At 44.7% G+C, this 57572-nt stretch overlaps 1 protein-coding gene across 6 annotated transcripts; it reads left to right on the top strand.

The window, feature by feature from the left end:
• The first annotated feature begins 16093 nt into the window (after positions 1-16093).
• LOC137439961 (uncharacterized) lies at positions 16094-43073 on the top strand. 6 transcript variants are annotated; one of them, XM_078769510.1, is made up of 6 exons: positions 16094-16294; positions 36871-36955; positions 37164-38128; positions 38834-38980; positions 40999-41147; positions 42148-43073. In XM_078769510.1, exons 3-6 carry the CDS (start codon positions 37322-37324, stop codon positions 42293-42295), a joined length of 1251 nt encoding a protein of 416 aa, XP_078625636.1. In that variant the 5' UTR covers positions 16094-16294; positions 36871-36955; positions 37164-37321; the 3' UTR covers positions 42296-43073. The 6 variants fall into 6 exon arrangements, with proteins under 6 accessions (XP_078625636.1, XP_078625639.1, XP_078625635.1 ...); XM_078769509.1 differs by having other exon boundaries at positions 16125-16352; positions 38834-38989; XM_068136262.2 differs by having other exon boundaries at positions 16125-16294; positions 38834-38989.
• Positions 43074-57572: the final 14499 nt, after the last annotated feature.

The following is a 57572-nucleotide window of genomic DNA, read 5'->3' on the forward strand; positions in this document are numbered from 1 at the left end:
CACCAACTTTAAACTTGGGCTTTCTCAAATTAATCTCCTTTTCATATTCTAATTTTGTAAATGTTTCTGATGGTTTTGATTGTGTTGATGAATGAACTGTATTATTGTAATTATCTACAATATCCTGAATTAAATACACCCATTTTTGAGAACCGAGTTGTGTGAATTTTTTATATAATTTCTCTTTTAAAGTACGATTAAAACGCTCAATAACAACTGCCTTTCCTTCATTAAAGGTGCTGTATAATTTAATACCCTTCCCCTTAAGAAATTTCATGAATATTTTGTTATAGAACTCTGTTCCCTCATCAGTCCATAACTTCTTTGGTTTCCTTTTATCCCGATCAAATATTAGCTTAAAGGCTAACATTAAAGTATCACCCCTTTTATTTTTTAAAGGGACAACCCAGGCAAATCTACTCCTCAAATCAATAACGGTTAAAGCATACCTGTATCCCCTGTCATTATTCAATTCAATTAAATCAGCGGACCATATGTGGTCAGTGTATTTAGAATAAACCTTCCTTCTTTTAAACTTTGTGATTATAGGTTTGTGTAATTCTTCAGCCAAAAGCTCCTCAGTCTTGATGGCATCATTAGAGCCTAATAGTTTTTTGAGGAATAACCAAGACCAAGTTTCAATTTAGCATTTATCAAATTTCTCACAATAAACCTATCAACTTTCTCTCTCAACGTTGGATTTTGTATCAAAGACAAATTATACAACATTTCGCTGTCGGCTTTATGTTTTTCAGTCAACGTAGTGGTATTTCCATAAGCAATATCATGCTTCATACACACTTCGTCAACCCTATTTGTAGGTTTAGACCAAGGTTTAGGATTGTCAGCCTTATCTAATCTTTTATCCAAGTTTGTTCCTGGACCACAGAAAGAATACCCTGGAAGGTGTAATTCCCCTGGAATTCCAGTTGTTGTAAATTTACTTCCTGACAGAAACTTTTGTATGTCTCCTCCACTTTTAGGAGATATGAATTGGCACTTTTTAGAGCCACACACTTGACATATTCCTTTTTGATAAACTCTATTATTTTTAGCTTTAACATAAGAGATATTTTTAGATTTAGTTTTCTTTTTACATTTGAGACAATAACTCATATTTATTTATCAGAAAAATTCCGACAGAGTATCAAAACCTTTTTGGTTTTCAACATATACATTTCAATCTTTATTTTTAAAACATAAAGAATCCTAAGGAATGCCTTCACTCTCTCCTCCATTTATTTACAAATAAAACTAACTAAAGTCAATTACACCGACATCATCAACCACATAATCTTTTCCTTCTTCTTCTTCTTTATCCCCACTTTCTCATTTAAATCTCCTCCCTGAAACTGAAGACATTGACGTCGTTATTCTTGAAAATAATATTTTCATTAGACTTCTCATTTCTTTATTTTCCTCCTCAGTGCGTTGAGTTTGATTTATTTGCTGTAATACCTTCAATCTTTTATTAATCTCACTGATTTCCATCTTTTTATATTTTTCCTCCCTCTCTCTTTGCTCCCTCTCCTCCTTCTCTCTTTTCTCCCTTTCCTCCTTCTCTCTTTTCTCCCTTTCCTCCCTTTCCTCCTTCTCCTTTTTCTCTCTTTTCTCCCTTTCCTCCCTCTCCTCCTCCTTTTTCTCCCTTTCCTCCTTCTCCTTTTTCTCTCTTTCCTCCTTCTCTTCTTTAACTCCTTCCTCATTTATCTTAGCAATTTTTGATATCAATATTTTCACAGCATTCATTCTTTCTTTATTTTCCTCTTCGGTGAGTTGAGATTTATCTTCTTGCTGTAATACATCCACTCTTTTTTGAATCGCTCTGATTTCCATCTCCCTCTCCCCCCTCTCTTTTTGTTCCCTCTCCTCCTTCTCTCTTTTCTCTCTTTTCTCCTTCTCTTCTTCAACTCCTTCCTCATCCCTTGCTACCCTTGAGTTTAAACCCCAAAGAATATTATACATATACTCATCTGGATTTTGAGATATTCTTGTATCTATAATTATTTTTCTCATAATAGGATACCAATAAGATTTGTTGACGATTTCTAAAAGAGTTTTATATTTCATAACTTTGAGAAGTTCATTTTTATTTAATATTTTAAACAAGTCTCTATTTGTGGGTTTAACAATATCAGTATAAGGCCAGTTTTTTATGACAAAATTCCCATGTATATGCTCCAAATCATAAGGTATGTAATACCGAGCACCCTTTTCTTGTAGGTATCCTTGAATACAAAAATTATAATTCTCTTGTAGTCTTCTTCCTGCCATTTATGTATCAGAAATATATGTGAGATTAATATTATGACAGGTAATACCACCCCATCTTCCCACTACCAAATCGGTTTGTATTCCTCGGCTTTCTATCCTTATCTCATTACCTTCCTTCTTTGTCATGCGAACCATCGCTATACTATCATATATTTTTATTTTCTTAAAATCACGTATTTGTTGTTTACTAATTGTACTTCCACATAAATCCTTATCTTCACCAAGTGGATAATATTCTTCTTTACGAGACTGATTTAAATCATGTAGGTCTTCTATGTTTATTGAAAAAGACCAATTATACCCTAAATCAGGCATATCATACCCCCATTTATTAATTCGCATATTAACTAAATGTCCTTCTTTATAAAATTTAATTGTAAGCAGGTAGTTAAATTCAATGAGGAAAGGTGTATGGTCAGTATAACCAGGTGTTGTGGTTGTAAATTTTACTTGTTTCACAAAACGTGCTGTTTTCTTTAAAGATATATATTGTGATAAATCACTGAATCTAATCAAGTCATTCGCATCTGTAGGGTTTGGATAATTGATTAATTTATAAGTATTCTTCATATTAATATTTTTACTTACACTATATTTTTGTCGTTCAGCCTGTGCCTTTGTATAATAATTTGATAAATCAATATCCTGGGAGGATTTTCCAAAGATAGAACCATCTTTTCCAACATAAGTCATTTATATTAGATTAAAAATGATATTATAAAAATTTTCATTATTGTTGAGTTGAAATAATACATATAAACATAATTGACCACAACATTTAGAATTAATTTCTTGAACTTGAAATGTTTGATAAACACCATTCTGTAAGAATTGTATTACTTCAACAGGTGGTGGCATACCATAACTATCAAAATAATATTTATCCTGACTATTATGAATACAAACCCAATGAGAACCATTCTGTGTGTCTAAATTCATAATAATATTCTTTGTATTCTTATTTATATGTATTAATTCATCTCTCATACAGATTACCACATTATCAATTTTTAGTGTTTTACAATACTTGGCTAGTTCTATATTTGACGTTGTATTCTTTCCAAATTGTTTAAACCATTTATCCATTTATTTATGAGAAAGATACAATCCATTACCCCGTTTAGTTAGTTTAACACCCGCTTGAGCGATAGAGGAAAGCATATCTCCAACCAACAATCTAGCTTTATCAGGTAGACTTTCAAGTTTTTGAGCAAAATCTACAATTACACCACTTCCACTAATTTGTTTCTCCAACTCCTTGTTATGTCTTTCCAATTCTTTTTGAGCTTTTAGTTGTGCCTTCCTTTCGTTAGCAGTTTTTACCGCTGCTGAAATACCACCAGTCAATGCTCCCGCCGCACTTAAACCAGCAAATAAAGGAATTAGAAACGGGAGAAATCCTCCTCTTGACTCGTCTATTGAATATTTCTTTAACATAGGTTTCGTCATTTTAATTTTAAGTGATCCAACATCATTTAGTGTTTTTACTTGTGTGTGTGTGAGTAAAACATCAATTCTTACAGCTCCTTTTCTTTGAATTGTATTAACATTAATAATACAAGGCTTTTGATTTTGAATACAAGATGTTAATTTATTAAGATTGATTTGATTAACATATACCCCTACCATTTATTTATGAGAAAAAACCTATGTGATATTAATCATAACACCATTATCTGTATTAATCTGTAATTCTGTTTCCTCCAAAAGCAAACAATAAGCATCAACTTCTTCATTCTCCCCTCTTTCAATGTATAGAGAAGTATCCACTCGATTAGACTTTATAGTTTCCTTTTGAGAACTCAGGTCAATTGCGTAGATTGTATATAAACCTTTAAATGCAACCATATCCAAAATAGGATCATTATTACCATTACTTTCACACACTTTTTGGTAGGACTTGTAGGCTTCCGCATAATCATTTTTTTCCCAATCAATTTCCAATCTATCTCGCGGATAAAATGTGCCATCAAGAGAAACCCGAAGTTGTTTCACCTTAGCATTATCACTCAGCGCATTATTCTTATTAGTACCCTCCTCTCCATCTGGTTTTTTAAAAATGAGCCATAGGTATCGTGGCTTTCCTTCAAGAACACCCAAATTCCAAGTGTAGGTAGTGTGTTCCAGTTTAACGTGTTGACATCTTCTTTTAAGGTATGATACATTTAGCGGTTTCTTTGAGTTAAGTCTTCTATTTAACATCTCCTCCGTTTTAAGATTAGGAGTATATTCATTGATATACCAACACAAATCATTAATAACAAATTTATTATTGTCGCCAAAAGCATTTTCAGCCCCAAAAAGCAATCTATTTACATTATCATTCCTTTGTAGTTGAAATCTAATTTTAAGACCATACAAAACTTTATCATAATCACAAAATCCAAATATACCTTTAAGAGGTACTGCTACGGTAAAACTATTCTCAGCTTTTGCGTCATCATTATACATTGACTTCCTTTGACTATAACCAGGGTCTGTGTTTGTTCCCGTTGACATATCAGGAATAAAGCCTTCAACAGCTCCCTTACCCATTCTATCACCAAACGAATATAGTGTAAATTTCATCATTTCAGATGTAGCAGAGACATAATCAACCGCTTCAACCTCTTGTGTTCCAATATACAGGCGAACACTGTCAAACATTTTCCAGAAGAAATCATTTACGAGTGTAGCATTAGTATTATTCGCAGCCTTAGTGAATTTAAATTTACACAGCAAGAAACTATCAGCTATATTCAAGTAAGTTTGTTGATTATTTATTTCAAAACTTTTTGTTCCGTTTGAATTCCAGTCGGTTCCTGTAATAGCATTTACCTTAAAATAGTCTTCCTTTTTAGTAGAGTTTGAAATGATAATCGTATCATCCAAATCATAGATACTATCAATCGCTTCCATACTTGTATTTATATAGTATTAAAATTGTTGAAACCCTGACCCAAGTATTTTAATGATTTTTTGTCGTTCTTGTGAAGATAGTTGAGTTTTACCTTTTTTAATTTCTTTGATTGCTTGTAATTTATGGGACTCCTTTTGAGCATCTTTTATACTCTTTACAACACCTGCTACATTTCCCATGAGAGAAGCAGTTGAACCAATTAGGTCTTTATGTTTAAGAATGGTTGAACCAATACCCATTAGAGTATCAATTATCCCATCTCCTTTATTTCGAAATTGATGACCCACACCCCGTTGTCTCTTAGGTTTATAGTATCCTTTACCCACATACCTTGTATAGTCTGGTGAAAGGAACATGCCCTCCCCTGTAATTATTTTATATTTTCCCAACTCGTGTTTTCTTACAATAACCATTATTTATTTATTGAAAAACTTCACGTAGGTGAATTCTGATGGATATAATTTCATCATTAAAGGATATCATACGATTATCTTGGTCGGTTATCCTAAAATTTACTCTGTATATGGTTTTTCCTGACACAGGTAAATAGACAAGATTTTTTGGTTCCATATTAAATTTATAACCAATCGGGGTTGAGTATGCACTGAATGAAAATATTGTATTTGTTCTTATTCCATCGTTATAAGCACCATCAATCAAATCACAATGAATTAATACTGAATTTATACCGGAGGATATTTGGATAACATTATCACTGTAAAACGTCCCGTTATTTTCAATCTTTTTTGAAGAGAAACCCAATAGCTCTCTAAACGAATTTTCAATCGTGAAATCAACTTTATAATTATTTTTAAGTTTAATAGTTGATTTTGAAGTGTGTTTTTGAATATCTATTACAATATTTTTTGGTTCATCACCTTTTTCTTTCATAAGGCGAGAGACTTCTGAAGATATTTGAGAAATCTCGTAAGCTCCAGGTGAAACAGTTATAGTTTTGTAGGCAGTGCCTGGATTATAACTAAACTTGTTGTTTTTCTCTGTGATATTAAAAAGGGTATTGTAAGTTTCCATTGACAACAAAGATGCCTCATATGAGGTAAGGGGGTCAAGTTGTAGTGGGTAAGGGAATGAAGCTGTGTAATCGCTCGTTGTGAAATTAAAACTAAGAATTGTGCTTCTCATCTTATTTAATATCTAATAAAATATCTTTGTATTGACATTTATTAATTATTTTCATGTTCATCAACTGATCTAAAATGGCTGAGGATTCATTAAAACAATTGTTGTTTCCAGCCTTCTTACTACCTAATAACAATAATAGCCTATTAACTAATTGTGATGGGTCATTTGGAAGAAAACTAACACCCGAACCAAGCTTACTTAAAGCATCAATAATATGTTTCTCCTTCTCATTCTTCTTACTTTTACCAGCAACAGAAACTCCATAATCAAGTGTATTTAACAACTCAATATATACCCTATCTTCCTCTCTTTCCATATCAAGTGGTTCCTCAAAATATTTTGAACCGCTGAATCCGGGGTTTGTTAGAAGAAACATTAATCTTGGAGTTAATTTAACATTTGGTTGAGTAGAACTCAAGAACATCAATTCATCATTAAATATCAATACCTTTTCTTCCACAAGATGAAACACTGCTGGTTCTTCTGTTGGAATGAGACCTGCTCTGGTTTTTGAACCCGCCGAATATTCATTGTTTTGAAGAGCTTCCACAACATAATTAGGGGGTTGATTTACCTGCTCAAGTTTCCGAAATAATCCCTCGTCATCATATTCTAATTCACCAAGTTCTTGTTTTGTTATCTGACTAAAATCTTTGAGCATTTGAAGTTTTTTCGGAGTAAATTCTACCGTGGGAACTGTAGGTGATTGTTGAGTTTTCAAAAGTGGTTTAAAGAATTTCTCTTGTTTTCTTTCAAAGGCTTCTTCACCAGTTAGTTTCTGTCTCCGTTTCTTCTTTATCTCTTCCTGTTGTTTAACAACTTTTGAAACTAATTGTTGATGTTCCTTAAACTTTCTTTCTCTTTCTTCGGTATTCATTTTCTGTATTTATTTATTGAAAAATATCATTTAGTATCTCATCTTGTTTCACAACAATATATTTATATTTTCCAATCGTGTGTTTCATATAATTTTCAAATTCTTTTTTACTACATAACGTAGAGCAATTATCTCTCCAAAAATTATTTACATCTATTGAATTTAACTTAAATAAAATAAAAGTATTGGCATTGTTTCTTATTGAGCGTCGAGGGAGTTGAAAATATGATTGACTAAGATATATACAATTACAAGAAGAATGTCTCCCTCTTGTATAGTAGCTATCCATTACTGTTTGGTTTCTCTCATTAACACAATCATCAAAGATGACAAGGTTCTTTTTTGATTTATCTAAATCTTGAGGTGAAGGTATATCATCCGTATTATCACTGAGAATACAAGTTATGGGTTTCGATTTTGATTTCTGTGTATCACAAAATAATTGTATTATATCATCAATATTATAATCATTTAGTTTGTTTTGAAGTTTAAATAAACCGATAATGTCTTCCTTTTTAAGACCCGCATTAAAACCCTGTGAGAGTAGTTGATACTCGGGTTGAAAACTTGACTTTGTAAAAATTATTAAATTATCATAATCTAAAAAATTAGAACCAAGGAGCATCTTTAAAAGTAAACAGGTTTTTCCACATCCGCTTGAACCAACTATTAGACATCTCAATGAATTTGGAATGTTTTTATGGTTATTAAATTTTATCTTATTTTCCCAAACGGGTAAAAAATCATTCATTTATATATTTGGAAAACAAGTTATCCAACTTTTTTTGAGCTATTTGAGAAACTCTATATTTTATCCTGAGTTCGGGTTTAATTTCAAAATAATCCATTATTTTATTTATATAGTATCTTGTATTAACATTTCCATTAAAATTATTTTGAATAATAAATATCATTAAACCCTTATACATTTCCTCAATACAATTAGTCTCTTCCCTTGAAAGAAATGGTGTATTATCATCACAATACTTAACATTCATCTCTCTTATTAATCTTGTAAAGTAATTCATTTTTGGTTCTAATTTAAAAGAGTTATATATTTTTTTATATTTCTTATTATCATTAATTAAAATTAAATCACAGAAAATACATTGTTTATATGAATCCTCATCATTAAGCCCCACTCTATCACAAGCCGGACAATTCTCTAATTTATCATATGGAGAGTCTGGAAATTCTAAATATCCTTCAGAACTTATCATATTTATGTGGTAAATTTTTACTTAAACTAAACGCAAGTTTATTCATTAATAAATACAATGTTTCAAAGCACAAAAGACAAATTTCAATCAATCTCTACTTCGGTGGAAGATATAGAAAAATATGTCAAAGATGTTAAATTGAACAAAGATAAATATGGAAATTTTTGGGTAAAACCAGTTATGGAAAATAACATGAGCCCCTCTATTTCATTTAAAGGAAGAGCTCTAACTATACCTGGAAAGACATCCATTAAAGTAAATCTAACAAAAGTTTCTCCTCTACTCCTGGCAATTTATTCAAAGCTTGAAAAAGTGATTGACCACGATACTTTGAAAAAGAATGATAAGACCATTAATAATTCTAGAGGAGACATTTGTATTTTCTTTAATAATCCAAAGGGTGTAGATCTAAGTAAAATGAATGATGTTAATATTTCTGGTGAAATGTCATTTCGTTCTATGATAGTTAGAGATTATTTAAAGATAACTTTTGATATAAAAATTGTAGAGATTGAATCTGTTAATGAAAGAAAGTATATAGATATTGATGGGAATATTTTTCTTGCTAATTAAATATGAGTCAATACAGCAGTGAAGATTTTACTATTTCATTGAACTCAGACGATAGTGATGATAGTATTTCATTGAACTTGGACGATGGTGATGATAGTATTTCATTGAACACAGATGATAGTTATGATACTAATAGTTTGTGCTCAAATGATAGTTATGAGAGTAGCTTTATTGATGACTCTGAGTATGATTCTGAGTATTCATGTGATAGTTATGACTTAGATGATTCTGAGTGAAAAAGTGTTTTAGTTTAAGCACAGCGATATATATAAAACGGAGCTGTAAAGCTCAAAAGTGTTTTATTTTAAGCACAGTGATATATATAAAACACCACGTTTTCTCACGCTATAAATATGGTTTATTGTGATACTTGCGAGAAGGAAGTAAAATATTATAAACAACATATTCTCACCGCAAAACATACATACAACATTTTAAACAAACTTTCCCCTCTTCCACCTGAAACAAAACACTGTTCTACATGTAATAAAAATATCCTCAAGAAAGGCTTCAAAATACATCTTAAAACAAATCTACATTTATCAAATTTTATCACAACTAAAAACTCTGATGGAGCATTCAAAGGACATATTAAAATAAGAGTCTTTAACTTCAAACCTCCTGAACCAGAGTCTATAGTTGATGCTGTAGAAATAGTTAAACCTGCTGTTCAAACGTTGATTGAAAAAACACTAAAGGAAATGAAACCACTTAAATTTTATATGGGAGTAAAATTAGAAATGACAAAGGATGAAGGAGTTATAGATGCACCATACATGAGAACTGAGCCACACTTTATATCTTCATATCAAGATTTTAAAACATCAGGAGTCTATGATGAACTTATTAAACAAGAGCAAGATGTGGATAATTCAATCGTAGGAAGTGGATTCAATATAGGAAAAATTATTTACATAGACATTCATATTCTTAAATCAGATCCTCTAAAAGCTTCTTCTTACATTGATTTACCCAGTGTTATCAAAAATAGAAAAGCAGTTATCAATATCAAAAATAAAGACAATAAATGTTTTCTCTGGTCTATTTTAGCACACTTACATCCTCCACATTTTCATGATGAAAGAGTATCTCATTATAAAAAATATGAGAATACATTAAATACGAAACATCTAAAGTTTCCGATGACTTTAAATGATATTCCTAAATTTGAAAAGATGAATAATTTATCAGTTAATGTTTATGGTCTAACAGAAACAAACAACATTCAGGTTTTAAAGCTTTCTGACAATTGTAAACAAACTCATATTAATCTTCTATATTTTAATTCAGACGAAAATTCACATTATACATACATCAAAGATATTGCTAAATTAATAAAACCACAAGTCTGTAAGAGAACAAATAAAATATATATTTGTTTGCGTTGTCTTAACTTCTTCAATTCACAAGAAAGATTAGATAAACATTCAAATTATTGTGGCGAACATAAATCAACGGTAATCAACATGCCTAAAAAAGACTCAAAGATCACATTCAAAGATGAAAAGAAAACAATAAAACATCCATTTGTTATATATGCTGATTTTGAAAGTATTTTAGAAAAAATTGATACTGCTTCTCCAGATCCAAAAGAATCATACACAAATAAATATCAAAAACATACTCCTTGTGGTTTTTGTTATTATATCAAATCATCCGTTGGTGATAAATATAACAAGTTAGAGATGTATAGAGGCTCAAATACCCCAGAGGAGTTTGTGAAACGACTAGAAAAAGACTGTGTTCGATTAACCAAGATAATGAGAGAAACCAATAAACCAATGTCCTTAACAAGTAAAGAAAAAAGGGAATTTATAAAAAACAATGTCTGTCATATTTGTGAGGAGAAAATTGGTAAAGGTCTAAAGGTTAGAGACCATTGTCATCTCACTGGTAAATATAGAGGTCCGGCTCATCAAAGTTGTAATATTAATTATCAACTCCCCTCTTTCATTCCTGTCTTTCTTCATAACAACGCTCATTATGATACACATCTATTTATCAAGGAACTCTCAAAGACTTCTGGAAGTATCTCAGCAATTCCAAACACGGATCAGAAATACATTTCATTCACAAAAACAATTCACACATCTCCTATTACTCATATCAGATTTCTTGATACATTTAAATTCATGGCAAGTCCATTGGCTAACTTGGTTCAAAATCTAAAAGAGTTTCCATGTCTTTCAGAGTATTTTTTAGATAAAGATTTTCTAACACAAAAGGGAATTTACCCCTATGACTATATGGACTCATTTGAGAGATTCAATGAAACACAACTTCCTTTAAAAGAAAATTTCTATAACAAATTAAATAATAGTCATATATCTGATAAAGATTATGTACACGCACAAAATGTTTGGAAAAAATATAACATTAAGAATCTTGGTGAGTATCACGATTTGTACCTCAAAACTGATGTGCTTTTGTTGGCCGATGTATTTGAAGCCTTTAGATCTGTTTGTCGCACTGGATATGGATTGGATCCTGCTCACTACTACACAGCACCTGGATTGGCCTGGAGTGCGATGTTGAAAATGACAAAACAAGATTTGGATTTGATAACCGATGTTGATATGCTTTTGATGATTGAAAAGGCAAAAAGAGGTGGAATTTCACAAGTCTGCTCGAGTAGATACGCAAAAGCAAATAACAAATATCTTCCAAATTATGATCCAACGAAAGAGAGTTCTTACTTGATGTACTATGACGCGAACAACCTGTATGGCTGGGCAATGTCTCAGGCTCTTCCTTATGGAAAACTTAGATGGGTAAAGGAAAAAGACTACAAAAACGTTTTACAAGATGTATGTATCTCTACACAAAAAGAATTGGATGAAGAAAAAGTTGGTTATTATTTTGAAATTGATTTAAAATATCCAGAGGAACTCCATAACCTACACAAAGATCTCCCATTTGCTTGTGAGAAAGAAAGTCCAAAGAAAGAATGGTTGAGTGATTATCAACGATCGTTTGATATAGGTGAATCAACAGAAAAATTACTTACTACATTATATAACAAGAAAAATTATGTTCTACACCAAAGAAATTTGCGACAATATTTATCAAAAGGTCTAAGGGTAGAGAAGATCCATAGGGTTCTAAAGTTCAATCAAAGTCATTGGTTAAAGGGGTACATTGATTTTAATACACAAAGAAGAACAGAGTCAAAAACAGATTTTGAGAAAGACTTTTATAAATTGATGAATAATGCGGTCTTTGGTAAGACTATGGAGAATGTGAGGAAAAGACAAAATATCAGATTATCAACATCTTGGGAACAAGCATCAAAATTAATTAATAGACCGAGTTTTACTCGAGCTGAGGTCTTTACTGAGAACTTTTGTGCGATCCATTTGATTAAAGAGAGTATTGAAATGAACAAACCTATTTATATTGGGACAACAATTCTTGATTTATCAAAGTCATTAATGTATGATTACTTTTATAATAACTTGAGGAAGAAATATCAAAATGATGTTAATCTACTTTATATGGATACAGATAGTTTTATTTTGAAAATTAATACCAACGATGTTTATTCAGACATGAAAAGAGACATTAATATCTATGACACGAGTAATTACAGTCCAGAGAGTGAGTTGTTCTCTTCTAAAAATAAAAAGGTGATTGGAAAGTTCAAGGATGAATTAGGAGGAAATGTCATGAGTGAATTTGTGGGATTGAGGTCTAAGGCTTATGCTTATAAATACATTGTGAATAACGTTGAAAAAACTGATAAGAAATTAAAAGGTGTAAAGAAAAATGTCATTAAAGAAACAATAAACTTTAAGGATTATTATAACTGTTTAACAACAAAGAAAGAAGAGTTTAGAAAGATTAATGGAATAAGAAGTTATAAACATCAATTATATTCAGAAGAGGTGAATAAGAAAGCATTGGGGGCTTTTGATGATAAGAGGTTTATTTTAGAAAATGGAATTGATAGTCTCCCTTATGGTTATATAAGTATATAAGTGATAAGATATATATAAGTGATAAGATATATATAAGTGATAAGATATATATAAGTGATAAGATATACATAAGTGATAAGATATATATAAGTGATAAGTTAAAAAGGGGGGGTTGGGGATTTTAATGGGCTACCGCCGCCTTTTTTACTATTATATAAATGATAGAACCAAGTATCAACCAGACTAAAGAGTGGAGGTGTAATCAACCTTGGTATATAAATGGAAAACATAATGAATGTGAAAAATATCAAATAGGTATAATTGAAAAGGCAACTGGTAAAAAAATTCACAAAACAAATAAGAGAATTAATTTAAATACCGGTGAATTGGGTAAAAAAGATGGAAATATTTTTGAGTGGACGGAAAACTTTGATGGTTGTCAGGAAAATATATACTTTAATTTTAAAATGGTATGTGGCACTGGAGGTGCTCAAACAAGAACATTGAGGGAGGTTTACCATTTTATCTTAGCTCAGTTAAAATATCTTAATAAAGAACCAAACTCAAACATATTTTTTGTTAATATATTAGATGGTGAAGAGAGTGGCAAGAGAATTAAATTATTTCCCACGCATAAACAAATATTTGTCGGATCGATGTTTGAGTGGGTTATATTCACCAGATGATATTAAGAGTAAAAGGTTAAAAGGTCCATAAGGTCAGAAGGATCACAGGTGTTTAAGTGGTCTAATGAATAAGGATAACATGTCAAAAGGTTAGAAGGTTCGTAAAGAACAGGGTGAGAGAAATAGAGGTCTTTAGGGGCAATGAGGGAGGGAAAGAATTAATATGGAAGTGAATGGGTCAATGTTTGAGTGGGTCAAAGATTAATCTGCCAGATGATATGTAGAAGAAGGATGATAGGTCTATAAGAGAAAACAAATATTTGTAGTGTTTGAGTGGTCTAATGAACAACATTAAGGATAGGTACTACAGACAAAAGGTTTATAAAGATGAGGGTGGGAGAAATAGAGGTGTTTATGATTTTTGAAAAAGACAAGGGGGTAAATGACATTAGATAGGGATTTCCCATGTTAAACGGAGGTGTCCCAGAAGCAACATTATTACACTACTGACGTTATAGGCACAGCTGCATCTAGGCATTGTGTAACATCGACGCGGCTTTTGTTTTAATTAAAACTTTTTGTACTTGTTTTTTAAACAAAAACAAAAGTTAAATTCCGACTGGGATTACATGCAGTAAAATTACAGTTCAGTACTTCGTGTAACCCCCACGAGCATTCAGGAGAGCACGTACACGTCGAGGCATGCTGTTCACGAGATTTTCCAAGGTTTGGACAGGAATCGCTTGCCATGCAGTGACAATAGCCTGCTGCAATTCACGCACAGAGGCAGGCTGCTGGTGCAAGTGGTCGATTTGACGCGTTAATTCTGTCCACAAGTTCTCTATCGGATTCATATCCGGGGACATGGCAGGCCACTCCATATGCTCTACACCACGGTCAGCAAGAAAGTGTTGGATCATGCGAGCACGATGAGGCCGTGCATTGTCATCTTGGAAGACAAAGTTTCCTCGAAAGGCTGCGCGAGCAAATGGAAGCAATGTTTCTTCCAGAATGGCCCTGTACTTGAACTGGTTCAGGTTTCCATTCAGAACAACCAGGTCAGTTTTGCCCCCTGCATGAAAAGCAGCCCAAACGGTCACCCCACCACCTCCAGCTTGGACTCTTGGCACTATACAAGCTTTGTTGAAGGCTTCATGCACTTGTCTGCGCACATGGACGTGGCCATCTTGAGGATAGACCAGAAATCTAGACTCATCACTGAAGATCACATGATTCCAGTGTCCTGGCTGCCATTGACGGTGCTCTCTGGCCCACTTCAATCGGCGCTGGCGGTGTTGTCTGGTCAGGCGTTGCTTTCTCAGGGGACGCCTGGCACGATAGCCTGCTTGAACCAGTCGTTGGTCGACTAGCCTTATGGATACAGGCACATTTGTCAGTTGCTGCCACTCAGCCCTAAGCCGATTAGCTGACTTGGTACGGCCATTGCGGACTTACCGGTGCAGCTGATGATCATCCCTCCTTGTGGTTCTGCGGGGCCGTCCTGACCTCGGTATTGGAGTAGGGACACCCCTCTGAGCATTTCGTTTCAGGATTTTTGACACCTGACCTTGAGTGATGCCATACTGCCGAGCAATAGCACGCTGTTTCATGCCGTAATTTCGTAAAGCCACCACTCCATGACAAACAGCATTGTCGAGTTGACGGACCATCTCCAGAGGAAGCGGCAATAACTTTTGGAGACGTGCAGCAGTTGTTTTCCACTAATACAGAACGCAACAACCCTTGTATACCCGACTGTGAAGCCAATCATCAAATGCACCTGTCCGTACATTTTGCCACGCCACCTGTGATATAATCCTGTTGTTGACTTCTTGCTGCGACAGACAATCAGTGACATGGTTCTTTTAACAAATAAATCACCAAAGTGTAAAAGAAACTCACCAGATTGATATACTGAGTTAAGAAAGTAAACCCAAGTCAAGAAAAAAAAAATAATCCATATTAAATGCCAAGTCTGTATATAGATAGATAGATATATATATATATATATATATATATATATATATATATATAATATATATATGTATATATCATGTACTTTTATATATCAATCAAGTGTTGTTATAAACGATTCACAATCAAATGAAACCTCTTCGTGTACATTATGCGGTGTCTCCAGTAAATTCCCCAGAAAGAGGTTTCGCTCCTCTTATTATTCATTTCATTGTTACAGTTGAACACCTCCTCCATTTTGTAACGGTGTTCGAGATTCCTAACCCGCCTCTTTGTCCTTTTCCTGATGTCGACGACGAGACAGATAAATTGAAGACCATAGAATTATAACCAGGCTAAGTCACATTTTAGTCATTTCGAGAAAAACGTGAAAAATATTTTGAAAAACGTGAAAAACGGGGGAAAAAAATAAAATGTGACAGCCTGGTTATAATTCTATGGTCTTCAATTGTAACAGGTAATTCCAACGTGAAAACTGCACGACCTTGTCCATCACGTGTCCAAAAGGCGCGCGCGTGGCGCCCACCTGTGCTTACAACGCGTCAACGCACGCTCCAGCGTCGTAAACTCCTCCCTCTTCGTGACGTTAGGATGACGTCAAAAAGGGTCGTGTGGTTACCATAACGCTGGAATGCTTGTCCGGCGAGGTGAGGCGCTCGTCTCCAGGGAGGTTTAAAGGGCAATATGACAATTCCGTGTCAGTTATGGAAGTAGTCGTGGTCGTTAACGGTGATTCTTTGAAGGTCTCTTCACCTGGAAACTTCAATGGAGACGAGACGGGTGGTCGTCACCCGGTAAGCAACACGTGTTGAAAAGTTACCTGTGCTGGAGGGGAAACGCTCTCGATTTGAGGTGATGAATCACAGCGATTAAACATCGGGATAAAGTTGGTGTGTATCCGGTTATAAACAGGGCGGACTCGCGGCAGGTATGGAGCAGATAGGACAGATAAGGAGGAAAATATCCGATAACATTTGTCACCCTCATATGTCCGAGTCACCCTGATATATCCTAGTCACCCTGATATGTCCTAGTCACCCTGATATGTCCTAGTCACCCTGATATGTCCTAGTCACCCTGATATGTCCTAGTCACCCTGATATGTCCTCGTCACCCTGATATGTCCTCGTCACCCCGATATGTCCTAGTCACCCCGATATGTCCTAGTCACCCCGATATGTCCTCGTCACCCCGATATGTCCTAGTCACCCCGATATGTCCTAGTCACCCCGATATGTCCTAGTCACCCCGATATGTCCTAGTCACCCCGATATTTCCTAGTCACCCCGATATGTCCTAGTCACCGATATGTCCTAGTCACCGATATGTCCTAGTCACCCCGATATGTCCTAGTCACCCCGATATGTCCTAGTCACCCCGATATGTCCTAGTCACCCCGATATGTCCTAGTCACCCCGATATGTCCTAGTCACCCCGATATGTCCTAGTCACCCCGATATGTCCTAGTCACCCCGATATGTCCTAGTCACCCCGATATGTCCTAGTCACCCCGATATGTCCTAGTCACCCCGATATGTCCTAGTCACCCCGATATGTCCTAGTCACCCCGATATGTCCTAGTCACCCCGATATGTCCTAGTCACCCCGCTATGTCCTAGTAACCCCGATATGTCCTAGTCACCCCGATATGTACTAGTCACCCCGCTATGTCCGAGTCACCCCGTTATGTCCGAGTCACGCTGATATGTCGTAGTCACGCTGATATGTCCTAGTCACGCTGATATGTCCTAGTCACGCTGATATGTCCTAGTCACGCTGATATGTCCTAGTCACGCTGATATGTCCTAGTCACGCTGATATGTCCTAGTCACGCTGATATGTCCTAGTCACGCTGATATGTCCTAGTCACGCTGATATGTCCTAGTCACGCTGATATGTCCTAGTCACGCTGATATGTCCTAGTCACGCTGATATGTCCTAGTCACGCTGATATGTCCTAGTCACGCTGATATGTCCTAGTCACGCTGATATGTCCTAGTCACGCTGATATGTCCGAGTCACGCTGATATGTCCTAGTCACGCTGATATGTCCTAGTCACGCTGATATGTCCTAGTCACGCTGATATGTCCTAGTCACGTTGATATGTCCTAGTCACGCTGATATGTCCTAGTCACGCTGATATGTCCTAGTCACGCTGATGTGTCCTAGTCACGCTGATATGTCCTAGTCACGCTGATATGTCCTAGTCACGCTGATATGTCCTAGTCACGCTGATATGTCCTAGTCACGCTGATATGTCCTAGTCACGCTGATATGTCCTAGTCACGCTGATATGTCCTAGTCACGCTGATATGTCCTAGTCACGCTGATATGTCCTAGTCACGCTGATATGTCCTAGTCACGCTGATATGTCCTAGTCACGCTGATATGTCCTTGCTGTCACCCTGATCCGATGGGGGCACGTTCAGCCCGCTCGAGATAATCCTGAGTGCAGACCTGGCGATAATCTGCTTCTGACACGGTTTGGTAATGCACCACAGGTAAACACAGCACACAACAGGTATCCGTGGCTCTCAAGGAACGAGGGTCTTCTTCTTCACCTGTGGTTTGGAATGTTTACACGTGTAAATGAGTTTTGCTGTTCCAGCAAAAAAAACGTCTTTTCTCACCTTTCTTTTTTGCCAAAATGTCGTAGTTTCGCTTTCCGTACTTTTTTCACACGACGAAGGAAAAAGCCGTTTATTTTGTTCGCCTTTAAAAGTTTATTGGAATCCACGCGCCAACAACTGTTAACTTTAAAAGGCGTCAATGTGTATCGTTAAGTCGAACTTGTATCCTGTTTTCAGGAATGAATGAAACAATCTTTCCTTTGTACATTTTGTGGATGAATGAGGGCCTTTGACTTGCTTTAACGTGCTCAATTTGGGGTGCTGGGTGTAAGTTTGCTCCCCCCCCCCGTGCTCAATTTGGGGGTGCTGGGTGTACGTTTGCCCCCCCTGTGCCGAATTTGGGGTACTGTGTGTAAGTTCCCCCCCCCCCCTGTGCTGAATTTGGGGTACTGGGTGTAAGTTTGCCCCCCCCCCCCCCGTGCTCAATTTGGGGTGCTGGGTGTACGTTTGCCCCCCTGTGTTGAATTTGGGGTACTGGGTGTAAGTTCCCCCCCCCCCCCCCCATGTGCTCAATTTGGGGTACTGGGTGTAAGTTTCCTCTCCCCCCCCCCCCCCCCATGCTCAATTTGGGGTGCTGGGTGTACGTTTGCCCCCCTGTGTTGAATTTGGGGTACTGGGTGTAAGTCCCCCCCCCTGTGCTCAATTTGGGGGTGCTGGGTGTACGTTTGCCCCCCTGTGCTGAATTTGGGGTACTGGGTGTAAGTTCCCCCCCCCCCCCCCCCTGTGCTCAATTTGGGGTACTGGGTGTAAGTTTGACCCCCTGTGCTGAGTTTGGGGTACTGGGTGTAGGTTCCCCCCCCCCCCCTGTGCTCAATTTGGGGTGCTGGGTGTAAGTTTACCCCCTTGTGCTGAATTTGGGGTACTGGGTGTAAGTCCCCCCCCCTCCCCCCCATGCTGAATTTGGGGTACTGGGTTGAAGTTTGCCCCCCCCTGTGCTGAATTTGGGGTGCTGGGTGTGTAAGTTTGCCCCCCCCCCCCTGTGCTCGATTTGGGGTGCTGGGTGTAAGTTTCCCCCCCCCCCCCATGCTCAATTTGGGGTGCGGGTGTAAGTTTGCCCCCCCCCCTGTGCTCAATTTGGGGCGCTGTGTGCAAATTTGCCCCCCTGTGCTGAATTTGGCATACTAGGTGTAAGTTTGCCCACCCCCCCCCCCCCCGTGCTCAATTTGGGGTATTGGGTGTAAGGCCCCCCGCCCCCTGTGCTCAATTTGGGGTACTGGGTGTAAGTTTGCCCCCCTGTGCTGAATTTGGGGTACTGCGTGTAAGTTTGCCCCCCCCCCGGTGCTGAATTTGGGGTGCTGGGTGTAAGTCCCCCCCCCCCCCCCTGTGCTGAATTTGTGGTGCTGGGTGTAAGTTTGCCCCCCCCCCCCCTGTACTGAATTTGTGGTACTGGGTGTAAGTTTGCCCCCCCCCCCCCCCCCGTGCTCAATTTGGGGTGCTGGGCAGGCACCCCCCCCCCCCCCTCTCTCTCCTCCACCATCTTTTTTGTGGACATGGCGACTGACGGGTCATAAAATTCTTGGATATTTTTCATTATTAAAGACTTTCTAGTCGTGGGACTCCAAGGCCCAGGATCTTCCAGAGCTTCCATCTTCTACAAATGACAAGGTTCACAGGTGTGTGTGTGTGTGTGTGTGTGTGTGTGTGTGTGTGTGTGTGTGTGTGTGTGTGTGTGTGTGTGTGTGTGTGTGTGTGTGTGTGTGTGTGTGTGTGTGTGTGTGTGTGTGTGTGTGTGTGTGTGTGTGTGTGTGTGTGTGTGTGTGTGTGTGTGTGTGAGAGGAGGGAGTGCAGGCATAAACTAGGACGTTACGAGGTAGAGCACATACCTCCACGATGCTGAACAGTTTACGTTTTGTATCCCACTGATAGGCCGGATCTGGATTTGGACCTGAACCAAAATCGAATCGGCTTGTTCTTGTCACCGAACCGACTCATTCACCAAGTTTTGTCCGAATCTGTCCATAACTTTTTGAGATATCTTGCTGTATATCCCTTTAGCCCTGTCTCACAAAGGTGAAGAATCATTTTAAATAATCCTCAGATCCAGATCCGGATTTTCAAAAAAAAAATCATCATTTCGTTCTTGTCACAGCCAAGGTATCCACCAAATCTCGTCTGAACCAGTCCACAAGTTTTTAAGATATCCTGTTCACAAGCAGACAGACAGACAGACAGACAGGGATGAAAACATAACCTCCATCCACCTTCGGTGGCAGACCACGCAGGTAACAAGAGTGAGTAGATGGGAGGAGATCGATGAGGGGACCAATATGTACATTCAGGAAGAAGACAGGTATTGAGAAATCTATGCATCCTTTGTTTTGTTATGATGTAAATATTTTAATATTTTAGTTTTTTAAGGGACGTGTACAGATGTGTGCTTATTACCCTCACCCCGCCAGGTGTGCTTATTACCCTCATCTGTCTAAATCCAGAACCATTGCTCACCTCCACCCATGTATTCCTCTTTTTCCCACCTGTGGTACCACCTACCACACTCTTTTATCTCATTCTTCTCTCCAGGTGTTCAAGATGGCTGTCTGTAAGGTATCTCGACAGACTACGATCGATTGTAGCACACGTTTATTGACTCTGCCGACACAGGCCCGATTAACTGCAGCGCCATCCGAGCTGGGGCGTAGGGATACAATGCGGTCACGGTGTAGGGATACAACGGTGAATATTTGCACTTCATACATGACATCCTCCCCTTTAAGTCCAAAATTACCAAGAGCAATACGTGCTAGATTTCCAGAATTGACATTTCAAAAGCAACATTTCCAAAACATGTGAAAATATGAGTGCAAACGATTATGAGAATAATGAAAATACGTGAAAATAGAACGTGTGTTAACGTGAAAATAGAACGTGTGTCAACGTGAAAATAGAACATGTGTCAACGTGAAAATAGAACGTGTGTTAACGTGAAAATAGAACGTGTGTTAACGTGAAAATAGAACGTGTGTTAACGTGAAAATAGAACGTGTGTTAACGTGAAAATAGAACGTGTGTCAACGTGAAAATAGAACATGTGTCAACGTGAAAATAGAACGTGTGTTAACGTGAAAATAGAACGTGTGTCAACGTGAAAATAGAACGTGTGTCAACGTGAAAATAGAACATGTGTCAACGTGAAAATAGAACGTGTGTTAACGTGAAAATAGAACATGTGTCAACGTGAAAATAGAACATGTGTCAACGTGAAAATAGAACGTGTCAACGTGAAAATAGAACGTGTGTTAACGTGAAAATAGAACGTGTGTCAACATGAAAATAGAACATGTGTCAACGTGAAAATAGAACATGTGTCAACGTGAAAATAGAACATGTGTCAACGTGAAAATAGAACGTGTGTTAACGTGAAAATAGAACGTGTGTCAACGTGAAAATAGAACGTGTGTCAACGTGAAAATAGAACGTGTGTCAACGTGAAAATAGAACATGTGTCAACGTGAAAATAGAACGTGTGTCAACGTGAAAATAGAACGTGTGTCAACGTGAAAATAGAACGTGTGTTAACGTGAAAATAGAACGTGTATCAACGTGAAAATAGAACGTGTCAACGTGAAAATAGAACGTGTGTTAACGTGAAAATAGAACGTGTGTCAACATGAAAATAGAACATGTGTCAACGTGAAAATAGAACATGTGTCAACGTTAAAATAGAACATGTGTCAACGTTAAAATAGAACATGTGTCAAAGTAAAAATAGAACGTGTGTCAACGTGAAAATAGAACATGTGTCAACGTTAAAATAGAACATGTGTCAAAGTGAAAATAGAACGTGTCAACGTGAAAAAAAACATCTTCAAAGATTCAACCGGTCGGGTGCTTTTCTCTCACGCATTGAGCGTCGCGGTGTACCAGTGGGTACAGAGTCCGAGGTGATCCCTTTGGGTGGCAGTGTACCACTGGATACAGAGTCCGAGGTGATCCCTTTTGGTGGCAGTGTACCAGCGGATACAGAGTCCGAGGTGATCCCTTTGGGTGGCGGTGTACCAGTGGGTACAGAGTCCGAGGTGATCCCTTTGGGTCACGGTGTACCACTGGATACAGAGTCCGAGGTGATCCCTTTTGGTGGCAGTGTACCAGCGGATACAGAGTCCGAGGTGATCCCTTTGGGTGGCGGTGTACCAGTGGGTACAGAGTCCGAGGTGATCCCTTTGGGTGGCGGTGTACCAGTGGATACAGAGCCCGAGGTGATTCCTTTGGGTGGCGGTGTACCAGTGGATACAGAGCCCAAGGTGATTCCTTTGGGTGGCGGTGTACCAGTGGATACAGAGTCCGATCTGATTCCTTTGGTCTCCACGAAGGGTGTAGCGTTGGCAGAGGTTTTCGGGGCATCCGAGCCGGCTGGAGCGGCCGCGACGATCTCCGGCAGTGGCGGGTCGAACTGTTGTCCTGACTGTGACGATGCTGCAGGCTCCATCGACTCACAGTGACGGTAGGTTATGTGGTCCTGATGTCCACGAATTTCGCGGCCGTCCTGCAGGCGAATCACACAGGACAGTGGACCTGGCTTCTCGATGATGTCCCCCGGTAGCCACGTCGCACCTGCACCAAAATTTCAGGCAAACACTGGATCTCCAATGTTAATACAGCGACTGTTGGACGACTTATCATGCACCAACTTTTGATTAAGCTGGCTCTGATAAACGTTTGATGATATGTCTGGTTTGAGATTGTCAAGTGTCGATCTCACGTGTCGTTTCATCAATAACTCAGACGGAGCTGCACCGGTTGTTGATTGTGGCGTGATGCGGTATTTGAACAGGAGACGAGAAAGCTTTGTTTCCAGGGTTCCCTCCTGAAGTTTCTGCAATCCGGATTTGATGATTCCCACGGATCGTTCGGCCAAGCCATTTGAAGCCTGGTGATGTGGGCTGACAAACTTACCTATGTTTGATGCCGTTCCGACGTGTGAACTCGGCAAACTCGGAACTGAAAAAACACGAACCGTTATCACTCACGATCATCCTGGGCAGACCATGTAGTACATGGTGTTGTGTCATTGTAGTGCAAAATTTGCGACACGAGTGGAACCAATGTTTTTTGGAATCATTATACCCTAGGCAACAAGACCTGAGTTGGTTCCATTTTTTTCAATGGCGTCTTTGGCGGCCATTTTGACTTTCAAAATGGCCGCCATGTTTTGCAATTTTGTATGTATTCTAATTTCTACAGTCTTAAACTACACATTTTGTATGTATTCTGCAAAAAAACATTGGTCCCACTTGTGTAGCAAATTTTGCACTTACATATAATAATTCTACATAACACCATGTACTAATGAGTGGCGAAACAGCGTCTGAGTCTTTCGATGACAATGGCTGACATAGTACCACGCGTCACATAGGCATCAATCCATTTTGTGTGCGCGTCCGTAATTATTAGAATCATGCTGCCGTTAATAGGCCCGGCATAATCGAGATGTAGGCGATGCCACGGTTCGCTGGGCCATTCCCAGGGATGCAGTGGCGCTTTCGCAGGTGTATTATGGGTGCTCTGGCAGGGGTAACAATGTCGAACATGATGTTCGATATCAGCATCAAGATTCGGCCACCACACATAGTTTCTAGCGAGTGACTTCATCTTTACAATCCCGGGGTGACAGTCATGGATTTCATCCATGACCCTGGAACGTAGATTTTCCGGGATCACGACACGACATCCCCAGAGTAGGCAACCATTTTCCACGCTGAGTTCGTTTTTACGTGCTTTAAAAGCCGCAAAAGCTGGGTCACCCTCAGGTAGCAAATGCCATCAAAGCTGTACAGCCTGGACAGTTCTGGACAGAACGGGGTCTCGTCGAGTATTGGTGCGGATCTGGCCGGAATCGACAGCACAATCTTCCGGATGATCCATCAGTGCGATAATGGATCCTGGTGTAGGCGAATCATCAACGGATTCTGGAATGGGTAACCGACTCATGGCATCTGCATTTGTGATAGACCAACCGGGCTTATAACATATGGTGTAGTCATAAGCAGCGAGAAACAGGGACCAGTGGATGATCCTGGGTGGTAGTGTGTCAGATGTCGCCTTAGTTGGACCAAACAGACTGATCAGCGGTTTGTGATCAGTGCGAATCGTGAAATGATGTCCAAGAAGGTACTGGCGAAATTTGCTGACGCCGAAAACGATTCCCAATCCTTCCTTGTCAAGTTGGGAATAGTTCTTCTCTGCCGGTGACAACGTTCTGGATGCAAATGCAACAGGTCTTTCCGTACCATCAGGCATCACGTGTGATAATACACTCCCCACCCCATACCGACAGGCATCGCATGTCAGCACAAGATCCTTCTCTGGATCAAAATGAATGAGAACATTGGACGATTTGAGCAGATCCTTAGAGGTCTGGAATGCTGATTGTTCAGTAGACCCCCAGCTCCAGGAGACTCCTTTCCTCAAAAGCCGATAAAGGGGGCCCAAAACGTCGGTCACATTCGGGCTGTAACGACCATAGAACTGAAGCAAACCGAGGTATGACTTCAATTCGGTCACGTCTCGTGGAGCAGGAGCATCCTTGATAGCTCGGACATTCTCATCTGTCGGGTGTAGACCCTCGGCATCAATCGTATGACCCAGGTACGTGACTGATGGCACCATAAACTTGCACTTGTCTCGACGCAAACGTAGGCCGGAGTCCGAAATCTTCTTCAGAACTCTATCCAGGTTTTGTAGATGTTCCGCGTCAGTACGACCAGTAACCAGAATATCATCCTGGTAACAAATGACGTTGCGTTCGGCGGCAAACAAACTGTCCACGACACGCTGATAAATTCCAGGTGCAGATTTCACTCCAAAACTGAGTCGGTGGTACCTGTACAGCCCACGATGTGTGTTGATGGTAAGATACTGTTTCAAATTCTCGTCCAAGCGGAGCTGTAGATAGGCGGATTTGAGATCGAGTTTCGTAAAAGTCTTGCCTCCCCTGAGACGAGCATAGAGGTCTTCGATCCTCGGGATTGGATATTTATCCAATGAAGAACACCTGTTCACGGTCATTTTATAATCTCCACATATGCGGATGGACTGGTCCGATTTGATGACTGGAATGATGGGCGCCGCCCATTTGGCATACTGGATTTGCTCGATGATCCCAAGATTTTCAAGATGACCCAGTTCCTTGTCAATCCGCTCATGCAGGGCGAAAGGGACTGGGCGAGCTCTGCAAAATATAGGATTGGCATCCCGGTCAACACTGAGTTTAGCCATATGTCCTTTCAAGGTTCCAAGCTCATCCTTGAAGACATCCGGGTACGTATCCAGCACATTTTTGAGTGTGTATGCTGCGGTAGGAGAAACGTTGGCTGCCCGGAGTTGATGAATGCTTTTCCACTTCAGTCGAATTATGCTCAACCAGTTCCTCCCGAGTAAGGAAGGGCCCTTTCCAGGAATGACGATCAGGGGTAGGTGAAACTCACGTTTATCGTAGCCCACTGTGACGTCACATGTACCGCAGGGAACAATCTAATCACCTGTATAGGTGGAGAGTCCATATGTAGTAGGTTTCAGATGGGGTCGGTCAGCATCACTCCACAGGTTTGTGAAAACAGCATGGCTGATGAGAGAGACGGCCGCACCAGTGTCGACCTCCACTTGCAATGGTCGATTGTTGACGACAACAGTGGCAAGAAGAGGGTCCCGCTTATGGTGAGAATCAATATGAAGCAGGTCATACGATTCTGAGTTGTCGGAAACAGAGCTCACCTGGTCAAGCTCGGGTTCCTCCGAACCGATAAACTGATGAATCTTCTTGTCAGCAGCTTTCCCTTTTCCAGATTTGCGAGTGATGCAAGCTGGAGCAATATGGCCAGTTTTCGAACAGAAATGGCAGGTTGCATCTTTGAAGCGACACGTCTCCGGAGGGTGCTTTCCTTTGCACCGAAAACATTTGTTGGTGTTTGAGACTGCACTGGCTTCTGACGAGGAGCCTTGTTCCAACGTTTTGGCTGATCATGATCCAACCGATTCAGAGCAGGGCTGGTACCAGACGAGCGAGTGGCACCGATGCTTGTAGCGTTGCGTTCAGCACTTTCCATGGAAATGGCGGTGTCTCTGGCATTTTGGAACGTCAGTCTTCTCTCAGCAAACAGGCGTCTACGAGTGCGGTCATCGGACATGCCAACCACCAGCAAATCACGAAGCATGTCATCGATCGTGTCCCCAAACTCACACAGATGTGATAGTTTTTTGAGGTGTGCAATGAAGTCTGCGATCGACTGACCTTGCTGCTGTCTGCACATGTAAAAATTAAACAGACACAGGATGACTGAAGGAGATGGATTACAATGTTCCTTCAAAGCGGCCTTGAGCTCTGCATACGTGAGCTCCTGGATTGTCCGAGGCCGAATCAGGTTTTTAACGAGTGTGAACGTCTCACCTCCGCAAACGGACAGGAAGACGGCCTTCACCCGGGCTTCCGTCACGATGCCGTTCGCCTCGAAGTAGAAAGACAACCGCTCAGAATATGTGTCAAAATCTCCCTCATGATAGTGCAGCAGATAAACACAAAAATTGTGCATTTTATGAGAAAAGCATGAAATTTTTAACATAGTTAGTGCATACCATAAGGTTTATTTTCAGATGTGGAGGGAAGTCAGATTTGACCTCTGAGAACCGTGAGAGGTCAAATCCAAAATGGCCGCGAGTCCACAAAGTCTAATGTTCAAACGCGCTTAATTTTGGAAACAAATAGTGTAGAAAAACATTATAGGTGTCATTTCCAACTAAATTGGGGATGCCCAGAGGTGAATGATGCTTTCAATGAACTCCTAGGCATGCCAAGTGAGGTCAGTGAAGGCTCAATGTTACTGCTCGAGCGATTTGTGGTGCTGATGTACGATAGAACCAGTGAGAGCACGGAAGTGAATGATGCCAGGAAACAGCTCTTCACACAGAAGTGTAGAACTCTAGAGAACATTCCTCCAACCCAGGCAACACTCAAGCAGCACATCAAGCGCACTTGCTACCAGGCCAACTGTTGTAACCAGGCATTGGTCATGGATCCAGAGATGCCAGACCCACCTGACTGGGGCTGGACAAAGGAGACAACTGGGTGGCAGCCTCTTTGGACCACTCTTCCTGAAGCATCAAAATCGTGCCATGAATTGATCGACTGTGGCTGCAAGAAAGGGTGCACTGGACGCTGCAAGTGTGCCAAAGCTGCATTCAAGTGCACTGCTCTGTGCTTCTGTTCTGGAGACTGTTAGATTTAGATCATTACCAATTTTCATCATTGCACTTGATTTAATGTAAGCTTTGGTGGACATACTTGGTTAACTACAGTTATTTTTTCAGAGGTTATTGCATCATTCCTTGCAGTGTAAACACTTTTTTTCCATCATTTCTGATCTTTGGGTGTTCTGTACCTATCCCTGTACCTGAAAAAATAAAGTTTTAAAAGTTCAAATGAACTTTTTCCAATAGCAGTTCCAACTGCAGTATCATAAAAATAGATATTTAACGTAATTTGACCTTGACCGTGACCTAAATGCATGTCCTTGAGTTCTGGCGATCTCAAAAGTATCACCAAATGAATGGGCATCCCCAATTTAGTTGGAAATGACACCTAGAAGCGCGTTTGAACATTAGACCCGCTGGACTGGCGGCCATTTTGGATTTTACCTCTCACGGTCCTCAGAGGTCAAATCTGACTTCCCTCCACATCTGAAAATAAACCTTATGGTATATACTAACTATGCTAGAAATTTCATGCTTTTCTCAAAAAATGCACAATTTGTTAAAATATGAGAGCTTATCCGCTGTACTGTGGCGGACACAAAAGCCCACTGGCGTGGTGACATCATTCCGCGCACCAAGTGGGCGGTGGCCACGCACCAGGGGTAGGCGTGGCCTCATGATATACACCGGGCGCCCAGCCCGGGACAGTACAGTGTTACAGTGTAGTCTTACAATAAAGACGTTTATATGTTACCGCTTGTCCGCTTCCTCCTTGCTCACAAGCAGCGCGCGTAACGCCGCGCTTTACTGGTGACCCTCGACGTTGGATCTGCTGGAGCGATCCTTCCACACGCGACGCCATCGCCATGGCCGACTTCGTCAAACTTCCGGAATTTTGGGAGGCTCAGGCCGAAGTCTGGTTCGTCCAGGCCGAAGCCCAATTTCAGCTTCGGCGCCTCACCGGCGATGACACGCGCTATTGCCACGTCGTCGCCTCCCTCGGGCCCGGCACGGCCGCTCGAGTTGTGTCCGTCCTTCGCCACCCACCGAACGGCCACAAGTACGAGGCACTCAAGCGGCTACTCCTAGCCACGTTCGGCCTTACGGACGACGCACGGGCCGACCGCCTCCTGGATCTCCCCGAGCTCGGTGAGACGCGCCCGTCGGTCCGAATGGACCATATGCTGTCACTGTTGGGCGACGAAGCCCCCGGTTCGCTATTCCGGGCGCTTTTCCGGCGCCAACTTCCAGCGCAGGTCCGCCTCGCGTTGGCCGGGACCGAGCTAACGGAACCCCGAGCATTGGCGGCCGAGGCGGACAGGTACTTCGCCGCTTCGGACATGCGGGCGAGCGTCGGCGTGGCCGTCACGGCCCTCGACGCTGATGTTCAGCAGCATGTTCCACAGCATCAGCTTCTACAGCACGCTGATGTTCAGCAGCATGCTGATATGCACCTCGTGAACGCCGCCACGCCCCGCCCACCGCCGCGGCGAAAACCGCCACCGCGGGGAAACCCGCCAACTCCACCGGCCTGGCGGAGCCAGCCGCGCTCCTCCAGCTCCACCACCTGGTGCTGGTTCCACGCCAAGTTCGGCCACGAAGCTCGGCGGTGTCATCCGCCGTGCTCCTTCAACGGGTCGGGAAACGCCCGGGCCGGCGCTCAATAGTGGCGATGAGCGCCGGCCATTCGAACAGCCTGCTGTTCATAACGGACACCTTCTCCAGGCGCCGTTACCTGTGCGACACGGGAGCGCAGGTGAGTGTCATTCCCGCCGGCACGTCAGACAAGCACGCCGCGGGTGGGGGCCCCGCGCTGCTTGCCGCGAACGGGACGCCCATCCGTACGTACGGAAAACGCTGCCTCTCTCTGCGGTTTGGAGGGCAGGTTTTCCGATGGACGTTCGTCACCGCCGACGTGCCCATGGCACTGCTTGGCGCGGACTTCCTGTGCGCTAATGGGCTCCTGGTCGACGTCAAGCGCAGACGGCTTGTCCAGACCGAGACGTTCAGCTCGCTCGCTTGTGCGTTGCCCAGCTCAACGAGCGGCTTGCCAAGCGGCTTGCCGAACGATTCGGTTCCGGCCACGTTGGTCTGTACGCTTCCGGCAGCGGACGCATTCACCCGCCTCCTCGCCGGCTTCCCGGCCCTCACGCGGCCCACCTTCTCGGCGGGGGCCGTCAAGCACGGGGTGGCCCATCACATCCCCACCGTCGGGCCACCGGTCTACGCCCGGGCACGCCGCCTCGAGCCGACGAAGCTGGCGGTGGCAAAAGCGGAGTTCGCTACCCTGGAGCGACTCGGCATCGTTTGGCGCTCAGAGAGCGCTTGGGCGTCGCCGCTGCACATCGTGCCGAAGCCCGGCGGGGGATGGCGACCGTGCGGGGACTATCGCCGTCTCAATGACGCCACGACTCCCGACCGCTACCCCATCCCCCACATTCAGGACTTTTCCGCCCGTTTGGCGGGCAGGTCCTTCTTCTCGAAGGTGGACCTCATACGCGGCTACCATCAGGTCCCCGTCAGGCCGGAGGACGTCCCGAAGACGGCCGTCATCACGCCATTCGGACTCTTCGAGTTCTTGCGCATGCCCTTCGGTCTGAAGAATGCGGCTCAGGCGTTCCAGCGACTGATGGACAGCGTCCTGCGCGACTTGGATTTTGTCTACGTTTACCTGGACGATATCCTCGTCGCCAGCGCGTCCCGCGAAGAGCACCTACGCCACCTCCGCACGCTCTTCGAACGCCTGGGCCAGCATGGCCTGATTGTGAACCCCGCAAAGTGCCGGTTCGGCGCCGCCACAATCGATTTTCTGGGGCACCGTGTCACCAGGCACGGAGCCGTCCCCCTACCGGCCAAGGTGGAGGCGGTGAAGGGGTTTCCGCGCCCCCGCACGATCAGAGGGCTGCAGGAGTTCCTGGGCATGGTGAACTTTTACCATCGGTTCCTGCCCCGTATCGCCCAGCTCCTGCGCCCCCTGCACGAAGCTCTCCGAGGTAAGCCGGGCAAAGGCGACGTTACCTGGACCGAGCAGATGGACACGGCGTTCACGGGCGCGAAGCTCGCCTTGGCTAACGCCACCATGCTCGCGCACCCGGCGCCCGATGCACCGATCGCCCTCACCACCGATGCCTCGGACTATGCGGTGGGCGCAGTGCATGAGCAATGGGTGCGTGGAGCTTGGCAACCGCTGGCGTTCTTTAGCCGGCAGCTTCGCCCGCCCGAACGCCGTTACAGTACCTTCGACCGCGAGTTGCTCGGACTTCACTTGGCGGTCAGGCACTTCCGCCATCTGCTCGAGGGCCGGGCGTTCACTGCCTTCGTCGACCACAAGCCGCTGATCTTTGCGATGGGCAAAGTCACCGAGCCGTGGTCGGCCCGGCAGCAGCGTCACCTCTCGGCCGTGTCCGAGTACACGACGGACATCCAGCACGTCGCGGGGAAGGACAACCCGGTGGCGGATTGCCTTTCCCGGGCCGTCGCCCACGCAGTCCACCTCGGCATCGACTATGCCCGGATGGCAGCGGACCAGGCCGCTGACCCCGACGTCCAGGCCTTGCGGACCGCCGTCACGGGCCTCCGCATCACCGAGGTGCCGTTTGACGGCGCGGGCGCGGCCCTCTTGTGCGACGTCTCCCTCGGGCGTCCTCGCCCCATCGTGCCCGCGGGCTGGCAGCGCCAGGTGTTTGACGCCATCCACGGCCTGTCCCACCCGGGCGCGAGGGCCTCCCAAAGGCTGATCGCCGACAAGTTCGTCTGGCATGGCCTCCGGAAGGCCGTCCGCGGCTGGGCCAGGACGTGCCTCGCGTGCCAGCGCGCCAAGGTGCACCGGCACACCCAGGCCCCGTTGGCCCCGTTCACGGTGCCGGAACGCCGGTTTGACCACGTCCACGTGGACCTGGTGGGACCTCTGCCCCCCTCGCGGGGTTTCACCTACGTCCTCACCATGGTGGACCGCACCACCCGGTGGCCGGAGGCCGTGCCCTTGGCGTCGACAACGGCGGCCGATGTCGCGCAGGCTTTCATCGCCACCTGGGTCGCCCGGTTCGGCGCCCCCTCAGACATCTCATCCGACCTCGGAGCTCTGGGGGGCGGTTGCGCAGGGGCTCGGGGTCCGGCTGCACCGAACCACGGCCTACCATCCCCAGGCTAACGGCCTGTGTGAGCGATTTCACCGCTCATTGAAGGCCGCGCTCCGGGCCACCCTCCGCGACGGCGGCTGGGTCGACAGGCTCCCCTGGGTCCTGCTGGGCCTCCGGACGGCGCCCAAGGAGGACCTGCGCGCATCCGCGGCGGAATTGGTCTTCGGGCAACCGCTGCGGGTGCCGGGCGAGTTCCTCCCCGACTCCACGGCACCATGGGCCGCGGCACAGCAGCGCTCCGCTCTACAAGAGACCGCCCAGAGGTTCGCCCCGGTGCCAACGGCATGCCACGGGCACCCACCGACGCACGTCGCCCCGGAGCTTCGCACGGCGGAGTACGTCTTCGTCCGCCACGATGCCCATCGGACACCACTGCGGCCCCCGTACGACGGGCCTTTCCGCGTGCTGGAGACCGGGGCGAAGCACTTCACCCTGGACATCGGCGGTACTCCTGACCGCGTTTCGGTAGACCGCCTCAAGCCGGCCCACCTCGATGTGGACCATCCACCGCCAGTGGCCCGACCCCCACGTCGGGGCCGCCCTCCTGCGGGCGGACCCCCGGCACCGCCCAGCCCCGCCGCCACGCCGCCCCCCGGTCCTGCACCCATCCCAGGGGCAGCCAGGGGCATCCCACCTGGCATCCCTGCACCCCGGACGCCGCCGATCGCCAGGGGGCGCTTCGGCCGGGTCATTCGTCTGCCCCGCAAACTGGCCCTCCAGGTGCGCGGGAATTCTGGGGGGGCGCGTGTGGCGGACACAAAAGCCCACTGGCGTGGTGACATCATTCCGCGCACCAAGTGGGCGGTGGCCACGCACCAGGGGTAGGCGTGGCCTCATGATATACACCGGGCGCCCAGCCCGGGACAGTACAGTGTTACAGTGTAGTCTTACAATAAAGACGTTTATATGTTACCGCTTGTCCGCTTCCTCCTTGCTCACAAGCAGCGCGCGTAACGCCGCGCTTTAGTACTATGAGGGTCGAATTCATCGATATGGCCAAAAGAAGTCATGGTCTCGATGTTTATCCTCGTCGCCATGTAAGGTATCTCGACAGACTACGATCGATTGTAGCACACGTTTATTGACTCTGCTGATACAGGCCCGATTAACTGCAGCGTCCATCCGAGCTGGGGCGGAGGGATACAACAGTGAATATTTGCAGCTTCATACATGACACTGTCCACCACCATCTCAGGTCCCCATCCAAACCCATGATCTCTTTTCTACACCTGTTAAACCAATCCCACCCTCTCAAAATTTCCTTATGTATTCATCTTGTTCACCCCTTGTGTTCTCCCCAACCATCATTGTTGGCTGCATCCCTTGTTTGTCCATCCATGTTTACCTTCTCTCTCTACCCTGCTGTTGGCGTTTCCTCTTTATCCTGCTGTTCTCCTTATTAGGCCGAAAAATATATATTGCTGGTCTCTGGTCAGACCAAAGTTCCAGAATTGATGCGGGTTTTTTTTTTGGTTTTTTTGAAAAGCATGGATTGCACATATAAAGGTGTTGTTTTTTGTGTCCTCATGCTTTGCGGTCCTCATCTGCCGTGGCGCCGTCCAGAGAGAAATTAAAGACAGCCAATGGGACTGGTAGGCCTTTTTGTAAATAATGAACACAAGCTTAAGTTATTTTAAAATGTATTTATTCTGAAAATCATTAAGTTCTTCAAGCATATTATAGACTGCCATTTCGTTCTCGAGATCGCCTCGCCGTACCGTCAAACATTCCAATGCGTCGATCGCGTCAACACTGCGCATGCGTAAGTGGTCTAACAGGCCGATGGTCTCCCACGATCTCTTCTCCCAGTCCACCAGGTTATCACAGACACTTACAACTTCATGACAAACGAGATAGGATCCAGGCCTAACTAACGAGACCACCTGCAGCTCTCAAGGCTTTCTGGTTGCCTCACACGAACCCGACAAAGAACGTCTTCGTTTCAATAAATGACAATATCCAGCCGATTGGATTCATGACGGCACGGTACACAAAACTACTCATATCTTTGGAACGGCTGGTTGTATTTGGACAAACTAAACGTGGTTTTGTAGGGGAGAACCGTGCGCGAACGTCGATAAAAATGGCGACCCTCACAGACCCGTATTTCCCGAGATTGCGCGTCGGCCCGGCAACAACAGGTGCGCGCTGTTGTTGATACCGTTGGAAATTAAAAAAAAAAAAAAAATTGTTGACGCGCAGGGTCAACATCGATGCGCTTGCTGACCAGAGACCGGAAATATATTTTTCTCGGCCTTATGTTGTGTCCTGGTCTGTTCTGTATCCTATCTCTTGCATGAGCCGTGTGTGTGTGTGTGTGTGTGTGTGTGTGTGTGTGTGTGTGTGTGTGTGTGTGTGTGTGTGTGTATATATGTTTGTACCGTCCCTTGGGTGGACGTTAAACTGGGCATCTTGTCTGTCGACATTAATTGGTGGACATTAAGGGACCCACAGTGTCCTTCGTGTAGAGTAGGTGAGCTATCGCGGCATCCTGGAACAAATTACAAATTCCTACCCTGACTTCACGCTCTCCCTGTCCCAAGAGAACGAAGCGCAGGAGGGTCAACCCACCTCACTCCTCGAAGGGGTCGCTATGCCCTGTAGCTGGGCATGCGGATTAGTAGTAGTAGTAGTAATACGAACATGAATGCATCTATAAAGTACGTATTATTAGAACTGCAAACATCTAGAAAGTACGAAACATGATTACGTCTATAAAATCTATTCGATTGGAATGTGAATCAATACAATAAAACCAAAAGGGTCTGTTTGCCCTCTGTGTGAACATAACCTTACGTCGTCAATACATTGTGGACACATCACACAAAGATACCACCACACAAAACAACCACAACCACACAAAGCAGTGATGGAGATTTTAAAATCACACCACACAAACATCCATCAGGATTCATTTACAGCATATACCTTGCTGATCATCAAATAATGTACTTGCTCCATCCACCCGAAGGGCAGGTAAACTGTTCGTAACATGTAATTACCCGTATACAATGTAGTAGCTAGTATTACATGCTGTGGTCTTTTCAACCTTTTTCAAGTACATCTATAAAGTATTGTTATGTTTATGGGGTGGGGAAGAGAGAGGGAGGTGGGGTGGAGAAGGTTAGAGATTACCTTAGAAGAGACAGAACTGGCGGAACTGGATAGAGTAGTATGGTTCGTGTGCGAGTAGGAAGCCAATCTTGGTGTAATAAGTAGTGACGTGTCAGCTTAAGGATTGTCTGTTTGAATGTGCACCATACAGAGGGTGATGCTTTGCAATAAATAACGAGGTGTTAAGTTAATTTAATGTGCGTACACACATTCCTGTAAACGTCCGCCGGGTGCACCGGGACACAGCTCTTTAGAGCAGAGAAGAATGAGGCAGATAGCAATGGGACTCCGACAGGCAATGAGAGAGGGGGCAGAGCTATGATCGTCTCCCGAAGGGGGTGGTGCCCAACGTCTGGAGGGGCGGAGAGTTATCAAGAGAGAAGAGGGAGGAACCAGTAGCTCTCGATTTGGTGTTCAGAGAAGCGGGAACAGTTCTGAGAGGATTGCGAGAGTTCTGAGGAGAAGGCGAAGAGCTTGTGACGCGTGAGTGTTCATGGAGTCCAAAGGAGACGAGGGAAGAGCCTGCATCGGGTGTGTTCAGTGTGCTGAGGAGCTCGCTGTTTGTGAGGAGAACTGAGAGAGGTCTGAGGAGATCGGAGTGTGTTAAGAATGTGAAGAGCTTTAAGGAAGTCATCCTGCCTGTCTGCCTTCACCCTGGGCCTGTGTTCGGCTGCCCGCTGCCTGTTGATCGTTCTGCTGGTCCTCATCACCTCTTCGTCTTCCTGCTGTCTTCTCGTCACCCTGCCCATAATCTTGCCCCTCACCTCCTCATCGCCTGCTCCGCACCCATCCTCCCCTCCCCCACTACTACCATAAATAAGTCACCCGGTCTTGTCCCTCTCCCTGTCTGTGCTTGTGACTGGAGTGAGGCACCTTAGTTTTTATATAATTTATTTTGCCGTTGTTTACCTCATTGTAAATAGTTATTATTGAATTGATCTTCTCTTGTTATTTTGTTGTGTTTCAGGAATAAACCCATTTGGTTTTAAAAGCTTTAAGGTTTTCGTGATTTTCCTCAGTTCCGTGTGCACGAGCATAAAATCGCCATTAATTTAACAGAGCCTCGGAGTGTGTTTAAAGCCTGTTTGGCCCATCCGTTTAGAGGTGGTGTTAAACCGTCTGAGCACGACAGTATGTATTTATTCAAGTGTGAACACGTCAATAAAGTATGTACTATTAGAAGGTGACCACGTCAATAAAGTATGTACTATTAGAAGGTGAGCATGTCAATAAAGTATGTACTATTAGAAGGTGAGCACATCAATAAAGTATGTACTATTAGAATGTGAGTACGTCTATAAATCATGTACAGTTGGAATGTGAGTACGTCTAAAAAGTATGTACGGTTGGAATGTGAGTACATCTATAAAGTATGTACGACTAGAATGTGTACATCTATAAAGTATGTACGACTAGAATGTGAGTACGTCTATAAAGTATGTACAATTAGAAGGTGAGTACGTCTATAAAGTATGTACAATTAGAAGGTGAGTATGTCTTTAAAGTATGTACTATTAGAATGTGAGTACGTTTATAAAGTATGTTCAGTTGGAATGTGAGTATGTCTATAAAATATGTACGGTTGGAATATGAGTACGTCTATAAAGTATGTGCAATTAGAATGTGAGTACATCTATGAAGTTTGTGCAATTACAACATGAGTATGCCTATAAAATACATACAATTGGAGCATCAACCTATACAATAAAACCGAAAAGGTCCACTTTATGAAGCTAACCTTAAGTCGTCAATGCATCGTCTACACACCACACAAACACACCAGCACCCAGCACCACATGAAACAAGTCTGAGCGATGGTCTGCAATCTCTTATTGCTCTTTGTAGTTCCATTTTGGGGTTTTTAAGCCATAAACCCCCTTCCTTCCACTCATTACTACTATTTCTTCACAACTTTCCTTCCTTTTTTTTTTTGTTCTCCATACCCAATTCCCTGCTTTTCCTTCTCTATATCACTCTTCCATATTTATTTCTTCTAAAATCAACTGTTCATCCAATCCTGCTTATTATAGGCAGATCTCTTGAGAGTAAAATTATTCTAATAGCAAGTCATAAAGCCCATAGGTTGGTATCCATGGGGAGGAGGAAATTCCTCCTTGATTGCTCCGCTGTGTGCGGAGAGAAAAGCAACGTCGTAAGTCGTAAAGATGACGTCACTGGTACCCAGAGTGCAGTGGGAAGTGACGTCACTTTCCCCAATCTCTTCAGCTGTGTTTATGTGAAAATCAACTTTGGTGTCGTCTCATGTATCTGAAAAAAGTATGTGTGTCATTGCTTGTCTGCAGGGCCAAGGACGTGAGGTTGGAGAGGAGGCAGAACGAAGAGAGCATTGTTGATGAATACCCAGATGAGTTTGAAGAGGAATCAGAGGTAAGAACACCGTCCACATGTTTTCTAATGGTCAGATTTAGAACTGCAAAACCTTGTGCTGTAAAGTACAAGCAATGGGCCTTGTGTGCATGGATTGGAAAAAGGAAACTTCTTTTTCTCACCAATATTAACCCACCATTGTGCCAGCAGGGCCTCATCTCATTGTGGAGGTAACACATTTCATTCTCTGCGTTAAATTCTGTTCCAGGACTCCGAGGGGGACGATGAAGCAGTTATTGATAAAGAACTCCGGTGTCAGGATGCTGATGATGAAAAGGAAGAAGAAGAGAAAGGTGATGAAGTAAAAAAAACCTTAAAAGTCAACAGACGGTTTTGAAGAAAAAAAAATCTGAAAGAAAAACTGCGATGGACGTTATGGAAGAACAAGGACATGTGGATACTAGAGTGGCTTGGAAGCGTTATGAGGTCAAGGTGATAGAGAGAGATGAAGTGCTGGAGCTACATAATGGCATCGACAAAAGATTGGTGTCAGGATGCAGAAAGGAAGATGGCGAAGGTAAAATTTGGAACAATAAAGAGAAGGAAGAAGAGAACGGCAAGGAGCTTCGAGAAGGTTCTGCAGCACAGAATGAAACAGAGAATCGAACAAACAAGCGAGAACGGTGCATGTGTCACAGGAAGTCAAAGGTTAACTGTTGTCCCTTCATATTCAAATCTGATCTTGACAATCTCATAGTCTCCCAAACTCATGTTGATGCAAGAGACAAAAGTTATGAAGAAGTGCCGATGAGACTTGTTGAGGATAGGGTGGCAGGCCTCGAGATTCTATCGCGTCCAAAAGGATTAAGAAATCGGAAGACATTAGCCAACACTGATGAAATCAAGGATCCTGTTGTCTCATCCATGGATGTCGTGCTGGAAAGAGATGGGAAGTTTGAGCGTGTGAGCCTCGGTGACTTAAGACGTCAGGGAAGCAACCGAGGTGGTTTCTGTAATGAAAGGTCCACCTTTGAGGTACTGAATGGGGAGTTGATATGCAAGCACACACCGCTCCAACCACGGCCCTGTACAGCTGGCGGTGCTGTCGGAATAAGAAATCCACAGACGACGACCCAGTTGCATACACAGTCGGCTTGCAGCGGGGGTCTGCCGCGGCCTTTGTCATCGTGCAGACCGGGTAGTATGCAGAAGAAGCAGAGGCATCCTTGTGAGGTGAATCAGAACTTGGTGCAGCACTCCCACCTTGATCCTTAATACATCTTTACACATTTTGCCCAGTGGTAAACGATGTACTCGGGGGGCCACCTAGATACTACAAATGCAAAAAATGTTGGAATTCTGACCCCCATTTCCCCATTTCCATCATATGTATTCTTATGTCCTCTCCTCTCTTACTCCAAAAGCTTCTTCGTTTTCTCCTCCATATTCCAAGCCCCCTTCTCCATATAGAAAAAAAAAAATTCCCCCCACCACCCTCTTCCTCACTTTATGTGAATGGCTTTTCAGCATTACGTGGAAAAAATCATGCTTGGTCTAACAACTTGCAGGCCGGAAAGTAAGGGGTCGAATGACCTGCCTTCACGCATTACACACTTGGGTTTGATTCATGGGTGGGCCAAGACCTTAGGCGAGCTTGCTTCCTCCAAATGCCTCTGCTTAGCTTACAGTAAGTAGGACCCACTTGTTAGCCGATTGGTGGATCACCTTCTGGGGTGATGGCTCTGCTCGTGTGTAACGCAAGTGTTCTGATCCTGGAGCTGTGTCATGTAGCACACCTGAGTGTGATTGTGCGGACAGCAGCTCCTGCACTGTAAAGAAAATGAATCGCGCACCCAGATGTTTACACGTCTGATGTGAACGGCCATCTTCGACTACGAATGGCAACCTTTGTTATTATTACCGATGGAATGCTTACAGGAAGAAGAGGAGCTCAGCAGAGAAGGAGAGGCATACTTAATCAGTCGGGAGACTGCTTTTCACACCTGGCTTCAACGGAAGAGGCTCCAGATGGTGCAGGAAAGAAAACTCCAGGAAGCAAAACGTCGGGTTGAGGAAGAGATGAAGGTAGGAGATGTACGTTTTTATTCATGGATTTTCATTTGTTGTAATCTCCTTTGATGGGTATCAGAGGGGAGTATGAGGGCCCTCCCGGGGCCCAAAGTGTCTGTCTTCATTTCCTCGGTTTACGTTTTGAGGACCAAGACGTGATGTTGACAAGCTTTGCAACTTAAATTGCAACATGGTTTGTGAGGTCTCTCACTGATATGTATTTAAAGGCTTCCGATCAGTTCCACTCCTATATTTTACATTTGTCATTCTCTTCGCTGGACCAAGGACAAATGACAATCTGACCATGTGAGATTGTGATTTGAGAAAAACTAGCAGAGTACCTACCCTACAGGCTCTTCAACAAGCTCTTCTGGTAAATACCTTTATTTGGGCAGTGTATAGGTAACTGACAGCTGCCTCAATTGCACCCGAAAAAATATATATCCTGGGTTACGTGCATGAAGCAAAAACATGCCGACTGATTATAATTCAAAACACGTCACTGCACAGGAAAACGTGGGGACAGCAATACTGTACAGGAAAGGGTGGGACTTGTAATACCGTCTCTCACCTGGAGGCGGCGCTACACGATACACATTTACATAGACAATTGCATCCTTCCCCTCCCCTCCCATAACCACCAACACAGATTAAAACAACACACCCCTATACACGAATTGGGGTCATGCTGATCCTATGTAGCAGGTATGGATGTAATCAGCCCAGAACTGTAGAAGTAGGGCAACAAACACACAAACAAACACCGGTCAGTGAATTACGGTGAGGATGATGAGCTCATCCAGGCAGGTCTTTCAGTTGATTTTCCGATCATTATGATTATTTTTTTTTATCAGCAACTGTTCGTCTGATGGACACAAAATTTTCACCATCCGAGCGCCTCCTCCTTCAGAATATTTTAATGATAATCATGACGTCATAGGTCATGTGGTACAGGCACCATCTTGAAAAAAATGAAATACGTTGCACCTCTATATCTCCAAAACCGCTGCATGGAAAAAATTGAAACGTAGCTCATTGTAAAGAACTCCACATGGGGAATAACTGTTGTTAACAATGATGTCATTGGTGCCTTAATTATGACATCATAATTCGACAGGGACAACTGAAATTTTTGAAAGTTTCAAATTTCTTGAGCGTGATCTACGCAGCAATTATTTTAGAGAATATAAATTTATGATGTCATCACTCACATGGCCTGGCAGCCATATTGTAACAAAGAAAAAAAAACCTTCAAAAACATAAGAGTTGGCTCACAACAAGTTGACTGTGCAGGGGAAGTATTTCATGATTACCATCGAGTTTGTAGGGTGCTTGAGCTGGTTGGGAAATGCTAAACAAATGTCTGCGGAATAAGGCATTGCCAAGTCAAGCATCAGAAATATATATTTTAAATGCATGAAATCAGAATACAATGTAATTACCCCACGTATGTGGAGCGAAAAGCGGGGTTAAGCAATTGGTTCACTTGTGTCTGTCCGTCCGTCTGTATGTCCATCCACAAACGTCAGTTTATGATCGAGGAACAACTTATTTAAATCGAAAGTTTTATTTTGAACACGAATCGGAACATGAACAGGAAGACCAGTCTGCCGTTTTACAATACTTTGGCTCTGAATTTGTCGAACATGCACGGAGAGGAGTGAGATAATATTTTTTACTATGTCTGCCTGTCTGCCAATCAAACAAAATTGAAAATCATTCCCAACAGGAAAATTGCTGTTTTTAAGGACACCATGAAGGACACCTACCTACAACAGGCATGAATAACTAATATAAACGTGTTTGATAGGGTGGTGTAAAAGACATTGTGTTAACGGCAGTAAAACTCAGAATTAATTATTTCGATTGAATTATATAATTTAACATTGCATGAGGTAAGGTGTTCCACGAACTCTCTAGTTACAATCTGTTTTTTTTATCTTCTTACTGAAAAACACAAGAGCCTCCACTTCCCCATGCACCCAACGATTGACGACTTGTTTAAAAAAAAAAAAAAAAGTAACTTTCCACAGGTCAATGAGGTCATGCCCCGCAAAGAAATCTTCCACGAGTGGCTTCGGGGGAAGAACAAGGAGCGGAAAATGCAGCGAGAGGCGGCACTGAAAGTGGAGGAGGAGAAGGTCTTACGAGACCCCGAGGAGAATCATCGTGCATACAGAGAGTGAGCAAAAGTCTCCCTCCATGTCTTGTCAATATTGCCATGATAGCCATGACTGTTATGACCTCACGTCATATGATCAACTCTCACTGATCAGATTTCCAGACACACTTTACAGTTTACAAGGATAAACCACCTTTTTTTTTTTCTTTTTTCTTTTTCTTATACAAGATCGAGCCTCGTGTAAGAGCTATTTTAATAGAGCTATTTAAGATTAGAGCTACTAAGAGCTATTAAACTTAAAGCTATTAGATTTCGTGTAAGAGCTATTTTATATTAGAGGCCATGTTTCCCTGCAGAGCAGGGGTTGGCATTTTTCGGGCACCATGGGCCCCTTTTTTTGTGCACCATTGGCCCCTTTTTTTTGGGCACCATGGTCCCCTTTTTGAAGCAATGTTTTACGGCCGGATGCCCTTCCTGCCGCCAACCCTGTTAGTCTCTTCTTGCAACACACAGGGAATTACCAGTGAACTAGTACTCAATTTGTCGACTTCGGAAGGATGACAGGCTGAGTCAACCCCCCTGGCATTAATTCAGCGATCGACCGGGATTTGAACCTAGGATCCCAAGCCGGCACCCTAACCGGTAAGCCAACGAACCCAGGATCCTCTGATCCCAAGCCGGCACCCTAACCGCTAAGCCAACGAACCCAGTATCCTAGGATCCCAAGCCGGCACCCCAACCGCTAAGCCAACGAACCCAGGATCCTCTGATCCCAAGCCGGCACCCCAACCGCTAAGCCAACGAACCCAGGATCCTCTGATCCCAAGCCGGCACCCTAACCGCTAAGCCAACGAACCCAGTATCCTAGGATCCCAAGCCGGCACCCGAACCGCTAAGCCAACACCAGGATTACAGTTTACAAGGATATCTGTTGTAAATGCATTCTATCTCATTCACCCACATTATTCTTCCTTTGTGTAGATGATCTCCTCTCCCACCTCCTGAGCATTTCCTTTCTCTAACACATGGTTCATCCGATGTTTTTGACCTCCATCCACAGATGGTTGCATCGGAAGGCAATTGAGCGAAGAATGGCTCGGGAGGCATTCAGACAAAGAATAAGAGTCTGGGCGGTCGAATCACGGCGGGCGAAGCGAGATCAAGATCTTTTCAACGCTTTCTCCAAAGTCCCAGTCTTCCGACACTGATATCACCATGGAAACTCATATAGCGTAATTTTACCCACAGTGCACTGCTATTCTACTTGTCTTTGCTGATGACATTACATGAGAATGTCGACTGTCCAAGTGTAATGTGACGGAAATTCTGTTAAAGCAAAACATGAAAGTAATTTATCACTGTATTTGTGTTGTAGTTGTTATTATTAGACAATTTATTTGTTTACTTGTTTGTAACTGTTGCAATAATTTATCTGTCGTATACAAGCTAAATAGTACTCGTAGGTATTCACTTCCTCAGTTATTCCTTTTAAATACCAACATAATTTTAGTTTGGGCCTTCTGGAAACTTGTTTTTTCAAATCACATGATCCTTGGTGCAAGTGCCATGTTGATATGTCATTGTCTCAGGATGTCATTCTCCTACATGTCCTATTCCAAATACAAGCTCCTGCGTGCACCTGAGACAAAAAAAATTAATAAAAAATTGGGGGAGAAAAATCAGCATTTCATTCATCAATTTAAAATTTTCTTTCTTTTTCACATTTTCTTTGGTTTTATCAAACGTCGAACTTGTGAAAACGAAAAAAATTCTTTGTCTTTGATTCCACATATAGTGATGCCTAACTTTGGCCACGAGGGGGCAAGATGTGTCTTTCTTATGTCGAGAAAGTGGAATTGATGGTTTATTCGGTATGGGACTGGATTTTTAGAGCGTAGCGCAAAGGGCAAAGCCGTCGAGAACAGTGTTTGTCCGTATGTATGTATGTATGTATGTCCCCTCAAACGTATACCAATCAGAGCTGAGGACCTGGTCACATGACAGGGTGATGTGAATACGTCTGATGTCATTACGGTGGTACGGCGGCTGACTCTCCACACACCGCCATTTTGATTCCAATTTCGTTGAGGCTGAACGTATCGTCGAACTTGTCGTATATCACAATCGCCATGCTCTACCTTCACGTTTTTCATTCAGTGTGAAACGCAAACAAACCGATTGTTAAAATGACCATCAAATATCGAAAGCACCGGCGTTACGTCTCTTCCAACAACACGGTACCTACGCTGTAATCGAGTAGCCTTGTGGGATCTAATCTCGATTACAGTAGATCTTCCCTCAGTTCTGTAAGTAAAACTTACCTCACGGGTGTTGGGATTCCTCCAAATTTCTTTGTTTAATGTTATAAACAGCATGTTTTTATTTTATTACAAAGTCCAAATTACTATTCCTGAGTTAGAGGCCAAATTGCATTTCTTTTGTTGTGAATTTGTATATACACAGAGCCAAACATACTCGTCGACTATATAAAAGAGCCGTTGGTCTGTGTCGCCATCTTTCTCAGAGATGACTGAACGGATCTTCGGCAAACTTTCAGAGGTTCGTCGGTGAGTGCCTGGGTGTGTTTTAGGCCCAAAAAAATTTTTTGGGGGGGGATTTAAAAAAAAATCGCTCAATAGCGAAAAGGCTCAAACCCGCCTTTTTGATGGGTGGTTCGTCTGCAGCCACCCGGCTGTTTGTTGCATCATTTATCAGTGGGCACGTCTGCCGCTGATGTTGGTGTGTGATGCTGATGAGTGAATGCCTCTCTATAACCAGTTACCTGGTACTCATTTTGCCGACCTCGGAAGGATGACAAGGCGGAGTCAACCCCACCTGGCGTTAATTCAACGGGATTCAAACTCAGGACCGGACGATCCTAAGCCCGCCGCCCTCACCATTAGGTCAACATTACCAGACATTTGAACACGAATAATAAAATAATTCCGGAAGCGGTCGACTTTGGTGGTGACGTTTCTTTTTCTTCCTGACGTCGTCATACTTAACTCGTGATGAACGTCACATTCCGCACCATATATTCAACGAAACGGTCACTGAAAGTGGAGTTCCACTTTAAAGGTCAACCACCTTTCTCAAATTGCTCAAATCCTCAATTTTCATCCGATTGACTTGAAATCTGAATAGGATTTGCATATCACCTTACTAAATTCAACCACTAACTATTTTTCAGGTCAACATGGGCCAAAAGGGCAACAGGCCAAATTGCTCAAATCCTCTATTTTAATCCGATTGACTTGAAATTTGAATAGGATTAACATATCAGCGAACTGAATCCAATCAACTATTTTTGAGATCAAAATTGGCCAAGGGGTCAACATAGGCCCAAGGTCAACCATTTTTCTCGAATTTCTAAAATGCTCAATTTTCAATTAATTGACTTGAAATCTGAATAGCATTTAGATAGCAGCTTACTGAATTCAACCACTAACTTTTTGAGATCAGCATATGCCAAAAGGTCAACATTGGCCAAAGGTCAACAACAATTTTGAATTTCTAAAATCATTCATTTTCACCCTATTGACATGAAATTTGAATAGGATTTTCATATCTGTTAACTGAATTCAACCAACAACTATTTTTGAGATCAGCATATGCCAAAAAGTCAACATAGGCTAAAGGTCAAGTGTTGTTGTTAAACATGCGTCATGAGGATTAGTTGTTAAACCCGCGTCGTGAGGATTATCTGTTAAACCCGCGTCGTGAGGATTAGCTGTTAAACCCGCATCGTGAGGATTAGCTGCTAAACCCGCGTCGTGAGGATTATCTGTTAAACCCACGTCGTGAGGATTAGCTGCTAAACCCGCGTCGTGAGGATTAGCTGCTGAACCCGCGTCGTGAGGATTAGTTCCTGAACCCGTGTCATGAGGATTAACTGCTGAACCTGCAACGTGAGGATTATCTGTTTAACCCGCGTCGTGAGGATTATCTGTTAAACCCACGTCGTGAGAATTAGCTGCTGAACCCGCGTCGTGAGGATGAGGCTAAACCTGTGTCATGAGGATTAGCTGCTGAACCTGCGTCGTTAGGATTACCTGCTAAACCCACGTCGTGAGGATTATCTGTTAAACCCGCGTCGTGAGGATTATCTGTTAAACCCACGTCGTGAGAATTAGCTGCTGAACCTGCATCGTGAGGATTATCTGTTAAACCCGCGTCGTGAGGATTATCTGTTAAATCCACGTCGTGAGAATTAGCTGCTGAACCCGCGTCGTGAGGATTAGCTGCTGAACCTGCATCGTGAGGATTATCTGTTAAACCCGCGTCATAAGGATTATCTGTTAAACCCACGTCGTGAGAATTAGCTGCTGAACCCGCGTCGTGAGGATTAGTTGTTAAACCCGCGTCGTGAGGATTAGCTGCTGAACCCGCATCGTGAGGATTATCTGTTAAACCCGCGTCATGAGGATTAGCTGCTGAACCCACGTCGGGAGGATGAGGCTAAACCCATGTCATGAGGCTTAGCTGCTGAACCCGCGTCGTGAGGATGAGGCTGAAGCTGTGTCGTGAGGATGAGGCTGAAGCTGTGTCGTGAGGATTAGCTGCTGAACCCGTGTCGTGAGGATTAGCTGCTGAACCCGCATCGTGAGGATTTTTTTTTTTTTTGTACACTGAATCGAGGCTCGTCAAAGCTAACATTTACTTCACAAACAAATCAACCAGACAAACAAAATATATAAAAAGAGGGAGCGGAAGACAAGATGGGGAGAGAAGGGGAAGCACACAAACACAAAATTTGAGAGCAGGGAGATGTGTGGAAGGGAGAGGATTTGGGGGGAGGAGGCGTGGGAAGGGCGGGGGGGGGGGAGGGAGAAGTATAAAACACAAGGACACCAAGGACTTCCAGGACAGAAGTTGGTATTTCAAAAAAGGGGAATTGGGGTGAAATTAGCAGGGGTAGAAAAGATCAAGGTTTTGAATGGGGGAAGATAAGAGATGGTGGTGAACAGCTGTTTTAAAGACGTGGAGGGTGGAGTGGGATTGAAGAGAGTGAGGGAGTTTGTTCCAGAGGCGGGAGAAAAGAGGAATGAAGGAGTGAAGGTGAGCAGAGAGTCTTGATTTTGGCAGTGTAACCATAAGAGGTTGCAGGCAGATCTTGTCCGACCTGTAGGAATATTTGCGGGACAGAGCCCAGAGAGAGCTGGGGGGGCAAGGCCAGAGAGGAGACGGTAGAAGACGGAAAGACCACCAACCTGCCTGTGGTGAGTGCGTGAGAGGCCCTTGGAGTTAGCTTCATCGCGGGAGATTCCAATGATTCTGAATGCTTTTGTTTCAACAGCGTGAAGACGAGCTAGGTGTGAGGAGGAGCACCAGCCCAGAGGGGAGAGCAGTATTCCATTGAGATGCGGATGAAAGCCTTGTATGTGGTGAGGAGCTCAGGTGTGCCAAGGAAAGACTTCGCACAACGGAGGATGCCCAGTCGGCGAATGGCTTTGGAGGCCAGATTTGAAATGTGGTTTTCCCAGGAAAGATCATGGCAGATAGTGAAACCCAAAAGCTTGAGTGACAGAAATTCTTGAAGAGGATTATTCAGAAAGTGGATGGGAGGGTTGTCCAGTCTGTATTTTCGGAGAGATATCGTAAGAGTGTGAGATTTGTCAGGATTGAAAGACATGTTCCACTTGTTTGCCCAGTCTGTGATTTTGTCCAGGTCTGCAGAGAGTGAGGAGGTTGCAGACTGCCGATCTGAGGGATGAAGAATGGAGCGACAGTGAGTAGAGTCATCAGCAAAGAGATAGAGAGGATTTTCAAGAGAGTCAGACAGATCATTGATGAAGACCAGAAAAAGCACAGGGCCTAGAACACTGCCTTGGGGAACTCCAGCCTGAACAGGAAGAGGAGATGAGAGAAACCCATTCAGGGCCACACGTTGACTACGACTAGAGAGGAAGTTCACCAGCCATGCGTGGAGAGTTCCATGGATACCAAAAGAGGAGAGTTTGGTGAGCAGAGCGGGGTGCCAGACCGTATCGAAGGCACGTGATATGTCAAGGGAGACAGCTCTAATTTCCTGTTTGGCATTGAGGACCTCCATCCATTGTTGAGAAAGCAGAAGCAACATGTCCAGAGTAGAGTGACCAGGTCTGAAACCAAATTGATGATCAGAGATCAAGCCATTGGAGAAGAGGAAAGATTTCATATCTGAAGAAATGATGGATTCCATGACTTTGCTGATAATTGGGAGAAGGCTGATTGGTCTGTAGTTGCTGGGATCTGTTTTTGCACCTTTTTTGTGCAAAGCGGTGATGTTGGCAGATTTCCAAGCAGATGGAAGATGACCTGGAGCAAAAGAGAGGGTGAAGAGAACAGAGACTTTGGCTGCTGAACTCGCGTCGTGAGGATTAGCTCCTGAACCCACATCATGAGAATTAGCTGCTAAACCTGTGCTGTGAGGATTATCTGTTAAACCCGCGTCGTGAGGATGAGGCTAAAGCCGTGTCATGAGGATTAGCTGCGGAACCCGCATCGTGAGGATTCGCTGCTGAACCAGCGTCGTGAGGATGAGGCTAAACCCATGTCACGAGGATTAGCTGCTGAACCCGCGTCGTGAGGATGAGGCTTAACCTGTGTCGTGAGGATTAGCTGCTGAACCCGCGTTGTGAGGATGAGGGAAAACTTGTGTCATGATGATTAGCTGCTGAACCTGCATCGTGAGGATTAGCTGCTGAACCAGTGTCGTGAGGATGAGGCTAAACCCGTGTCACGAGGATTACCTGCTGAACCCGCGTCGTGAGGATTAGCTGCTGAACCTGCGTCGCGAGGATGAGGCTAAACCTGTGTCACGAGGATTAGCTGCTGAACCCGCGTCGTGAGGATGAGGCTAAACCTGTGTCGTGAGGATTAGCTGCTGAACCCGCGTCGTGAGAATTAGCTGCTTAACCCGCATCATGAGGATTCGCTCCTGAACCCACATCGTGAGGATTAGCTGCTAAACCCATGGCATGAGGATTAGCTGCTGAACCCGCATCGTGAGGATTATCTGTTAAACCCGCGTCGTGAGGATGAGGCTAAACATGTGTCATGAGGATTAGCTGCTGAACCCGCGTCGTGAGGATTGGGGCTAAACCTGTGTCATGAGGATTAGCTGCTGAACCCGCGTTGTGAGGATGAGGCTGAAGCTGTGTCGTGAGGATTAGCTGCTGAACCCGCGTCGAGAGGATTAGCTGCTGAACCCGCATCGTGAGGATTATCTGTTAAACCCGCGTCGTGAGGATTAGCTGCTGAACCCGCGTCCTGAGGATGAGGCTAAACCTGTGTCATGAGGATTAGCTGCTGAACCCGCGTTGTGAGGATTAGCTGCTGAACCCACGTCGTGAGGATTAGCTGCTGAACCCACGTCATGAGGATTAGCTGCTGAACCCGCGTCGTGAGGATTAGCTGCTGAACCCGCGTCGTGAAGATTAGCTGCTGAGCCCGCATCATGAGGATTAACTGCTCAACCTGCGTCGTGAGGATTAGCTGCTGAACCCGCGTCCTGAGGATGAGGCTAAACCTGTGTCATGAGGATTAGCTGCTGAACCCACGTCGTGAGGATTCGCTGCTGAACCCGCGTCGTGAGGATGAGGCTGAACCCGCGTTGTGAGGATTAGCTGCTGAACCCACGTCGTGAGGATTAGCTGCTGAACCCGCGTCGTGAGGATGAGGCTGAACCCGCGTCGTGAGGATTAGCTGCTGAACCCGCGTCGTGAGGATGAGGCTAAACCTGCGTCATGAGGATTAGCTGCTGAACCCGCACCGTGAGGATTAGCTGCTGAACCCGCGTCATGAGGATGAGGCTAAACCTGCGTCATGAGGATTAGCTGCTGAACCCGCGTCGTGAGGATTAGCTGCTGAACCCGCGTCGTGAGAATTAGCTGCTGAACCCGCGTCGTGAGGATTAGCTGCTGAACCCGCGTCGTGAGGATTAGCTGCTGAACCCGCGTCGTGAGGATTAGCTGCTGAACCCGCGTCGTGAGGATTAGCTGCTGAACCCGCGTCGTGAGGATGAGGCTGAACCCGCGTCGTGAGGACTAGCTGCTGAACCCGCGTCGTGAGGATTAGCTGCTGAACCCGCGTCATGAGGATGAGGCCAAACCCGTGTCATGAGGATTAGCTGCTGAACCCGCGTCGTGAGGATTAGCTGCTGAATCCGCGTCGTGAGGATGAGGCTGAACCCGTGTCGTGAGGATTAGCTGCTGAACCCGCGTCGTGAGGATTAGCTGCTGAACCCGCGTCATGAGGATGAGGCCAAACCTGTGTCATGAGGATTAGCTGCTGAACCCGCGTCGTGAGGATGAGGCTAAACCTGTGTCATGAGGATTATCTGCTAAACCTGTGTCATGAGGATGAGCTGCTGAACCGGCGTCGTGAGGATGAGGCTAAACCTGTGTCATGAGGATGAGCTGCTGAACCCGCGTCATGAGGATTAGCTGCTGAACCCGCGTCATGAGGATGAGGCTAAACCTGTGTCATGAGGATTAGCTACTGAACCCGCGTCGTGATGATGAGGCTAAACCTGTGTCATGAGGATTAGCTGCTGAACCCGCGTCGTGAGGATGAGGCTAAACCTGTGTCATGAGGATGAGCTGCTGAACCCGCGTCGTGAGGATGAGGCTAAACCTGTGTCATGAGGATTAGCTGCTGAACCCGCGTCGTGAGGATTAGCTGCTGAACCCGCGTCGTGAGAATTAGCTGCTGAACCCGCGTCGTGAGGATTAGCTGCTGAACCCGCGTCGTGAGGATTAGCTGCTGAACCCGCGTCGTGAGGATTAGCTGCTGAACCCGCGTCGTGAGGATTAGCTGCTGAACCCGCGTCGTGAGGATGAGGCTGAACCCGCGTCGTGAGGACTAGCTGCTGAACCCGCGTCGTGAGGATTAGCTGCTGAACCCGCGTCATGAGGATGAGGCCAAACCCGTGTCATGAGGATTAGCTGCTGAACCCGCGTCGTGAGGATTAGCTGCTGAATCCGCGTCGTGAGGATGAGGCTGAACCCGTGTCGTGAGGATTAGCTGCTGAACCCGCGTCGTGAGGATTAGCTGCTGAACCCGCGTCATGAGGATGAGGCCAAACCTGTGTCATGAGGATTAGCTGCTGAACCCGCGTCGTGAGGATGAGGCCAAACCTGTGTCATGAGGATTAGCTGCTGAACCCGCGTCGTGAGGATGAGGCTAAACCTGTGTCATGAGGATTATCTGCTAAACCTGTGTCATGAGGATGAGCTGCTGAACCCGTGTCGTGAAGATTAGCTGCTAAACCTGTGTCATGAGGATTAGCTGCTGAACCCGTGTCGTGAGGATTAGCTGCTGAACCCGTGTCGTGAGGATTAGCTGCTGAACCCGCGTCGTGAGGATGAGGCTAAACCTGTGTCATGAAGATTAGCTGCTGAACCCGCGTCGTGAGGATGAGGCTAAACCTGTGTCATGAGGATTAGCTGCTGAACCCGCGTCCTGAGGATGAGGCTAAACCTGTGTCATGAGGATTAGCTGCTGAACCCGCGTTGTGAGGATTAGCTGCTGAACCCACGTCGTGAGGATTAGCTGCTGAACCCACGTCATGAGGATTAGCTGCTGAACCCGCGTCGTGAGGATTAGCTGCTGAACCCGCGTCGTGAAGATTAGCTGCTGAGCCCGCATCATGAGGATGAGGCTAAACCTGCGTCATGAGGATTAACTGCTGAACCTGCGTCGTGAGGATTAGCTGCTGAACCCGCGTCCTGAGGATGAGGCTAAACCTGTGTCATGAGGATTAGCTGCTGAACCCACGTCGTGAGGATTAGCTGCTGAACCCGCGTCGTGAGGATGAGGCTGAACCCGCGTCGTGAGGATTAGCTGCTGAACCCGCGTCATGAGGATGAGGCTAAACCTGCGTCATGAGGATTAGCTGCTGAACCCGCGTCGTGAGGATTAGCTGCTGAACCTGTGTCATGAGGATTAGCTGCTGAACCCGTGTCGTGAGGATTAGCTGCTAAACCCGTGTCGTGAAGATTAGCTGCTGAACCCGCGTCATGAGGATGAGGCTAAACCTGCGTCATGAGGATTAGCTGCTGAACCCGCGTCATGAGGATTAGCTGCTGAACCCGTGTCGTGAGGATTAGCTGCTAAACCCGTGTCGTGAAGATTAGCTGCTAAACCCGTGTCGTGAGGATTAGCTGCTAAACCCGTGTCGTGAGGATTAGCTGCTAAACCCGCGTCGTGAGGATGAGGCTAAACCTGTGTCATGAAGATTAGCTGCTGAACCCGTGTCGTGAGGATTAGCTGCTAAACCCGTGTCGTGAGGATTAGCTGCTAAACCCGTGTCGTGCATATTCAGTGTGAATTGTGAAGAGACCGGCGAGTGCTTCGCCAAGCAAACTGATCGGTGCAGTTCGACATTATTAAAATGCATTGGCGTGATGAAGGATCAACGCAAACTGGACGTACACATGGAGTCCCTGCATCTACTGTGCCTTCAATTGTTCAAAGTTCTTTGAAGATGAAGCTTCTTCTGTACCGCTCGGTAAACCCATGAGTGAGTGCAGGACCACCTCAATGTTCCTGTCATAGACCTATTTATGGAGGAGCTCAAAACCCTCCAGGTTGAATGAATGACTGTGGTGATGTGCCAGGACTACGTAATTAATTTATTCATGGAGGATGACAAGTCTAAGCGATGACAAAACGTATTGTATGACCACACGAGTCTTGTATCTGTGGAGGGTGGGCAGGTGGAATTGGTCTACAAGGAGCAAAGCTTTGTTGGTGAGATTGTTCTCCTTGTTGTCATTTGCAATGAAGCTGGAGAAGGCTTGGCATTCCCTCAAACAGGGCTTGAGCCCACGTCAATATAAAAGGTCTATGTCCGAGGTCATTATTTACTTTTAATGGTGTATATATGCATCAGGAAGTGAGATCGTTGGTATTGGGTCATTTATTGTCACACATATTTTACTACATATCTCGCGGGATTGTAATTGGATAGTTACCATGCATGGCCTGTTCATTGACATGTATATTTTCCTCATATATCGTGGCATTGTAAATAGGGTAGGCGACCATGATGGGCCATGACCTGCTCATGGTCACATTATATATTTTCTGTTTTCCGCATATCGTGTGATTGTGCGTTGCACAGCGACCACGACGGGTCATGGCCTGTTCATGGACATATATCTTTTCTGCATATCTCGTCGGATTGTGAGTTGGACAGGTGACCATGATGGCATTGATGGATGGGGAGGGGATTTGAAGGCTCAGAGTAGGGAGAGGATTGACTCCTTAGGGTTGGGAGGGGCAGGTGCGGGCTTGGGGTTGGGAGGAGGAGGATGAGAGCTTGGGGTTGGGAGGAGGAGGTTGAGATCTTGGGGTTGGGAGGCGGAGGTTGAGATCTTGGGGTTGGGAGGCGGAGGTTGAGATCTTGAGGTTGGAAGGGGAGGGTGAGGACTTGGGTTGGGAGGAGGAGGGTGAGATCTTGGGGTTGGGAGGCGGAGGTTGAGATCTTGGGGTTGGGAGGAGGAGGTTGAGAGGAAGAGGTTGAGATCTTGGGGTTGGGAGGGGGAGTTTGAGGGCTTGGGGTTGGGAGGGGGAGGTTGAGAGCTTGGGGGTGGGAGGGGGAGGGTGAGGACTTGGGGTTAGGAGGCGGAGGTTGAGATCTTGGGGTGGGGAGGGGGAGGTTGAGGACTTGGGGTAGGGAGAGGGAGGCTGATGGGGTTGGGAGGGGGAGGGTGAGGACGTGGGGTTGGGAGGGGGAGGGTGAGATCTTGGGGTTGGGAGGGGGAGGGGGAGATCTTGGGGTTGGGAGAGGGAGGGTGAGATATTGGGAGAGGGAGGGTGAGATATTGGGAGGGGGAGGGTGAGATCTTGGGATTGGGAGGGGAGGGTGAGGGTGAGATATTGGGGTTGGGACTCGGAGGTTGAGACCTTGGGGTTGGAAGGGGGCGGTTGAGGGCTTGCGGTTGGGAGGGGAGGTTGAGGACTTGGGGTTGGGAGGCAGAGATTGAGATCTAGGGGTTGGGAGGGGAAGGGTGAGGACTTGGGGTTGGGAGGGGAGGGTGAGATCTTGGGGTTGGGAGGCAGAGGTTGACATCTTGGGGTTGGGAGGGGAGGGGTGAGGACTTGGGATTGGGAGGCGGAGGTTGAGAGCTTGGGGTTGGGAGGCGGAGGTTGAGATCTTAGGGTTGGGAGGCGGAGGTTGAGAGTTTGTGGGTGGGAGGGGGAGGGTGAGGACTTGGGGTTGGGAGGTGGAGGTTGAGATATTGGAGTTTGGAGGCGGAAGTTGAGATCTTGGAGTTGGGAGGAAGAGGTTGAGGGCTTGGGGTTGGGAGGCAGAGGTTGCGATATTGGGGTTTGGAGGGGGAGGTTTAGGGATTGGGGTTGGGAGGAGGAGGTTGAGGGCTTGGGGTTGGGAGGCGGAGGTTGAGAGCTTGTGGGTGTGAGGGGAGGGTGAGGACTTGGGGTTGGGAGGCGGAGGTTGAGATCTTGGGGTTGGGAGGGGGAGGTTGAGATCTTAGGGTTGGGAGGCGGAGGTTGAGAGCTTGTGGGTGGGAGGGGAAGGGTGAGGACTTGGGGTTGGGAGGCGGAGGTTGAGATCTTGGAGTTTGGAGGCGGAGGATGAGATCTTGGGGTTGGGAGGAAGAGGTTGAGGGCTTGGGGTTGGGAGGCAGAGGTTGCGATATTGGGGTTGGGAGGGGGAGGTTTAGGGATTGGGGTTGGGAGGAGGAGGTTGAGGGCTTGGGGTTGGGAGGCGGAGGTTGAGAGCTTGTGGGTGGGAGGGGGAGGGTGAGGCCTTGGGGTTGGGAGGCGGAGGTTGAGATATTGGGGTTGGGAGGGGGAGGTTGAGGGCTTGGGATTGGGAGGTTGAGATCTTGGGGTTGGGAGGGGAGGTTGAGATCTTGGGGTTGGAAGGGGGAGGTTGAGGGCTTGGGGTTGGGAGGCGGCGGTTGAGATCTGTGGATTGGGAGGCGGAGGTTGAGATCTATGGATTGGGAGGCGGAGGTTGAGATCTATGGATTGGGAGGCGTAGGATGAGATCTATGGATTGGGAGGCGGAGGTTGAGGGCTTGGGGTTTCTGAGGGGTTGCAGAGGGAGGGGTTTGGGGGGTGGTGTTGGGAGAGTTGAGGTCTTGAACTCACATTTTACATTACAGGGCATTTCCACGGGTCTCTGCTAGTAGTAAATATCGTTTTAAACTCAACATGTTCATTCACAAGATCCAGATGTGTCCTTCCCATCGGTGTTCAGAAGCACCAGGACCAGATACGGTGTCTTCCTCAGGGATGTCGACCTGATACATCCAACTCCCAGGTGAATACAGCTGGCACAAGCTTTGTGTATTTTTGCATCGGAAAGATGTCATTTGCTGAAGAGTTGGTTTCGGTTACCTGGTGATGACGCATATCATGGCTTGCAGATGTCCATTAAATAAATCACCAAGCCTGCCATGTTCACAGGAGGCACGGTACAAAGTCCATTCACTGGAAGCGATCCGTCGGGGGTTGTGCAGCACACACCTGTCCACTCAAGCCTTGCACCGGCGCACATGGTTTGGGAGTTTGCAGTGCGGCTACCTGTCTGTTTGATGAGCTGAGAAAGGCGCACCCAGCATTCTGGTGTTGTCATTGTGAAAGTCGCGTATTAGTAACAAGGTTATTATTAGTGCACCTGGATGCAATGGTACAGGTTGACAACAACAAATATCCACAGAAATGTAATCATGACTATAAGTCTGTATATCGCAACTTGCAGGTGAGTTCATGATCCTGTGTACGTATTGAAATCTAGATGCGGTACCAAGTGGTCATCTGGCATCGTTATCGACAACATTGATGAGATGTTTGTTGTGAAACTGTCAGATGGTCGATGCATCAGGTGTAAACATGTTGATCAATTCAGGTTGTGTCATGTGGAGTCGACCAATAAACCAGCTCGCGTGCTTTTGTCACCCACACCTGTATTAACACCACTTGTGATTGAACGTGATATGCTTCCTCATTTAACCCCTTCAGCCACTAATGTACCCGAAGACCGAACCCCCTCCTGATCCTGCAACCTTAAATTCAGAAGCCAATAGCAGTCGCAAGTGAAGGTAGCCCTACACTGGCCCTCAGAAGGTCATCTTGTGTTCGTAAACCTGCTGTTCGTCTTTATCTGCAGGGGGCAAGGGTGGAGTTCAGATGCATCAAATAGTTTATGCTAACAGGTATAGGAAGTCAGGTGTTGGCTGAACGGCGAAGGTGGCTGCCTTAACTCTTAGATGCAGGCGTCAAAAATCCTACATAAACGCAGCCATTGGGCCTCGGAGGCCTAAAAGGTTGAGGCTCATTTGCTCAAAAAATGTGATTCACTAATCCTTTTATTTAGAATGTATATGTCCACAACTGTCAAAAATCCTACACCTATGCAGCCATTGGGCCTCGGAGGCCCCACAAATGTATTCGTGTATTTTTTTTCATACATTTTTTTTCTTTCATATCCTTTTTCAATCCAAGTCGATGCTCATGGATGTATATTTGCTCAGAAAATGTGAATCATTGATCCTATTAGTTGGAAGAATCTCATACAAGCAATGAATCTTTTTCTTTTTTTTCCAAAAATAAATTTTTGTTCTTGGTTTTTCAACTTTTTTTCTCTAAAAAGTTGAGCCTCATGGAGGAGTATTTGCTCAAAAAATATGATTCACTAATCCTTTTATTCAGAATGTATATGTCCACAACTGTCAAAAATCCTACACCTATGCAGCCATTGGGCCTCGGAGGCCCCACAAATGTATTCGTGTAAAGTTTTTTAAATTTTCATATTTTTGTCACTGAATTATTTGTAACCAGGTTAGAGGAGCATATAATGAGGTTCATATCAAGAAAATGATATAACATAGTAGTACAACATTTATGCAGGGCCTCGAAGGCCCCAGGCCTGCATTCGTGTCGGATTTTCGGGTTATAAGTGAAGAATGAAAATTTTCCCACGAGCCTGAATGAATTTTTTTTTTTATGTCACTGAATTTTGTGTAACAACATGAAAGTCGGTGAAAATGAGGCTCATTCCAAAAAAAAATTGTACAGCATAGTTTTTGCAACAAAAAAACCTTGTGGGCCTCCGAGGCCCAATCACTGCATCAAAGGGTTAAGATCACAAGGTCTTGAGTTCAAGCCCCTGTCATGTCATTGAATTAACACCAGGTGGGGTTAACTCAGCCTGTTATCCTTCCGAGGTCAGCAAAATGAGTACCAGCTGTGGGAAGAATTAGCCATTTGAGTATCCTGCGTCGGAGTGGCGACCTGTCCAGGATTGTGCCCAAGAGCCTAGAAACTGCTTATACATCTGAAGATGCAAAAATGAGTGGTCATCACATATAGGGATTCATCAATGCAAACAATCAGTTGGATTCATTCATGCAAAGTCTCTGTGTGATTCATTCATGCAAAGCCTCAGTGTGATTCATTCATGCAAAGTCTCAGTGTGATTATACTTCTTTGAGGTCTCTGCAGTTTGTTTGGAAGAAGAAGAAGAAGAATGATCCCATTGGAAGACTGCACAATAATCCAAGAAACGGCATTAATATGGTAATTACCTCTGACATCAAAGGTGGACTGAAGGTTAGGTTGTGTTTTCACCCCTGTTTGTATTTGAGCACGATATCTCATAACAGTTATGGATGGATTCAGACGAAACCTGGTTGACGAGTTGTATAGGTGACAAGAACAAGCGATTTTGGTTCATGTTCGAATCCCGACCCGGCTGTCATTCATAAACTGTCATTCTGGTGTTTTCATCAATGTGTGTGACGTCCCTTGGATGGACGTTAAATGAGCATCCCATATGCCAGCATTCATTGGTGGACATTATAGATCCCACGGTGTCCTTAGTGAAGAGTAGGTGAGCTATCATCAGCATCCTGGAACAAATGACAAATTCGTGCCCCAACATGCAGAGGGCATTGCATCAGAAGCACAGCCACGTCCTCAACCAGTGATACTACCTCACAGCCTTGTGCTGCATTTGAGCAAAGAAGAAGAAGAAGCGAAACATTAAACTTGAATAATGCACTCGCACCAAAAGCTCGACATTGTTATTTCTCTTTATTATTTAAAATAACCATCAAACACACCATAAAATCCGCCTCCTGCTCCTGCAACATTGTCTTTGAGACTTGTAGGAACTAGGAACACAGGGATGTGAAATAAAAATACCACAACCAAACAAGTGATTATTTTTGTGCTTAAAAAAATTAATTCACCAGTCGTGAAGGAATTCTCGATGACGGCGAAGAACTGCCATAGTTTGAGGTCTTGTGAATATAATAGACGAGTCCTTGGTCCGTTGTGCCAATGCAACTTCACTGCTCCATTTCCTTCAAGCCTCCCACTTCCAAAATTCTCATGTGCCTTTGAGATCTCGTGAGAATCTCATCAAATCCCACGTTGGGAATTTGGAAGGGTAATTACTCCATTTTGAGATGATGAAGTCCTTCGAGACGTCAGTCAATCAGCTCAAACATGAACCACATAAAACCA

Source organism: Myxine glutinosa, unplaced genomic scaffold (assembly GCF_964187855.1).
Source record: "Myxine glutinosa unplaced genomic scaffold, kmMyxGlut1.1 SCAFFOLD_2826, whole genome shotgun sequence".
Lineage (NCBI taxonomy): Eukaryota > Metazoa > Chordata > Myxini > Myxiniformes > Myxinidae > Myxine > Myxine glutinosa.

Coding starts and splice junctions, on each gene's coding strand:
- LOC137439961 (XM_078769509.1), top strand. CDS start 37,322: ATGGACGTTATGGAAGAACAAGGACATGTGGATACTAGAGTGGCTTGG. Junction 38,129..38,833: donor AGCAGAGGCATCCTTGTGAG/GTGAATCAGAAC, acceptor GAATGCTTACAG/GAAGAAGAGGAGCTCAGCAG. Junction 41,148..42,147: donor AATCATCGTGCATACAGAGA/GTGAGCAAAAGT, acceptor CTCCATCCACAG/ATGGTTGCATCGGAAGGCAA.